Source organism: Strongylocentrotus purpuratus, unplaced genomic scaffold, assembly GCF_000002235.5.
Source record: "Strongylocentrotus purpuratus isolate Spur 01 unplaced genomic scaffold, Spur_5.0 spur5_scaffold_18, whole genome shotgun sequence".
NCBI lineage: Eukaryota > Metazoa > Echinodermata > Echinoidea > Camarodonta > Strongylocentrotidae > Strongylocentrotus > Strongylocentrotus purpuratus.
In genome coordinates this window covers 6,681,405-6,753,493 of record NW_022145603.1, presented here as the reverse complement: position 1 = coordinate 6,753,493, position 72,089 = coordinate 6,681,405, and the positions used below count along the sequence as shown (strand labels likewise).

Genomic DNA, 72,089 nt, shown 5'->3' with positions numbered 1-72,089 from the left:
AACAAAGAAATACAAATTAAAAACAGTTATTAATTGTAGAAAAATATATTTGAACAATTTTTTAATTTCTTAAGAGTGTTTATTAACATTTAGGAGCAGAAACTACACTTATCTTGATTTCGAGTAGACACATGATTGATAGGAGTGTATGGTCATTAAAAGAATAGCATTAATAATGTGATTCACATAATGATCTCTATTTATTAAGACATGTTTTATGGTAAGATAAGAGTAGCATATTTCATCTTTATCGTAAAGATTTAACTGTTCGACCGAAAGTGTCTTCAAAGTAAAACAACCCATAGGCTGATTTGTCATCCCGAAATGAAAGAATTTTGCAAATAGAGTGTGTTCGAACACAGATGGCTCTTACACCTGTATCCCCTGTAATTCTGGTTATGTATAAATTAATGATGGCACTGCTTGCAATGGTAAGGATGTGAAGTCAAATAAGATTTAGTAGTCTAACTCAGTAGTGTCAAATTTTACTTTTTAGTGGCATCTTTAACAGTCTTTTGATCCAGAATGCTCTGAATGATCTTAGTCCAAAAGTCAGTAGGAAATTTAAATCCACTTCTGTTAAAGTACACTCTGCCTTTAATGAAAACTATTAAATCAGGAATGGACATTTAACTTTCTAAATTAGCAATGGAGAGTAAAATGTAAAGACTAATCACTATTTTTGTTTACAAATTGGCAATTTCTTGTTGACTTTTCGTAGCATTCGTTCACGATTTCATTTGATATTCATTTTACTTTTTTACCTCTATAGATCTTGATCTAGTCTACATTCTAGAGTGCATGGAGAAAAAAATAATTGGTGTAAATTTAAGATGAAAAGCTGATTCAATTAGAACTTTAGAAAACTCTTGACTGCATGCTATGGGTGAAAACAAATGTTTACTTTTCTTAGATATTGACGAGTGCGTGGTGGATACAACGCTCTGTGCAAATGGAATGTGTTCGAACACACCTGGCTCTTACAGCTGTAGCCCGTGTGACTCTGGATATGAATTAAACGATGATAGCACTGCTTGCAATGGTAAGGATGTGAAGTCAATTTAGATCTGGTAGTCTACTCAAGGATGTGAAGTCAAATTAGGCCATAGGCCAACGAACAGTTAGCGCTCTGCGCCATTGTTTACATTGTCACTCTTTGCACGTGCGTGGCGCACTTCGTGGCGGGACGTAAAATAGATTTGAAGTTGCTAGGCACGCTGTGATGAGCTGACATCATCAAAGGAAAAAGTTTAAAACAAGTAAATGATTGCCTAAAAGTTTAGGCAAACGATGAATATGCATAAATAGAAGTTCTCCCAGGAACGTCCCAGGTCCAAGCAAGCATAAATTCATACAAATCCCTTCATACGTCTGACGTCCCGTTCATGTACGAAGGGAGAGATCACAACAGTAATTTAAGTACACAAATTATTATCCCATTCATTATCATTATCAGAAACCTCTGTTAAACGTTTGTTGAAGTTTTTCTGTACTATCTATTGGTGATTTTTGCTTTCTTGAAATACTGAATACTCGGGTTATTATTTTGGTTTATTGCTGTAATTTTGTTTTGATCAACTTAATTTTCCAATCAAAATAGGGTCACTCTTTGTTTACATACCGTATGTGCGCAATTGGGCGTCCTGTTGTGTATGTCATTGTGACGTGCGTGTTATTGTTGTTGTACTTGTATAGTGTAATGTGATTCATGAGTGGTCTTGACAGACAGGGATGCCCTCCTCCAAGTATGCAGACTTTGAGGAGCTAGGATTTCTCAGCAGCCTTTTTTATATTTTATTTCAGATCATTTGCAGTTGTGGGAGAAATTTAATTATGATTTTTCACATGATGACCCCCTCGTACATCTAAAGCAATTTTGTCTCCGCTGCTACTCAAGGCTCCTCAATGCCAATAAGCGCCCAATGTCTCACCCATTAGTGCCAAAAGATGACTCGGTGAGACATAAACGCACTGAGGAGTCTTGTACTACTTGCAAACTCAATTTTGCTTTGTCCAAGGGTGGCAGGCCCCCCTAAAAAAAAAAAGTGGAAGACCCCCAGTACCCACCCCATCTCACTCAATGACCTCTCATTTCTCAGCACTTTCTTCTAGTTACCCCGAGTATTCAATGTCTAAGTTCATGCCCACAGAAGAATTCATGTCGTGTAAACTATGTGGTAGTGTACTCGTAAACCCTTGTGTGAGTACTTGCGAACATGTTTTTTGTTTGAGTTGTGTACATGAGTTGTTTGTCAGTGCAAATCGTGGTAGTGTTCCATGTGTTATCTGTCGTACACCACTCCACTATACATCAGTCACTCTTGTGAAAAATTATCACCTCACCACATTACACTCAACCATCATCTCATGTACAATTTTTAATAAAAAACTCACATACAGTAACGCGACACAACACACTTGCATCCATGAAAAACATGATCACACCTACTCAAAACAAACGGATACAATCACAACAGAAGATCTCTCCTCAGCCCAAAAAGGAGGCCCTTGGAAAGAGCATCCTGAAGGAAAAACTTACTAAGTCAAAGGATGGCACGGTTTCATATCAGACCAAGGGCAAGGTAATCATTGAATAATATATTTTGAATTAATTTTATTTTAAATTATTATTTTTAATATATTTTATTCTAAATATATTGTATTATTCTATTTCATTATATAAATCATACATGCATTGACCTGAGATCATACTCTAAATATATCATAGGGTAAAATGTGTTGTACAATGAAATAAAAAAATTAAAACAAATTCTTCAATACATATACAAGTAGTATAAAGAGGAATTATTTTTAATATTTTATGATAATATTGTTTGGGAAATGTTATATGAAATATCAAAAATGTCAAACTATTAACAGTCTGTTGAAGATGAATTCAATCATAAAAGATCAAAGAATAAGTAAAATATGACTTGGATAAGAAATTAGGCATCTGATAATGTAGGAATACAAAGGTGAAAATGTTCTTTTCTTTTCCCCCAACATGAATGTTTCTATTAAATGGGAACATTTGGCAGGTATGTACCCGCAATTAAAAACAGGTCCAGGGTTGGCTTTGTAAACTTGCCCCCTCCCCCATCATCTGGAGCAGTAACTCATCTTCTTTTGATTCCGAGTAGACATGTGGATAATAGGAGTGCATTGTCATTTAAAAGCAGCATTGATATTGTGAAAAACGTCCATTTGATGATTTGTGATCTAGAAATGAAAATTTTGCTTCCCTTTCCCTTTATTTCTTGCAGGAGCACATGAAACTTCATTCAAAAAATACATTTAATGAAGAATATTTTTGCTATCTAAGGTGAAGATTTTGGAAAAAATACGAAAATCAAAAAAAATATTCAGTTACTTTTAATTATCTCATTTAACATATTGTAAGACTTTAGATATGTCTGTATCATGTGCATAGTTCATTATTATTTCGGGATATATTGTTGCTTGTTGTGCAAGTCAAACTAATTTACAAAAAAAAATTCGGCAGAGCCTGCGCGTCCTCCGTTAACGCTGTTTTTTTCGTCCTCGAGCAATTCTGGAATTTCTACTAGCCCAGGGCCACCTTCGTCTAGGGAGTCTGTCATTGTCTTACGTAACGGCAAGGACATACACTCAGTTGCGTGCGACCCTAGACTGACCCCGAGCGGAGGTCGGACTTTGCATAAACCCAGGGCCTCGCTCATCAAAAGAGTCTGCCCTCGTCTTTAAAGGCAAGGACAGACACTTAGGCCCGAATTCACAAAGGATGTTTGTCGACAAACCTTGGTTTTCGTGCGTCATATGACGCGTTTCGACAAGTTTTTACAAACCAGGTTTTTTTAAAACGCGTAAAAACGTAATGATGATGATGATGACATGATGTGGTAGTGAATGTGTACAAAAGGAAAAGGTTTTTTAGGGTTATGCCACTTAAATATTCAGCGATCTTGATAAAAATCAATACACAATCAAAAAAGGGGTAATTATGAAACAATTGTCACCATGTGTGCTGTGTGTATTGTGTGTGCGTGCATGTGTGTGTGTGCGTGTGCGCGTGTGTGACTGTCTTTGTTCAATGCAATGTACTAGGCACCGATGACATTTCTTGCACTGGTAAGAATGTATTATTATTATGCATGATCACTAAATCAAAAACACACCTTAAAATTAAAATCCATTTCTGTTCTTTGATTTAATGGACTTCTGAGGATTTAGATGAATTATATTTTCTTACCCGTAGACATCATACTTTGGAGTAACAATCTTAGTTGAGTTGGGTAAGTCTGTTCTAAAAGCTTCTGGCGGCTTGTGACTGTCTGTGCCCCAACACCTATCACCAAATGAAGTTTGGAGATTGGTTGCAAGGCCAAGATCTGCAATCTGTACGTGTCATCAGCAGAGAGAGAGAGAGAGAACACTTTCAGATTCATATCACACTATTCTAGATTGATGTGTCTCGAATAGTGAAGGTAATAATAATCTTGTTTGACAGGAAAGTTTATGAGATCTTTGTTCGATTTCATAAAGGAGAATTCTTTGGAATCTTAGATGCTTCCCCATCTTCCAATAATAAGTTCAGCTGCAAGCTCTATTATGATGTGTGATATTAAACTAGCCTATCTTTCAAATATAATAAAGCACTTTTCAATTCACAAATCAATATTTAAAAAAGAAGAAGATTAATTGAATATTCTTTTTTGTAGATTTAGTGACAAATCTACATGTAGGTACAAGGGCCAGGCAAGGACACCATCAAACATGTGAGGGTCCCTCAATTCCTCCTGGAAACCTTGTCAGTACAAGGTCATAATCAAGTGAAACGTTTGGATAATTCATTTCGTAGGGATCGTGTGAGCAATCTGTAACTGAATCACAGTCAATGAAGATAATTTAATTCGTGCAGCTAGACAAGATTCATTAATATTAGGCATGGAACTAAAGATATTATATCATGCTAATATATATATATATATATATATATATAGAATGCAGTCCATAACAGCCAAGAAATATTTTTTTAGTACCGTAATCCTCAAAAAGCAGTTTGTCAGATTTCTTCTATTTCAATCTTCTCTGATGGTGCTCCAAAGTTTTTCCTTCAGAATTGAAATAAATAGCAGGGCATTGTTTCATGAAACAGTCATAAGTACAAGTTAACCGACATCCCACTGAAATGTGTGTAAATTACAATACAAGTGTTAATGTGATATCTTAAGTACTTATGATGGTTTCATGAAACGCTGCATAGATGACAGGTGAAGAATGTTACCTTGACTTGAAGATCACCATCTACTAGAACGTTCTCCAGCTTGAGATCCCGGTGGATGATATTTTTTGAGTGGAGAAAATACATTCCAGACGACATTTCATAGACCATCCTGTTGGTCAGAGGCAAGAGGTCGGGGTGCTGTTGCCATTTAGTAGTGCGGAAGTCCCAAAGAGATCCATTCTCCATGTATTTCATGACGATACCAATAAGGCCACAGTTACATGCATCGTCTTCACACTCCACAAACCCTTTGATGGGGACAATGTGCTCACATATGAGGGAGTTCTCGTGCTTTCGAGCCTCCTTCTGGTACATCTCCACTTGACGTCTATATAGGGCAGTGAGAAAAACATTACTCAAAGAAGTTGACATCTTACCACGAGGCACGAACATTTTGTTGTCTTTCTTAGAACATCTAAATATGGTCATGAGCTTAAAAACTTCTTAGTCTCCTAGTGCAATCATATTTTGTGACTTAGGGAACAACTCTAAGCCAATTATGACATTTGTGTATGTTACAAGTTCCAATATTCATCTCTCACTCCAAATTGAAATTAACAAGAAGCATGCGATTATCATGATCCTGTCCCCATATTTGCAGTCAAAGCTCGTTGTACCCAGAGTCTGCTATGTTCAGAGATATGGCTATGAAACTCGAGTTATGAGGTCCCTTTGTTTTTAGGCAGAGGACTGTAAATTATTGTCGAGTTCAATACCTTAAGATATGCCTGATATATTTCCAGATAATATTTGTTATGACTACATCTCTGCTGGATGAAATGTGGTTCTTAAATTTAAAAAAGTCAATTATGAAACATGATTGGCTGAGAGATCTGAGTCTCATTGGAGAATGAATTAAAAATGGGCATGTCAGGGGCATAACCTAAAAAATAATAACATACCCTGGACATAGCTTTCATAATACAGATTAAGAGGTTTGTTAAGGGTATGTTAACTGTGGGACACATAGAAGTTAACATAGTTTTCAGAGTACTGCCCCAGATATTAATAATAATAATAATAGTGGCTACTTGTATAGCGCACAAGTCCAGCTTTCGGTGCTCATGGCGCTTAAAGTAACCAAAACCTTTATACTAAGTTACTTTTATTGTAAAGTTTAAGATATTTGAAAAATATCAGTGACAATTTTAACAAAATCGGGCAAGGAATAAGGAAGTAAGAGCTTTTTTAAATGACTAGTCAATAGAGGGCGGTATTCAATTTGATGACATCATCTGTGGACAACTCTCCATGCCTTTTGTACATCAAATTTCATGTTTTTCCTTCTTTCTTGTGATTGAGATAATGTACTCCCCCGAAAGCAAGATATAGAATGCAAAATGATATTCTACTTCACATGTTATGAAGTCGGATCAAGAACACAAATAAATACGAAGAAAACAAAAAAATGGTGAAATTTTATGTACAAAAGGCATGGAGAGTTGTTCACAGATGATGTCATCAAATTGAATACCGCCCTCTAGTGACTAGTCATTTCAAAAAGCTCTTACTTCCTTATTCTTTGCCCAATTTTGTTCAAATTTTCACTGATTTTATTCAAATCTTTTAAACTTTACAATAAAAGTAACTTATTATGAAGGTTATGGTTTCCTTTAAAGAAAAGTGCATGTAACAGATATAAGAAAGAAAAAACAATAAACCGAAAAACAAAATTCGAAATTCTCCTAGACATAGTAAATTAGAATATTGCAATAATTACAACGAAATAAACAAATAAGTTTTCAGTTGTAATTTGAATGTTTCTGTTGACGACTGTTTACTTTATCGCATAAAGAGCTTATTCCAGAGTTTTGGACCCATGGCTGAGAAAGCCCGTTCGCCCCAAGCATGTTTTATTCTGGGAGTATTAAAGATAAAGACGAGTTCTGGTAATGCGATTGCATCGTGAAAGAAAGGTGTGGAATGGATCAGAAACAGTTGATCATGTAGCATGTAAGTATTTGTGTGCACTGCAAGGTTCTGGAGTCATCAAAATCATAATAAATTTGGCCAAGTCTTGGTAAAGTAACAAACACTGTACACAGAAAGCTATATATGGGACAACACAAATAGTGTCGGGGCTAGTACTACCTTGATTTCCTTGTCTTTCTATGCTCATTACTCAGCCAGTACACATTTTCTTCCAAAATTGTTTGGCACATATCATTTATTTGTAATCGTGAACATTTAGTGGAAGTTTCGTTTGATTCTATGAGATTATTATTATTTATTTTTTTAAAACCAGAACTGGAGTTTATCTTTTAATAAGTAATAGCGTGTCTGATGAGGAGCGAAGACTTCGTTTTAAAAATAATCCTTTTGCCTACTGGCAACCAATGGAAAAAACGGAAAATTGGTGATATGGAATCAGATTTCTTAGTGAACGTTAATAGGCGGGCTGCAGAATTTTGAAGTCGTTGAAGTTTTGTGACATCTTTTTTTGAAGGTTTCAGAACAATGAATTTGAAAAAATCTAAACGAGAATAAATCAAAGCATGAATCAAGATCTCAGCCGCAGGTTTAGATAAACACTTTCTTATGAAACTTAGATTACGTTATTGTTGAACATGTGCTATATGACTAGGTAAGGACATTTCCTGATCAAATATTACACCCAAATTACGAGCTGTTTTTGATAGAAACAGTATATCTTTTCAAAATGAACGAATTTTTGTTCACTTTTCCTCAAAATTTCATCAAACTGATTCCTTGATTTTTCTTACACATCTCCACACACTACCACCCACATATCTGATTTATCGATCTCTGTTCTACACACGCTCTCCACTCTCCAGTCTCTTCATTCAATTAGGAATGGCGGTCACTCTAGAAAAATAATTGAAACAAAGGAAAACAAGATATGCAAATGTATTATACAATTTAATATGTACCACTGAATACAAATAAATACGACTGTGTACAAATCTATTACTATTACGAAGATAAATTCATCTTCATTTAACAGCTAAACGAAGATAAATTTATCCTCATTTAACAGCTAAACGAAGATAAATTTATCTTCATTTAACAGCTAAATGAAGATAAATTTATCTTCGTTTAGCTGTTAAATGAGGATAAATTTATCTTCATTTAGCTGTTAAATGAAGATAAATTTATCTTCGTTTAGCTGTTAAATGAAGATAAATTTATCTTCGTTTAGCCGTTAAATGAAGATAAATTTATCTTCATTTAGCCGTTAAATGAAGATACCGGAAAGCGAAAGCGACCACAGTGAACTCGTCTTCTTCTTCGTCGTCGTAGCCATCTCGACGAAGGCGAAACTAACTCTGGCAGGTTCCGAATTCAATGAAATCAAATTCAAAACGCATTATGAAAGCAAAACGTAACAGCTTATGGACAATTAACAACCGCGATTGTCGACGTCGTATCGAAGAGTGATCATGGCGCATGTATTACTTGTGTTGTTCTTGCCCAAACTTTGTTGTAGAGGCGGCTAGATCAAACAGAGCTTTGTTTGTACAAGCAATAGACGCTTGGCCGCTCGCGGCTATTGTCCTCTCTGTACTGGGTTTTGTTGTAGCTAGTCTGCAGACACATACCCTTGACAGCCATTATGAGTAAAAACAATGTCTAAATTTCAAACATGAAAGTACTTAGTTATGTCATGTAGCTGCTTCTGACACAGTGGAATACTGGAAAATAAACATAACACATCAAGCAGAATCTGATTCTCCTGATTATTTCATGTGGTTTTATTCAAGAGTAAAGTTGAGTCTGTGTTATACAGACTAGGTTTGAGTTGGTGAATAGATAGAACTGATAATCCCCGTGCAACCGGCTAACGATGGTCTGGGGAGAATATGTGTGTATCATCTATCTGGTGTATCTGTAAATGGAGGTAAATGGGTGTATCATAATCGTAAAATGCAAACCTTTTAACAATCTATCAGGGTGATTACTTAATTTGCAAAATTTCACCTTTCAGAAAGAAAACGTGCATTTTTTCTAAAAATAGAAGACAAGACACAGGATGGGGCTGCATTGGGCTAAATAGCTAGGCCTCTATAAAGTATAATGTTTAATAATATTAGGGAACCAGCTGTGTGCCCGGCCGCAAAATATATGAGCAATAATTATCTTTAAAAATGCAAATACATGTATTTCACTTTGACTATTAAGAGCATAAATCGGAGGGAAAGTTGAAAACAAACGATATTAATTGTATGTGCTTGAAAACTTGACTTTTCTAACTTTCGCTGAATATCCGTGTTTAAAATTTGTAAACTTTGCAGAGTTCAGAATGGGCCTTTGGACAGCATACGGTCTGGATATGTAATTCCTTTCTTGTTCAAAATCTTAATCGATGTTTTGTGGAGTTCATCGGCATGCGAAACTGTCTTTAGTTACAAACCCAAGCATGATATATGATCGATGGCCCATAGGAAGTGCAACTAAATCGTGCAGACAACCATGCCTATATTTAATAGAAAGTATAAACCAAATATGAGTACCCGCCCCCCCCCCTCCGGGTCCCCATCACGGAACCTCATGAGTAACATCTCTTAGGTCAATAGGCTGTATATAGTGGAGGTACTATGGGAATTGGAATAGCACCCGACGGGGGCTGATCAGATTTCCAAACAATAATAATTATGAATATGACGCCCTGAAATTTGAAAATTACGCAAATTTCAGGGATTCCCTTCAATTTGCGCGAGCGGCCGCTTCCGAAGAAGAAGTGACAATAACCATAAACAGTAATACTCCAGCGTCTATTTTAAAAAGTCTTTTTGAATCACTAATTCGCTCACGTTTAGAATATTGTTGTACAGCATGGGATCCCTATAGAAACACACACAAAGAGAGGATTGAACGTATTCAAAAACGTTACGTAAGGATGATGTGTAAGGATTGGTCTACGAGTTATAACGTGTTATTACAAAATGTCAACATGAATTTATTAGAAAATAGACGAAGTACCATAGACTTGTTTTTTTACTATAAGATTGTAAATAACTTGATTAATGTAGGAGAAGGAAATAGGTGCACACGAGCGAACAGAATAGGAAGAAATGATAATACTTTGAAGATGCACGTTCCATATGCCAGAACAGACTATTATATGAAATCCTTTTATCCCCAAACAATTAATGAATGGAATCAACTCCCACAAACAGTAGTAAACAGTCAATCGCTAAATACCTTTAAATCGGCTCTGGTAAAACATCTCAATCTAGATTTTTGAAATAGAAGTGTCTTGCAATTTCTAACTTATATTTCTGTTGTTGTATTTATATTGAACTATAACCTATGTCATGCTTCGATATTTTATGTATCAGTATTTACTGTGTAATTATGTATGCCATTTTACTGTTCATATCTGGGTTGCAAACCTGTATGGGTTTTTCTAAACCTTGTTTTGTAACCCAAGACATGTATATATTTTTATATTGTCTGAATAAAATAAAATCAAATCAAATCTATCAGGGTGTGTACAACCAGCTGACTCGACATAGTGGCGGATCCGGGGAAAACGTGTAAAAAAACGTAAATTTTACCTTTTTGGGAAATGGCCCCCCCCCTGGCTCTCAAAGGGAGGGGGCTGCACATTTTCGAGGCCCCGGCCCCCCAACAAAATGTGCTCACCCCCCCCCCCTCCCACCCCCCCAAAATGAGTGAGGGTGTTGTCCAAGGATTGGCTATATTATATATAGAGGACGAATATTCCGCTGGGCATTTTACTTGCAATCGCCCCCCTCTATCCAATACCGGCTCCCGAGCTTGGGATTTACAACACTTTCCGATTACCAGCAAAAACTTATTTAAAGAGTTCCTCGGATTTATTGCTCACCTTTATACATCATTGCATGCCCAAGAAGGAATTATCGGGCTGAGTTGTCCCTATAAGTCCGAGTTAGCCCGAATTATTATTTCCATTTACAGAGCCACCCCCCTTCCCTGCAGCCCCCGATTGTTATTATTATTATTATTATTGTTATTATTATCATAATCGATAGTAGAAGTCTAGTATCAGTAGTCCGAGGGGCGGCGCGGCGATCCGTGGGGGGGGGGGGCACGTTCCCCCTCGATTTTATTTTAGAGAGGGGGGGGGTCGTTCCCGCCGGAAATTTTGAAAAAGTGCACACAAGAAATGTATAGCAAATACTGACTAAAGACTGCATCACACTTTTAGGCTCTGGAGGGCCCAATAATGCAGCGTTTAGACTCAGTATTTGCTATATATTTCTTGCGTGCACTTTTTCAAAATTTCCGGCGGGAACGACCCCCCCCCCCTCTCTAAAAGAAAATCGAGGGGGAACGTTCCCCCCCCCCCCCCCCTCCACCCCGGAAAGCCGCCCCTTTGGAATACTACTACTATTAAAATACTACTACTAGACCCCTACTAATGATCATAATAATAAGGGGGAGGGGGCGCCCCCCCGGATCCGCCACTGTCGAGTTAGTGGATGTACACACCCTGATAGCTGGCCTACTGTTTATGATTATTGTCACTTCTGCTTCGGAAGCGGCCGCTTGCGCAAATTGAAGGGAATCCCTGGAATTTGCGTGATTTTCAAATTTCAGGGCGTCGTATTCATAATTATTATTGTTGGAAAATCTTTGATCAGCCCCCGTCGGGGGCTATTCCAATTCCCATAGTACCTCCACTTTTATATTCAGCCTACTGACCTAAGAGATGCTCATGAGGTTCCGTGATGGGGACCCGGAGGGGGGGGGGGCGGGTACTCATATTTGGTTTATACTTTCTATTAAATATAGGCATGGTTGTCTGAACGATTTAGTTGCACTTCCTATGGGCCATCGATCATATATCATGCTTGGGTTTGTAACTAAAGACACTTTCGCATGCCGATGAACTCCACAAAACATCGATTAAGATTTTGAACAAGAAAGGAATTACATATCCAGACCGTATGCTGTCCAAAGGCCCATTCTGAACTCTGCAAAGTTTACAAATTTTAAACACGGATATTCAGCGAAAGTTAGAAAAGTCAAGTTTTCAAGCACATACAATTAGTATCGTTTGTTTTCAACTTTCCCTCCGATTTATGCTCTTAATAGTCAAAGTGAAATACATGTATTTGCATTTTTAAAGATAATTATTGCTCATATATTTTGCGGCCGGGCACACAGCTGGTTCCCTGATATTATTAAACATTATACTTTATAGAGGCCTAGCTATTTAGCCCAATGCAGCCCCATCCTGTGTCTTAATCTTCTATTTTTAGAAAAAATGCACGTTTTCTTTCTGAAAGGTGAAATTTTGCAAATTAAGTAACCACCCTGATAGATTGTTAAAAGGTTTGCATTTTACGATTATGATACACCCATTTACCTCCATGTACAGATACACCAGATAGATGATACACACATATTCTCCCCAGACCATCGTTAGCCGGTTGCACGGGGATTATCAGTTCTATCTATTCACCAACTCAAACCTAGTCTGTATAACACAGACTCAACTTTACTCTTGAATAAAACCACATGCAATAATCAGGAGAATCAGATTCTGCTTGATGTGTTATGTTTATTTTCCAGTATTCCACTGTGTCAGAAGCAGCTACACGACATAACTCAGTACTTTCATGTTTGAAATTTAGACATTGTTTTTACTCATAATGGCTGTCAAGGGTATGTGTCTGCAGACTAGCTACAACAAAACCCAGTACAGAGAGGACAATAGCCGCGAGCGGCCAAGCGTCTATTGCTTGTACAAACAAAGCTCTGTTTGATCTAGCCGCCTCTACAACAAAGTTTGGGCAAGAACAACTCAAGTAATACATGCGCCATGATCACTCTTCGATACGACGTCGTCAATCGCGGTTGTTAATAGTCCATAAGCTGTTACGTTTTGCTTTCATAACGCGTTTTGAATTTGATTTCATTGAATTCAGAACCTGCCAGAGTTAGTTTCGCCTTCGTCGAGATGGCTACGACGACGAAGAAGAAGACGAGTTCACTGTGGTCGCTTTCGCTTTCCGGTATCTTCATTTAACGGCTAAATGAAGATAAATTTATCTTCATTTAACGGCTAAACGAAGATAAATTTATCTTCATTTAACAGCTAAACGAAGATAAATTTATCTTCGTTTAGCCGTTAAACGAAGATGAATTTATCTTCATTTAGCTGTTAAATGAAGATAAATTTATCTTCGTTTAGCTGTTAAATGAGGATAAATTTATCTTCGTTTAGCTGTTAAATGAAGATGAATTTATCTTCGTAATAGTAATAGATTTGTACACAGTCGTATTTATTTGTATTCAGTGGTACATATTAAATTGTATAATACATTTGCATATCTTGTTTTCCTTTGTTTCAATTATTTTTCTAGAGTGGCCGCCATTCCTAATTGAATGAAGAGACTGGAGAGAGGAGGGCGTGTGTAGAACAGAGATCGATAAATCAGATATGTGGGTGGTAGTGTGTGGAGATGTGTAAGAAAAATCAAGGAATCAGTTTGATGAAATTTTGAGAAAAAGTGAACAAAAATTCGTTCATTTTAAATAATTGTTGCCAATTAAAGACGAAAACTGATTCTTCTAGACGTTTAGACAAGTTTTGACTGATAATGGTAAACATATTGTTTACTTTACCTAGACGTGAACGAATGCGACGATTCATCGAACTGTGATCGAGTAAATGGAGGGTGTTTGAACACAGATGGCTCTTACAGCTGTACATGTAACTCTGGATATGAAGAAGACACGACCGATCCCAATGCTTGCAGTGGTAAGGATGTATTATCAATTTGGTGCCACCTTTTAGAGACATCTTTAAACTTCTTTTGATCCATGATGCTCTGACTTTAATACAAGTAGTGCATGATCACGAAATCAAGAACCGGTTTAAAATTAAAACCCATTCCTGTTACAGTACTTTACTGTAGCTGTTTCTTGAATGATAACGATTTAATCTTAAGTAGACATTTCACTTTTTAAATTAGCAATGGATGGTGACATTTTTTCGAATCAACTTTTCCGTGTAGAACTGACGAAATTTGTTGTTTATTGTTTGCTGCTTCCATTTACACACCATAATTACACATCCATTTTCGCTTTCAAACTCCTTGAGCGAGTGGAACTTTAAATAATTGTTGCCAATTAAAGAAGAAAACTGATTCTTCTAGACGTTTAGACAAGTTTTGACTGATAATGGTAAACATATTGTTTACTTTACCTAGACGTGAACGAATGCGACGATTCATCGAACTGTGATCGAGTAAATGGAGGGTGTTTGAACACAGATGGCTCTTACAGCTGTACATGTAACTCTGGATATGAAGAAGACACGACCGATCCCAATGCTTGCAGTGGTAAGGATGTATTATCAATTTGGTGCCACCTTTTAGAGACATCTTTAAACTTCTTTTGATCCATGATGCTCTGACTTTAATACAAGTAGTGCATGATCACGAAATCAAGAACCGGTTTAAAATTAAAACCCATTCCTGTTACAGTACTTTACTGTAGCTGTTTCTTGAATGATAACGATTTAATCTTAAGTAGACATTTCACTTTTTAAATTAGCAATGGATGGTGACATTTTTTCGAATCAACTTTTCCGTGTAGAACTGACGAAATTTGTTGTTTATTGTTTGCTGCTTCCATTTACACACCATAATTACACATCCGTTTTCGCTTTCAAACTCCTTGAGCGAGTGGAACTTTAAATAATTGTTGCCAATTAAAGAAGAAAACTGATTCTTCTAGACGTTTAGACAAGTTTTGACTGATAATGGTAAACATATTGTTTACTTTACCTAGACGTGAACGAATGCGACGATTCATCGAACTGTGATCGAGTAAATGGAGGATGTTTGAACACAGATGGCTCTTACAGCTGTACATGTAACTCTGGATATGAAGAAGACACGACCGATCCCAATGCTTGCAGTGGTAAGGATGTATTATCAATTTGGTGCCACCTTTTAGAGACATCCTTAAACTTCTTTTGATCCATGATGCTCTGACTTTAATACAAGTAGTGCATGATCACGAAATCAAGAACCGGTTTAAAATTAAAACCCATTCCTGTTACAGTACTTTACTGTAGCTGTTTCTTGAATGATAACGATTTAATCTTAAGTAGACATTTCACTTTTTAAATTAGCAATGGATGGTGACATTTTTTCGAATCAACTTTTCCGTGTAGAACTGACGAAATTTGTTGTTGATTTTTTGCTGCTTCCATGCATTTACACACCATAATTACACATCCATTTTCGTTTTCAAACTCCTTGAGCGAGTGGAACTTTAAATAATTGTTGCCAATTAAAGAAGAAAACTGATTCTTCTAGACGTTTAGACAAGTTTTGACTGATAATGGTAAACATATTGTTTACTTTACCTAGACGTGAACGAATGCGACGATTCATCGAACTGTGATCGAGTAAATGGAGGGTGTTTGAACACAGATGGCTCTTACAGCTGTACATGTAACTCTGGATATGAAGAAGACACGACCGATCCCAATGCTTGCAGTGGTAAGGATGTATTATCAATTTGGTGCCACCTTTTAGAGACATCTTTAAACTTCTTTTGATCCATGATGCTCTGACTTTAATACAAGTAGTGCATGATCACGAAATCAAGAACCGGTTTAAAATTAAAACCCATTCCTGTTACAGTACTTTACTGTAGCTGTTTCTTGAATGATAACGATTTAATCTTAAGTAGACATTTCACTTTTTAAATTAGCAATGGATGGTGACATTTTTTCGAATCAACTTTTCCGTGTAGAACTGACGAAATTTGTTGTTGATTGTTTGCTGCTTCCATTTACACACCATAATTACACATCCATTTTCGCTTTCAAACTCCTTGAGCGAGTGGAACTTTAAATAATTGTTGCCAATTAAAGAAGAAAACTGATTCTTCTAGACGTTTAGACAAGTTTTGACTGATAATGGTAAACATATTGTTTACTTTACCTAGACGTGAACGAATGCGACGATTCATCGAACTGTGATCGAGTAAATGGAGGGTGTTTGAACACAGATGGCTCTTACAGCTGTACATGTAACTCTGGATATGAAGAAGACACGACCGATCCCAATGCTTGCAGTGGTAAGGATGTATTATCAATTTGGTGCCACCTTTTAGAGACATCTTTAAACTTCTTTTGATCCATGATGCTCTGACTTTAATACAAGTAGTGCATGATCACGAAATCAAGAACCGGTTTAAAATTAAAACCCATTCCTGTTACAGTACTTTACTGTAGCTGTTTCTTGAATGATAACGATTTAATCTTAAGTAGACATTTCACTTTTTAAATTAGCAATGGATGGTGACATTTTTTCGAGTCAACTTTTCCGTGTAGAACTGACGAAATTTGTTGTTGATTGTTTGCTGCTTCCATTTACACACCATAATTACACATCCATTTTCGCTTTCAAACTCCTTGAGCGAGTGGAACTTTAAATAATTGTTGCCAATTAAAGAAGAAAACTGATTCTTCTAGACGTTTAGACAAGTTTTGACTGATAATGGTAAACATATTGTTTACTTTACCTAGACGTGAACGAATGCGACGATTCATCGAACTGTGATCGAGTAAATGGACGGTGTTTGAACACAGATGGCTCTTACAGCTGTACATGTAACTCTGGATATGAAGAAGACACGACCGATCCCAATGCTTGCAGTGGTAAGGATGTATTATCAATTTGGTGCCACCTTTTAGAGACATCTTTAAACTTCTTTTGATCCATGATGCTCTGACTTTAATACAAGTAGTGCATGATCACGAAATCAAGAACCGGTTTAAAATTAAAACCCATTCCTGTTACAGTACTTTACTGTAGCTGTTTCTTGAATGATAACGATTTAATCTTAAGTAGACATTTCACTTTTTAAATCAGCAATGGATGGTGACATTTTTTCGAATCAACTTTTCCGTGTAGAACTGACGAAATTTGTTGTTGATTGTTTGCTGCTTCCATTTACACACCATAATTACACATCCATTTTCGCTTTCAAACTCCTTGAGCGAGTGGAACTTTAAATAATTGTTGCCAATTAAAGAAGAAAACTGATTCTTCTAGACGTTTAGACAAGTTTTGACTGATAATGGTAAACATATTGTTTACTTTACCTAGACGTGAACGAATGCGACGATTCATCGAACTGTGATCGAGTAAATGGAGGGTGTTTGAACACAGATGGCTCTTACAGCTGTACATGTAACTCTGGATATGAAGAAGACACGACCGATCCCAATGCTTGCAGTGGTAAGGATGTATTATCAATTTGGTGCCACCTTTTAGAGACATCTTTAAACTTCTTTTGATCCATGATGCTCTGACTTTAATACAAGTAGTGCATGATCACGAAATCAAGAACCGGTTTAAAATTAAAACCCATTCCTGTTACAGTACTTTACTGTAGCTGTTTCTTGAATGATAACGATTTAATCTTAAGTAGACATTTCACTTTTTAAATTAGCAATTGATGGTGACATTTTTTCGAATCAACTTTTCCGTGTAGAACTGACGAAATTTGTTATTGATTGTTTGCTGCTTCCATTTACACACCATAATTACACATCCATTTTCGCTTTCAAACTCCTTGAGCGAGTGGAACTTTAAATAATTGTTGCCAATTAAAGAAGAAAACTGATTCTTCTAGACGTTTAGACAAGTTTTGACTGATAATGGTAAACATATTGTTTACTTTACCTAGACGTGAACGAATGCGACGATTCATCGAACTGTGATCGAGTAAATGGAGGGTGTTTGAACACAGATGGCTCTTACAGCTGTACATGTAACTCTGGATATGAAGAAGACACGACCGATCCCAATGCTTGCAGTGGTAAGGATGTATTATCAATTTGGTGCCACCTTTTGAAGACATCCTTAAACTTCTTTTGATCCATGATGCTCTGACTTTAATACAAGTAGTGCATGATCACGAAATCAAGAACCGGTTTAAAATTAAAACCCATTCCTGTTACAAGTTCAAGTTCAAGTTCAAGTTTATTCAAACCAATCAAACACAACATTTTACAATCAATTGACACAAAAGAAATAAAAAACATGATAGGTTTGGGACCCCGGAGAAGCAGAGCTTGTGATAAGGGGCCCCTTAAAAGGTACATAAACAAAAACAAAATAACAGTATTTAGAATAACCGATGACAAAAACATATTTACAATGATAACTAATGAGTAAATATGGGAACAGAAAAAAAGATAACACACATACACATACACACCCACGCACACACACACAGACACACCCACATACACACATACACACATGGCTTTCCAGGATTTACTTTAACATATTTTGTAATCTCTCAAAAAGATATTCTCGACATGTATGTTTAAACACAGGTAGTGTTGGACTGGATCTGATGTTTTGTGGCAACTTATTCCATTCTTTGATACAATTAATTACAAAAGAGTTCGAAGCAGTTTGTGTTCTCGCAAACGGCTGATGGAAAAGATTTCTCTGACGTGTGTTGTACGAATGGACAGTCGAATTAACAATAAACGCATCTTTTAAAAATGAATTATTTTGAGCAGATTGAGATTTGTACATGAATATCAAACAATTCATGGAGACTAATTCATCAAGAGGCAACATCTGAAGTTGCACAAATAAAGGATTACTTGGACTTCTGTAATTTGAATTTGTAATGAGCCTGATAGCTTTCTTCTGAAGGACTATTAACTTGTTTATATGGCTCCTATACGTATTTCCCCATGCAACATTACAATAAGTTAAGTGAGGCATAATGATAGCATTATAAAGAGTTACTAAAGTTTGCTCTGGTAAAAAAAAGCGTAACTTAAAAATCACACCAACACTCCTCGAGACCTTGGTACAAACATTGCTGAGGTGATCTTTCCAAGTTAAATGATCATCAACTGTAACTCCAAGAAACCTTACATTTTGACTCCGGTTGATCAGATGACCACCTATTGTCAGGGGGTCAATATTATCTGGGATTCTTTTGCCCCTTGATCTAAAAACAACATATTGAGTCTTACTAGCATTTAACAAAAGTTTGTTGCAACAAAACCACTTAAATATATTGTGAACTTCATTATTTGCAGACAAAATCAGATTATGCATGTCTTTGTGGTGAGAGAGCAAGCAAGTATCATCAGCAAAAAGTGAATAAGTAAACAACTGAGATGAGTTTATAATATCATTAATATAAATCAAGAACAATAAGGGGCCCAGGACTGAGCCTTGGGGTACGCCATATTTTACCTTCCTAGATTGTGATTTAACTCCATTAACCACTACATACTGTAATCGATTATGTAAGTAATTTTTAAACCATTTCAAAGCTATCCCACGAATGCCATAATGCTCAAGCTTGCTTAATAATATATCATGATCAATAGTGTCGAATGCTTTCGATAAATCCAAAAACACACCAAGACAAAACTTCCCAGCATCAATTGCATTTATAATAGTGTTTACCAAATTCAAGACACCCATACTTGTAGAGCAATTCTTTCGAAAGCCAAATTGTTGTGGGATCAGAATATCATGAAGTCGAAGGAAGTCATCCAACCTTTTATACACTATTTTCTCTAGAATTTTTGAAAATATGGGTAACAAAGCAATTGGTCTATAATTCTCAATGTTCTTACGATCATTCTTCTTGAATACAGGGATTACTTTAGCTATTTTCAATTTGTTTGTTTGTTTGTTTGTTACAGTACTTTACTGTAGCTGTTTCTTGAATGATAACGATTTAATCTTAAGTAGACATTTCACTTTTTAAATTAGCAATGGATGGTGACATTTTTTCGAATCAACTTTTCCGTGTAGAACTGACGAAATTTGTTGTTGATTGTTTGCTGCTTCCATTAACACACCATAATTACACATCCATTTTCGCTTTCAAACTCCTTGAGCGAGTGGAACTTTAAATAATTGTTGCCAATTAAAGAAGAAAACTGATTCTTCTAGACGTTTAGACAAGTTTTGACTGATAATGGTAAACATATTGTTTACTTTACCTAGACGTGAACGAATGCGACGATTCATCGAACTGTGATCAAGTAAATGGAGGGTGTTTGAACACAGATGGCTCTTACAGCTGTACATGTAACACTGGATATGAAGAAGACACGACCGATCCCAATGCTTGCAGTGGTAAGGATGTATTATCAATTTGGTGCCAACTTTTAGAGACATCTTAAAACTTCTTTTGATCCATGATGCTCTGACTTTAATACAAGTAGTGCATGATCACGAAATCAAGAACCGGTTTAAAATTAAAACCCATTCCTGTTACAGTACTTTACTGTAGCTGTTTCTTGAATGATAACGATTTAATCTTAAGTAGACATTTCACTTTTTAAATTAGCAATGGATGGTGACATTTTTTCGAATCAACTTTTCCGTGTAGAACTGATGAAATTTGTAGTTGATTGTTTGCTGCTTCCATTTACACACCATAATTACACATCCATTTTCGCTTTCAAACTCCTTGAGCGAGTGGAACTTTAAATAATTGTTGCCAATTAAAGAAGAAAACTGATTCTTCTAGACGTTTTGACAAGTTTTGACTGATAATGGTAAACATATTGTTTACTTTACCTAGACGTGAACGAATGCGACGATTCATCGAACTGTGATCGAGTAAATGGAGGGTGTTTGAACACAGATGGCTCTTACAGCTGTACATGTAACTCTGGATATGAAGAAGACACGACCGATCCCAATGCTTGCAGTGGTAAGGATGTATTATCAATTTGGTGCCACCTTTTAGAGACATCTTTAAACTTCTTTTGATCCATGATGCTCTGACTTTAATACAAGTAGTGCATGATCACGAAATCAAGAACCGGTTTAAAATTAAAACCCATTCCTGTTACAGTACTTTACTGTAGCTGTTTCTTGAATGATAACGATTTAATCTTAAGTAGACATTTCACTTTTTAAATTAGCAATGGATGGTAACATTTTTTCGAATCAACTTTTCCGTGTAGAACTGATGAAATTTGTTGTTGATTGTTTGCTGCTTCCATTTACACACCATAATTACACATCCATTTTCGCTTTCAAACTCCTTGAGCGAGTGGAACTTTAAATAATTGTTGCCAATTAAAGAAGAAAACTGATTCTTCTAGACGTTTAGACAGGTTTTGACTGATAATGGTAAACATATTGTTTACTTTACCTAGACGTGAACGAATGCGACGATTCATCGAACTGTGATCGAGTAAATGGAGGGTGTTTGAACACAGATGGCTCTTACAGCTGTACATGTAACTCTGGATATGAAGAAGACACGACCGATCCCAATGCTTGCAGTGGTAAGGATGTATTATCAATTTGGTGCCACCTTTTAGAGACATCCTTAAACTTCTTTTGATCCATGATGCTCTGACTTTAATACAAGTAGTGCATGATCACGAAATCAAGAACCAGTTAAAAATTAAAACCCATTCCTGTTACAGTACTTTACTGTAGCTGTTTCTTGAATGATAACGATTTAATCTTAAGTAGACATTTCACTTTTTAAATTAGCAATGGATGGTGACATTTTTTCGAATCAACTTTTCCGTGTAGAACTGATGAAATTTGTTGTTGATTGTTTGCTGCTTCCATTTACACACCATAATTACACATCCATTTTCGCTTTCAAACTCCTTGAGCGAGTGGAACTTTAAATAATTGTTGCCAATTAAAGAAGAAAACTGATTCTTCTAGACGTTTTGACAAGTTTTGACTGATAATGGTAAACATATTGTTTACTTTACCTAGACGTGAACGAATGCGACGATTCATCGAACTGTGATCGAGTAAATGGAGGGTGTTTGAACACAGATGGCTCTTACAGCTGTACATGTAACTCTGGATATGAAGAAGACACGACCGATCCCAATGCTTGCAGTGGTAAGGATGTATTATCAATTTGGTGCCACCTTTTAGAGACATCCTTAAACTTCTTTTGATCCATGATGCTCTGACTTTAATACAAGTAGTGATCACGAAATCAAGAACCGGTTAAAAATTAAAACCCATTCCTGTTACAGTACTTTACTGTAGCTGTTTCTTGAATGATAACGATTTAATCTTAAGTAGACATTTCACTTTTTAAATTAGCAATGGATGGTGACATTTTTTCGAATCAACTTTTCCGTGTAGAACTGATGAAATTTGTTGTTGATTGTTTGCTGCTTCCATTTACACACCATAATTACACATCCATTTTCGCTTTCAAACTCCTTGAGCGAGTGGAACTTTAAATAATTGTTGCCAATTAAAGAAGAAAACTGATTCTTCTAGACGTTTAGACAGGTTTTGACTGATAATGGTAAACATATTGTTTACTTTACCTAGACGTGAACGAATGCGACGATTCATCGAACTGTGATCGAGTAAATGGAGGGTGTTTGAACACAGATGGCTCTTACAGCTGTACATGTAACTCTGGATATGAAGAAGACACGACCGATCCCAATGCTTGCAGTGGTAAGGATGTATTATCAATTTGGTGCCACCTTTTAGAGACATCCTTAAACTTCTTTTGATCCATGATGCTCTGACTTTAATACAAGTAGTGCATGATCACGAAATCAAGAACCGGTTAAAAATTAAAACCCATTCCTGTTACAGTACTTTACTGTAGCTGTTTCTTGAATGATAACGATTTAATCTTAAGTAGACATTTCACTTTTTAAATCAGCAATGGATGGTGACATTTTTTCGAATCAACTTTTCCGTGTAGAACTGATGAAATTTGTTGTTGATTGTTTGCTGCTTCCATTTACACACCATAATTACACATCCATTTTCGCTTTCAAACTCCTTGAGCGAGTGGAACTTTAAATAATTGTTGCCAATTAAAGAAGAAAACTGATTCTTCTAGACGTTTAGACAAGTTTTGACTGATAATGGTAAACATATTGTTTACTTTACATAGACGTGAACGAATGCGACGATTCATCGAACTGTGATCGAGTAAATGGAGGGTGTTTGAACACAGATGGCTCTTACAGCTGTACATGTAACTCTGGATATGAAGAAGACACGACCGATCCCAATGCTTGCAGTGGTAAGGATGTATTATCAATTTGGTGCCACCTTTTAGAGACATCTTAAAACTTCTTTTGATCCATGATGCTCTGACTTTAATACAAGTAGTGCATGATCACGAAATCAAGAACCGGTTTAAAATTAAAACCCATTCCTGTTACAGTACTTTACTGTAGCTGTTTCTTGAATGATAACGATTTAATCTTAAGTAGACATTTCACTTTTTAAATTAGCAATGGATGGTAACATTTTTTCGAATCAACTTTTCCGTGTAGAACTGATGAAATTTGTTGTTGATTGTTTGCTGCTTCCATTTACACACCATAATTACACATCCATTTTCGCTTTCAAACTCCTTGAGCGAGTGGAACTTTAAATAATTGTTGCCAATTAAAGAAGAAAACTGATTCTTCTAGACGTTTAGACAGGTTTTGACTGATAATGGTAAACATATTGTTTACTTTACCTAGACGTGAACGAATGCGACGATTCATCGAACTGTGATCGAGTAAATGGAGGGTGTTTGAACACAGATGGCTCTTACAGCTGTACATGTAACTCTGGATATGAAGAAGACACGACCGATCCCAATGCTTGCAGTGGTAAGGATGTATTATCAATTTGGTGCCACCTTTTAGAGACATCCTTAAACTTCTTTTGATCCATGATGCTCTGACTTTAATACAAGTAGTGCATGATCACGAAATCAAGAACCGGTTAAAAATTAAAACCCATTCCTGTTACAGTACTTTACTGTAGCTGTTTCTTGAATGATAACGATTTAATCTTAAGTAGACATTTCACTTTTTAAATTAGCAATGGATGGTGACATTTTTTCGAATCAACTTTTCCGTGTAGAACTGATGAAATTTGTTGTTGATTGTTTGCTGCTTCCATTTACACACCATAATTACACATCCATTTTCGCTTTCAAACTCCTTGAGCGAGTGGAACTTTAAATAATTGTTGCCAATTAAAGAAGAAAACTGATTCTTCTAGACGTTTTGACAAGTTTTGACTGATAATGGTAAACATATTGTTTACTTTACCTAGACGTGAACGAATGCGACGATTCATCGAACTGTGATCAAGTAAATGGAGGGTGTTTGAACACAGATGGCTCTTACAGCTGTACATGTAACTCTGGATATGAAGAAGACACGACCGATCCCAATGCTTGCAGTGGTAAGGATGTATTATCAATTTGGTGCCACCTTTTAGAGACATCTTAAAACTTCTTTTGATCCATGATGCTCTGACTTTAATACAAGTAGTGCATGATCACGAAATCAAGAACCGGTTTAAAATTAAAACCCATTCCTGTTACAGTACTTTACTGTAGCTGTTTCTTGAATGATAACGATTTAATCTTAAGTAGACATTTCACTTTTTAAATTAGCAATGGATGGTGACATTTTTTCGAATCAACTTTTCCGTGTAGAACTGATGAAATGTGTTGTTGATTGTTTGCTGCTTCCATTTACACACCATAATTACACATCCATTTTCGCTTTCAAACTCCTTGAGCGAGTGGAACTTTAAATAATTGTTGCCAATTAAAGAAGAAAACTGATTCTTCTAGACGTTTTGACAAGTTTTGACTGATAATGGTAAACATATTGTTTACTTTACCTAGACGTGAACGAATGCGACGATTCATCGAACTGTGATCGAGTAAATGGAGGGTGTTTGAACACAGATGGCTCTTACAGCTGTACATGTAACTCTGGATATGAAGAAGACACGACCGATCCCAATGCTTGCAGTGGTAAGGATGTATTATCAATTTGGTGCCACCTTTTAGAAACATCTTTAAACTTCTTTTCATCCATGATGCTCTGACTTTAATACAAGTAGTGCATGATCACGAAATCAAGAACCGGTTTAAAATTAAAACCCATTCCTGTTACAGTACTTTACTGTAGCTGTTTCTTGAATGATAACGATTTAATCTTAAGTAGACATTTCACTTTTTAAATTAGCAATGGATGGTGACATTTTTTCGAATCAACTTTTCCGTGTAGAACTGATGAAATTTGTTGTTGATTGTTTGCTGCTTCCATTTACACACCATAATTACACATCCGTTTTTGCTTTCAAACTCCTTGAGCGAGTGGAACTTTAAATAATTGTTGCCAATTAAAGAAGAAAACTGATTCTTCTAGACGTTTAGACAAGTTTTGACTGATAATGGTAAACATATTGTTTACTTTACCTAGACGTGAACGAATGCGACGATTCATCGAACTGTGATCGAGTAAATGGAGGGTGTTTGAACACAGATGGCTCTTACAGCTGTACATGTAACTCTGGATATGAAGAAGACACGACCGATCCCAATGCTTGCAGTGGTAAGGATGTATTATCAATTTGGTGCCACCTTTTAGAGACATCTTAAAACTTCTTTTGATCCATGATGCTCTGACTTTAATACAAGTAGTGCATGATCACGAAATCAAGAACCGGTTTAAAATTAAAACCCATTCCTGTTACAGTACTTTACTGTAGCTGTTTCTTGAATGATAACGATTTAATCTTAAGTAGACATTTCACTTTTTAAATTAGCAATGGATGGTAACATTTTTTTCGAATCAACTTTTCCGTGTAGAACTGATGAAATTTGTTGTTGATTGTTTGCTGCTTCCATTTACACACCATAATTACACATCCATTTTCGCTTTCAAACTCCTTGAGCGAGTGGAACTTTAAATAATTGTTGCCAATTAAAGAAGAAAACTGATTCTTCTAGACGTTTAGACAGGTTTTGACTGATAATGGTAAACATATTGTTTACTTTACCTAGACGTGAACGAATGCGACGATTCATCGAACTGTGATCGAGTAAATGGAGGGTGTTTGAACACAGATGGCTCTTACAGCTGTACATGTAACTCTGGATATGAAGAAGACACGACCGATCCCAATGCTTGCAGTGGTAAGGATGTATTATCAATTTGGTGCCACCTTTTAGAGACATCCTTAAACTTCTTTTGATCCATGATGCTCTGACTTTAATACAAGTAGTGCATGATCACGAAATCAAGAACCGGTTAAAAATTAAAACCCATTCCTGTTACAGTAATTTACTGTAGCTGTTTCTTGAATGATAACGATTTAATCTTAAGTAGACATTTCACTTTTTAAATTAGCAATGGATGGTGACATTTTTTCGAATCAACTTTTCCGTGTAGAACTGATGAAATTTGTTGTTGATTGTTTGCTGCTTCCATTTACACACCATAATTACACATCCATTTTCGCTTTCAAACTCCTTGAGCGAGTGGAACTTTAAATAATTGTTGCCAATTAAAGAAGAAAACTGATTCTTCTAGACGTTTAGACAAGTTTTGACTGATAATGGTAAACATATTGTTTACTTTACCTAGACGTGAACGAATGCGACGATTCATCGAACTGTGATCAAGTAAATGGAGGGTGTTTGAACACAGATGGCTCTTACAGCTGTACATGTAACTCTGGATATGAAGAAGACACGACCGATCCCAATGCTTGCAGTGGTAAGGATGTATTATCAATTTGGTGCCACCTTTTAGAGACATCTTAAAACTTCTTTTGATCCATGATGCTCTGACTTTAATACAAGTAGTGCATGATCACGAAATCAAGAACCGGTTTAAAATTAAAACCCATTCCTGTTACAGTACTTTACTGTAGCTGTTTCTTGAATGATAACGATTTAATCTTAAGTAGACATTTCACTTTTTAAATTAGCAATGGATGGTGACATTTTTTCGAATCAACTTTTCCGTGTAGAACTGATGAAATGTGTTGTTGATTGTTTGCTGCTTCCATTTACACACCATAATTACACATCCATTTTCGCTTTCAAACTCCTTGAGCGAGTGGAACTTTAAATAATTGTTGCCAATTAAAGAAGAAAACTGATTCTTCTAGACGTTTTGACAAGTTTTGACTGATAATGGTAAACATATTGTTTACTTTACCTAGACGTGAACGAATGCGACGATTCATCGAACTGTGATCGAGTAAATGGAGGGTGTTTGAACACAGATGGCTCTTACAGCTGTACATGTAACTCTGGATATGAAGAAGACACGACCGATCCCAATGCTTGCAGTGGTAAGGATGTATTATCAATTTGGTGCCACCTTTTAGAAACATCTTTAAACTTCTTTTCATCCATGATGCTCTGACTTTAATACAAGTAGTGCATGATCACGAAATCAAGAACCGGTTTAAAATTAAAACCCATTCCTGTTACAGTACTTTACTGTAGCTGTTTCTTGAATGATAACGATTTAATCTTAAGTAGACATTTCACTTTTTAAATTAGCAATGGATGGTGACATTTTTTCGAATCAACTTTTCCGTGTAGAACTGAAGAAATTTGTTGTTGATTGTTTGCTGCTTCCATTTACACACCATAATTACACATCCGTTTTTGCTTTCAAACTCCTTGAGCGAGTGGAACTTTAAATAATTGTTGCCAATTAAAGAAGAAAACTGATTCTTCTAGACGTTTAGACAAGTTTTGACTGATAATGGTAAACATATTGTTTACTTTACCTAGACGTGAACGAATGCGACGATTCATCGAACTGTGATCGAGTAAATGGAGGGTGTTTGAACACAGATGGCTCTTACAGCTGTACATGTAACTCTGGATATGAAGAAGACACGACCGATCCCAATGCTTGCAGTGGTAAGGATGTATTATCAATTTGGTGCCACCTTTTAGAGACATCTTTAAACTTCTTTTGATCCATGATGCTCTGACTTTAATACAAGTAGTGCATGATCACGAAATCAAGAACCGGTTTAAAATTAAAACCCATTCCTGTTACAGTACTTTACTGTAGCTGTTTCTTGAATGATAACGATTTAATCTTAAGTAGACATTTCACTTTTTAAATTAGCAATGGATGGTGACATTTTTTCAAATCAACTTTTCCGTGTAGAACTGACGAAATTTGTTGTTGATTGTTTGCTGCTTCCATTTACACACCATAATTACACATCCATTTTCGCTTTCAAACTCCTTGAGCGAGTGGAACTTTAAATAATTGTTGCCAATTAAAGAAGAAAACTGATTCTTCTAGACGTTTAGACAAGTTTTGACTGATAATGGTAAACATATTGATTACTTTACCTAGACGTGAACGAATGCGACGATTCATCGAACTGTGATCGAGTAAATGGAGGGTGTTTGAACACAGATGGCTCTTACAGCTGTACATGTAACTCTGGATATGAAGAAGACACGACCGATCCCAATGCTTGCAGTGGTAAGGATGTATTATCAATTTGGTGCCACCTTTTAGAGACATCCTTAAACTTCTTTTGATCCATGATGCTCTGACTTTAATACAAGTAGTGCATGATCACGAAATCAAGAACCAGTTTAAAATTAAAACCCATTCCTGTTACAGTACTTTACTGTAGCTGTTTCTTGAATGATAACGATTTAATCTTAAGTAGACATTTCACTTTTTAAATTAGCAATGGATGGTGACATTTTTTCGAATCAACTTTTCCGTGTAGAACTGATGAAATTTGTTGTTGATTGTTTGCTGCTTCCATTTACACACCATAATTACACATCCATTTTCGCTTTCAAACTCCTTGAGCGAGTGGAACTTTAAATAATTGTTGCCAATTAAAGAAGAAAACTGATTCTTCTAGACGTTTAGACAAGTTTTGACTGATAATGGTAAACATATTGTTTACTTTACCTAGACGTGAACGAATGCGACGATTCATCGAACTGTGATCGAGTAAATGGAGGGTGTTTGAACACAGATGGCTCTTACAGCTGTACATGTAACTCTGGATATGAAGAAGACACGACCGATCCCAATGCTTGCAGTGGTAAGGATGTATTATCAATTTGGTGCCACCTTTTAGAGACATCTTTAAACTTCTTTTGATCCATGATGCTCTGACTTTAATACAAGTATTGCATGATCACGAAATCAAGAACCGGTTTAAAATTAAAACCCATTCCTGTTACAGTACTTTACTGTAGCTGTTTCTTGAATGATAACGATTTAATCTTAAGTAGACATTTCACTTTTTAAATTAGCAATGGATGGTGACATTTTTTCGAATCAACTTTTCCGTGTAGAACTGATGAAATTTGTTGTTGATTGTTTGCTGCTTCCATTTACACACCATAATTACACATCCATTTTCGCTTTCAAACTCCTTGAGCGAGTGGAACTTTAAATAATTGTTGCCAATTAAAGAAGAAAACTGATTCTTCTAGACGTTTAGACAAGTTTTGACTGATAATGGTAAACATATTGTTTACTTTACCTAGACGTGAACGAATGCGACGATTCATCGAACTGTGATCAAGTAAATGGAGGGTGTTTGAACACAGATGGCTCTTACAGCTGTACATGTAACTCTGGATATGAAGAAGACACGACCGATCCCAATGCTTGCAGTGGTAAGGATGTATTATCAATTTGGTGCCACCTTTTAGAGACATCTTAAAACTTCTTTTGATCCATGATGCTCTGACTTTAATACAAGTAGTGCATGATCACGAAATCAAGAACCGGTTTAAAATTAAAACCCATTCCTGTTACAGTACTTTACTGTAGCTGTTTCTTGAATGATAACGATTTAATCTTAAGTAGACATTTCACTTTTTAAATTAGCAATGGATGGTGACATTTTTTCGAATCAACTTTTCCGTGTAGAACTGATGAAATTTGTTGTTGATTGTTTGCTGCTTCCATTTACACACCATAATTACACATCCATTTTCGCTTTCAAACTCCTTGAGCGAGTGGAACTTTAAATAATTGTTGCCAATTAAAGAAGAAAACTGATTCTTCTAGACGTTTTGACAAGTTTTGACTGATAATGGTAAACATATTGTTTACTTTACCTAGACGTGAACGAATGCGACGATTCATCGAACTGTGATCGAGTAAATGGAGGGTGTTTGAACACAGATGGCTCTTACAGCTGTACATGTAACTCTGGATATGAAGAAGACACGACCGATCCCAATGCTTGCAGTGGTAAGGATGTATTATCAATTTGGTGCCACCTTTTAGAGACATCTTTAAACTTCTTTTCATCCATGATGCTCTGACTTTAATACAAGTAGTGCATGATCACGAAATCAAGAACCGGTTTAAAATTAAAACCCATTCCTGTTACAGTACTTTACTGTAGCTGTTTCTTGAATGATAACGATTTAATCTTAAGTAGACATTTCACTTTTTAAATTAGCAATGGATGGTGACATTTTTTCGAATCAACTTTTCCGTGTAGAACTGACGAAATTTGTTGTTGATTGTTTGCTGCTTCCATTTACACACCATAATTACACATCCATTTTCGCTTTCAAACTCCTTGAGCGAGTGGAACTTTAAATAATTGTTGCCAATTAAAGAAGAAAACTGATTCTTCTAGACGTTTTGACAAGTTTTGACTGATAATGGTAAACATATTGTTTACTTTACCTAGACGTGAACGAATGCGACGATTCATCGAACTGTGATCGAGTAAATGGAGGGTGTTTGAACACAGATGGCTCTTACAGCTGTACATGTAACTCTGGATATGAAGAAGACACGACCGATCCCAATGCTTGCAGTGGTAAGGATGTATTATCAATTTGGTGCCACCTTTTAGAGACATCTTTAAACTTCTTTTGATCCATGATGCTCTGACTTTAATACAAGTATTGCATGATCACGAAATCAAGAACCGGTTTAAAATTAAAACCCATTCCTGTTACAGTACTTTACTGTAGCTGTTTCTTGAATGATAACGATTTAATCTTAAGTAGACATTTCACTTTTTAAATTAGCAATGGATGGTGACATTTTTTCGAATCAACTTTTCCGTGTAGAACTGATGAAATTTGTTGTTGATTGTTTGCTGCTTCCATTTACACACCATAATTACACATCCATTTTCGCTTTCAAACTCCTTGAGCGAGTGGAACTTTAAATAATTGTTGCCAATTAAAGAAGACAACTGATTCTTCTAGACGTTTAGACAAGTTTTGACTGATAATGGTAAACATATTGTTTACTTTACCTAGACGTGAACGAATGCGACGATTCATCGAACTGTGATCAAGTAAATGGAGGGTGTTTGAACACAGATGGCTCTTACAGCTGTACATGTAACTCTGGATATGAAGAAGACACGACCGATCCCAATGCTTGCAGTGGTAAGGATGTATTATCAATTTGGTGCCACCTTTTAGAGACATCTTAAAACTTCTTTTGATCCATGATGCTCTGACTTTAATACAAGTAGTGCATGATCACGAAATCAAGAACCGGTTTAAAATTAAAACCCATTCCTGTTACAGTACTTTACTGTAGCTGTTTCTTGAATGATAACGATTTAATCTTAAGTAGACATTTCACTTTTTAAATTAGCAATGGATGGTGACATTTTTTCGAATCAACTTTTCCGTGTAGAACTGACGAAATTTGTTGTTGATTGTTTGCTGCTTCCATTTACACACCATAATTACACATCCATTTTCGCTTTCAAACTCCTTGAGCGAGTGGAACTTTAAATAATTGTTGCCAATTAAAGAAGAAAACTGATTCTTCTAGACGTTTTGACAAGTTTTGACTGATAATGGTAAACATATTGTTTACTTTACCTAGACGTGAACGAATGCGACGATTCATCGAACTGTGATCGAGTAAATGGAGGGTGTTTGAACACAGATGGCTCTTACAGCTGTACATGTAACTCTGGATATGAAGAAGACACGACCGATCCCAATGCTTGCAGTGGTAAGGATGTATTATCAATTTGGTGCCACCTTTTAGAGACATCTTTAAACTTCTTTTCATCCATGATGCTCTGACTTTAATACAAGTAGTGCATGATCACGAAATCAAGAACCGGTTTAAAATTAAAACCCATTCCTGTTACAGTACTTTACTGTAGCTGTTTCTTGAATGATAACGATTTAATCTTAAGTAGACATTTCACTTTTTAAATTAGCAATGGATGGTGACATTTTTTCGAATCAACTTTTCCGTGTAGAACTGACGAAATTTGTTGTTGATTGTTTGCTGCTTCCATTTACACACCATAATTACACATCCATTTTCGCTTTCAAACTCCTTGAGCGAGTGGAACTTTAAATAATTGTTGCCAATTAAAGAAGAAAACTGATTCTTCTAGACGTTTAGACAAGTTTTGACTGATAATGGTAAACATATTGTTTACTTTACCTAGACGTGAACGAATGCGACGATTCATCGAACTGTGATCGAGTAAATGGAGGGTGTTTGAACACAGATGGCTCTTACAGCTGTACATGTAACTCTGGATATGAAGAAGACACGACCGATCCCAATGCTTGCAGTGGTAAGGATGTATTATCAATTTGGTGCCACCTTTTAGAGACATCTTTAAACTTCTTTTGATCCATGATGATCTGACTTTAATACAAGTAGTGCATGATCACGAAATCAAGAACCGGTTTAAAATTAAAACCCATTCCTGTTACAGTACTTTACTGTAGCTGTTTCTTGAATGATAACGATTTAATCTGAAGTAGACATTTCACTTTTTAAATTAGCAATGGATGGTGACATTTTTTCGAATCAACTTTTCCGTGTAGAACTGACGAAATTTGTTGTTGATTGTTTGCTGCTTCCATTTACACACCATAATTACACATCCATTTTCGCTTTCAAACTCCTTGAGCGAGTGGAACTTTAAATAATTGTTGCCTATTAAAGAAGAAAACTGATTCTTCTAGACGTTTAGACAAGTTTTGACTGATAATGGTAAACATATTGTTTACTTTACCTAGACGTGAACGAATGCGACGATTCATCGAACTGTGATCGAGTAAATGGAGGGTGTTTGAACACAGATGGCTCTTACAGCTGTACATGTAACTCTGGATATGAAGAAGACACGACCGATCCCAATGCTTGCAGTGGTAAGGATGTATTATCAATTTGGTGCCACCTTTTAGAGACATCTTTAAACTTCTTTTGATCCATGATGCTCTGACTTTAATACAAGTAGTGCATGATCACGAAATCAAGAACCGGTTTAAAATTAAAACCCATTCCTGTTACTGTACTTTACTGTAGCTGTTTCTTGAATGATAACGATTTAATCTTAAGTAGACATTTCACTTTTTAAATTAGCAATGGATGGTGACATTTTTTCGAATCAACTTTTCCGTGTAGAACTGATGAAATTTGTTGTTGATTGTTTGCTGCTTCCATTTACACACCATAATTACACATCCATTTTCGCTTTCAAACTCCTTGAGCGAGTGGAACTTTAAATAATTGTTGCCAATTAAAGAAGAAAACTGATTCTTCTAGACGTTTAGACAAGTTTTGACTGATAATGGTAAACATATTGTTTACTTTACCTAGACGTGAACGAATGCGACGATTCATCGAACTGTGATCAAGTAAATGGAGGGTGTTTGAACACAGATGGCTCTTACAGCTGTACATGTAACTCTGGATATGAAGAAGACACGACCGATCCCAATGCTTGCAGTGGTAAGGATGTATTATCAATTTGGTGCCACCTTTTAGAGACATCTTTAAACTTCTTTTGATCCATGATGCTCTGACTTTAATACAAGTAGTGCGTGATCACGAAATCAAGAACTGGTTTAAAATTAAAATCCATTTCTGTTACAGTACATCACAATGCTTCATTAATGATAACGATTTCATCTGAAAGAAACAGTTAACTTTTTAAATTAGCATTGGATGGTGACATTTTTTCGAATCAATTTTTCCGTGTTGAAATTATTAAATTTGTTGTTGATTGTTTGCTATTTTCATTTACACACCATAATTACACATCCATTTTCGCTTTCAAACTCCTTGAGCGAGTGGAACTTTAAATAATTGTTGCCAATTCAAGAAGAAAACTGATTCTTCTAGACGTTTAGAAAAAAATTGACTGATAATGGTAAACATATTGTTTACTTTACCTAGATGTGGACGAATGCGTCGATCCATTGATCTGTGATGACGTAAATGGAGGGTGTACGAACATAGGCGGCTCCTACACCTGTACATGTACCACTGGATATTTACTAGACGCGAGCGATGGCCGTACTTGCAATGGTAAGGATGTATTATCAATTTGATGCCACCTTTTAGAGACATCTTTAAACTTCTTTTGATCCATGATGCTCTGACTCTAATACAAGTAGTGCGTGATCACGAAATCAAGAACTGGTTTAAAATTAAAATCCATTTCTGTTACAGTACATCACACTGCTTCATTAATGATAACGATTTCATCTTAAAGAAACATTTAACTTTTTAAATTAGCATTGGATGGTGACATTTTTTCGAATCAATTTTTCCGTGTAGAAATTATTAAATTTGTTGTTGATTGTTTGCTATTTTCATTTACACACCATAATTACACATCCATTTTCGCTTTCAAACCCCTTGAGCGAGTGGAACTTTAAATTATTGTTGCCAATTCAAGAAGAAAACTGATTTTTCTAGACGTTTAGAAAAAAATTGACTGATAATGGTAAACATATTGTTTACTTTACCTAGATGTGGACGAATGCGTCGATCCATTGATCTGTGATGATGTAAATGGAGGGTGTACGAACATAGGCGGCTCTTACACCTGTACATGTACCACTGGATATTTACTAGACGCGAGCGATGGCCGTACTTGCAATGGTAAGGATGTATTATCAATTTGGTGCCACCTTTTAGAGACATCTTTAAACTTATTTTGATCCATGATGCTCTGACTTTAATACAAGTTGTGCATAATCACGAAATCAAGAACACACCTAAATTAAAATCCATTTCTGTTACAGTACATTACACTGATTCATTAATGATAACGATTTAATCTTAAATAGACATTTAACTTTTTAAATTAGCAATGGATGGTGACATTTTTTCGAATCAATTTTTCCGTGTAGAAATTATTAAATTTGTTGTTGATTGCTTGCTGTTTTCATTTACACACCATAATTACACATCCATTTACGCTTTCAAACTCCTTGACCGAGTGGAACTTTAAATAATTGTTTTTAATTAAAGAAGAAAACTGATTCTTCTAGACGTTTAGAAAAGTTTTGACTGATAATGGTAAACAAATCGTTTACTTTACCTAGATGTGGACGAATGCGCCGATTCATCGACCTGTGATGCCGTCAATGGAATGTGTACGAACTCAGTCGGCTCTTACGCCTGTTCATGTAACTCTGGATTTTTACTAGACGCCGATGGCAGTTCGTGCAATGGTAAGGATGTATTATCAATTTTGTTTCACCTTTTAGAGACATCTTTAAACTTCTTTTGATCCATGATGCTCTGACTTTAATACAAGTAGTGCATGATCACGAAATCAAAAACACACCTTCAAATTAAAATCAATTTCTTTTACCATACATTACACTGTTTCATTAATGATAACGATTTAATCTTAAATAGACATTTAACTTTTTAAATTAGCAATGGATGGTGACATTTTTTCGAATCAATTCGTCCGTGTAGAAGTTATTAAATTTGTTGTTGATTGTATGTTGTTTTCATTTACACACCATAATTACACATCCATTTTCGCTTTCAAACTCCTTGAGCGAGTGGAACTTTTAATAATCGTTGCCAATTAAAGAAGAAAACTGATTCTTCTAGACTTTTGGAAAAGTTTTGACTGATAATGGTAAACAAATTGTTTACTTTACCTAGATGTGGACGAATGCGCCGATTCATCGACCTGTGATGCCGTCAATGAGATGTGTACGAACTCAGTCGGCTCTTACGCCTGTTCATGTAATTCTGGATTTGAACTAGACGCCGATGGCAGTTCTTGCTATGGTAAGGATGTATTATCAATTTGGTGCCACCTTTTAGAGACATCTTTTAACTTCTTTTGATCCATGATGCTCTGACTTTAATAAAAGTAGTGCATGATCACAAAATCAAAAACACACCTTAAAAATATAATCCATTTCTGTTACAGTACATTACACTGTTTCATTAATGATAACGATTTAATCTTAAATAGCCATTTAAATGTTTAAATTAGCAATGGATGGTGACATTTTTTCGAATCAATTTTTCCGTGTAGAAGTTATTAAATTTGTTGTTGATTGTTCGTTTGTTTTCATTTACACACCATAATTACACGTTCATTTTCGCTTTCAAACTCCTTGAGCGAGTGGAACTTTGAATAATTGTTGCCAATTAAAGAAGAAAACTGATTCTTCTAGACTTTTAGAAATTTTTGACTGATAATGGTAAACAAATCGTTTACTTTACCTAGATGTGGACGAATGCGCCGATTCATCGACCTGTGATGCCGTAAATGGAATGTGTACGAACTCAGTCGGCTCTTACCTCTGTTCATGTAACTTTGGATTTGTACTAGACGCCGATGGCAGTTCTTGCAATGGTAAGGATGTATTATTAATTTGGTGCCACCTTTTAAAGACATCTTTAAACTTCCTTTGATCCATGATGCTCTGACTTTAATACAAGTAGTGCATAATCACGAAATCAAAAACACACCTTAAAATTAAAATCCATTTCTGTTACAGTACATTACACTGTTTCATTAATGATAACGATTAAATCTTAAATAGTCATTTAACTTTCTAAATTAGCAATGGATGGTGACATTTTTTCGAATCAATTTTTCCGTGTAGAAATTATTAAATTTGTTGGTGATTGTTTGCTGTTTTCATTTACACACCATAATTACACATCCATTTACGCTTTCAAACTCCTTGACCGAGTGGAACTTTAAATAATTGTTGCCAATTATAGAAGAAAACTGATTCTTCTAGACGTTTAGAAAAGTTTTGACTGATAATGGTAAACAAATTGTTTACCTTACCTAGATGTGGACGAATGCGCCGATTCATCGACCTGTGATGCCGTCAATGGAATGTGTACGAACTCAGTCGGCTCTTACGCCTGTTCATGTAACTCTGGATTTGTACTAGACGCCGATGGCCGTTCGTGCAATGGTAAGGTTGTATTATCAATTTTGTGTCACCTTTTAGAGACATCTTTAAACTTCTTTTGATCCATGATGCTCTGACTTTAATACCAGTAGTGCATGATCACAAAATCAAAAACACACCTTAAAATTAAAATCCATTTCTGTTAAAGTCTATTACACTGTTCCATTGATAATAACGATTTAGTCATGAATAGAAATTTAACCTTTTAAATTAGCAATGGATGGTGACATTTCCAATTAATTTGTTCGTGTACAATTTTTTTAATTTCTTGTTGATTGTTTGTAGTTTGCATTTAATAACCGTCAGTGCACATCCGTTTTCGCTTTCATACTCCTTGAGCGTTTTAAACTACAAATAATTGATGGCAATTCAAGAGGAAAGCTGATTTATCTAGACTTTTAGAAAATTTGTTACTGCTAATGGTAAGTAAATGTTTTACTTTACCTAGATGTGGACGAATGCGCCGATTCATCGAACTGTGATGCCGTAAATGGAATGTGTACGAACTCAGTCGGCTCTTACGTCTGTTCATGTAATTCTGGATATGTACTAGACGTCGATGGCAGTTCTTGCAATGGTAAGGATGTATTATCAATTTGGTACCACCTTTTAGAGACATCTTTAAACTTTTTTTGATCCATGATGCTCTTAATCTTAAATAGACATTTAACTTTTATAAACAAAATAGCAATGAATGTTGACATTTCCAATAAACTTTTGTGTGTACAATTTTTTTAATTTCTTGTTGATTGTTTCTAGTTTTCATTTACAAAAATCAAAAAGAAATATTCAGTTACTTTTTCTCACTTAATATATTTACTAATGGATTTCATGTAAGAATTAACAAATTCATTAACTGTCATTATTTTGCATGTAGAATATCAGTTCTGACATCATTTTCCTGTCATTCGCCAAATAAAGAAAAATATGTCAAAAAGGAAATTATTTTCTCATGACTTTTATCACACTTATTGTCTTTAAAACTCAATTTGCACAGATATTGACGAATGTGCGAGCGCTCCTTGTTTGCAAGGAGGACGTTGCGCTGATGAAGTAAACTCATATACTTGTACTTGTGCTGATGGCTATACTGGGACTAGGTGTGAAACAGGTAAGCCATTAGGTCGAATCAAATTACATGCCTAAATACTTAAATACATCGTTAGAGTAATGCAATACCTCCTTGCTTATTTCAAAATTATAGATAAAGGGTAACAAAAGAAGAAACAAATAAACATCACGTAATTGCGGTGAAAAATCTTTGAAAATGTTCTTTAATAATCTAGAGTAAACAGAAGTGAGAGTACAGGCAAAAGACGCTAGGGTGTTTTGTATATTTTGGAGCAGTAATGAGAGTAACTACTCTTCTTGTGCTTTCGAGTAGACATATCGATAATAGGAGTGCAAGGTCATTTAAAAACAGCATTGATATTGTGTTTCCCACAGGGATCTCAATAAATATGAGAAAAATAAGGGTGCAATAAGAGCAGCATTTTCCATCCATATCATACAGATTCAACTGTTGGACCTAAGGTGTCTTCAAACTAAGACCGTCCATTGGATGATTTGTAATCTCGAAATGGAAGATTTTTGCTTTCCCATATGGAAACGTTTGCTTTGATTTGTATCATAAAAGAAGTTGACCATAAACTGACTCCCACACGGTGTTGAGTGCTCAGGGGTCACGGGCCACTGGCTTCACCGGGCAGGTAGTTCCATTATGTGAATGGGTATATTAACTATTACAAAATGAGGGGACACATTACATTGTACAATAGGGACACACATTGTTTTTTATTGTGCAGAACAAACTGTTTTATTGACTTACTTATTGAATGAAACTATAAAAACAAAATGCATTTTGTATTCTAACAATAAATTATTGGAGTACAAAGAATAATAACAGGTGAATGAAATGCATAAACACCCACCCCTGAGAAGGAAGCATTCATAAATTTGAATACATATAGTTGATAAACGACTCCGCATGAAAACTATAAAACCAAAATGTAATTTGCGTTCTGGCAATTGGAGTACAAAGAATGATAGCACGTGAATGCAATGCTTCAACAACACAAACACCTGTGAAGGAAGCATCCATAAATTTGAATAATTTAGTTGATAAACGATTCCGCATGTGGACGTTTGGTGGAGCAGAAAGCAGTGGATTCTTTACAGCACGAACCCATTTAACAGAATGTCGGAACGTAAATTAAATTTGGCGTGGTTGGAAAATGCATCTTTCTACCCTGCGACTTTAATGGTACGATCCAGTAAATTAAACATTAAAATGGCTCTTATTTTAAAATTACTCATTAAATAAAACTCAAAACTTCAGTGATATCAGACAAAATATGTAACATCTTACTAATAATTAAAACAGATGTATAAACATTGTGAAAGTGTAGCATTTTACGATAAAAGATACCGATTGAGCGAAGATGACGTCATTATAACCTGTTTATGTGCGCTTGCAACGGGGGAATTCAAGGTCAAACGGTCAATTCAGACGCTGATAAGTTATTGGTCAAGCCTTTTTGTTTCCCTTATTCCGACAACATTATACAATCAATCAAAACAAGTTAAATACCAGAAGAAAGCTAACGATTAGTATTTTCATTAACCGCTTGCCCAAACGTGGCTTGACCACAGTGAAACGAGTGAGAGCTTGCGAGAGCGGCCAAAGTATGATTGAAACACGCTTTTTGCTCTTCTCCAACGCAAAAAGAGACGACATTGCGCTGGATAAATCTATTTTTTCCGACAAAAGTACAGAAAATTTGCAGATGGTCTTTTTAAATTATACTTTATGAAATGTTACCCGAGTGACTCCCGGGCGCCCCAATGCTGGAAATAAACGCACATTTTAGAAAACTTCACTTTTCCATGGAAAAATGCTAATTTGTTCAATGCACGCAAGTCAGATTGAGCGGATGATACAACGTTTCCATATGTTCCCTTTTTTCTTGCAGGAGCACATGAAACTTCATCAAAAATACATTTTATCAAGAATATATTTGCTATCTAAGGCTAAAAATTTTGAAAAAATACGAAATTCAAAACAAATATTCAGTTACTCTATCTCATTAAACATATTTATTAATGGGTTCTATGTATGAATTAACAAATTCCTCAACTGTCATTATTTTGCATGTAGAATATCAGTTTTGACTTCATGTTTCTGTCAACCGCCAAATAAAGAAAAATATGTCAAAAAAGGAAAACATTTTCTTATCCCTTTTTATCCCATTCATTGTCTTTGGAACTTAATTTGCACTGATATCGACGAATGTGATAGAGATCCTTGTATGAATGAAGGAAGTTGCGCTGATTTATTTAACTCCTTTACTTGTATCTGTGTTAATTGCTATACTCGGATTATGTGTGAAACAGGTAAGCTATAAGGTCGAATCAAATTACATGCCTAAATACATACATACACTGTTCGAGATTTGCAATACATCCTTGCTTATTAAAAAATTATAGATAAAGGGTAACAAAAGAAGAAAAAAAATACAGAGAGGGGTATACTAAAAAGCAAATCTTGTACAAGTATGAACACCTGAAATGATACTCAGGAATAATGAGTAATTAAATTAACAAGTCCGAAACTACGAAAGGAACTATAAACTAGGGGGAATGGGGGATGCCAACAGAGACGAGAAAGGGACAAGACAATGCTTGACATGAAAAATATAGAAGAACACGGTCATAACACAAAGAGTAGACAATGACAACAAGAAGTGAGAGATCGGGGGTACAGCAAATAATACAAAATGATGAGCTGAATGTGGGTTGAGAAGAAGATGAGGACAGAGAAATGTGCATTAGAAAGGAGATAAGCATGAGAAGGCACAATATAATATATCAAATTACATTTTGAGTCAGCGAGTGGAGAATGATCTTGTATTTAAAAAAAAAAAAAAAAACGACATATAATTCAATGAGGTTTATATTATTTTAATAAAAACAACTTCAATTTTTGTCTTAAAAGTATTAATCGATGGAGCATTTCTTTATTTCATTACATAAAGAATTCCAAAACTTTTGATCTTCATATACAAATGTTTTTTGAGCTATTAAAGAGGGTCTGCAAGAAAAGTAAATGAAAATCGTCCAAATGTCTTGTTGGGTAATTATGAACTGAACTATTAAAAAAAAACATTTCTTGAAAAACAGATGGCAACATAACATTTTTATAATTATACATAAATTGACATAGTTGGAAAAAAATATATAAGTCTTTTACATTTAGTATCTTATTTTCAAAAGATAAAGAGTCTGTATTGGAGTGAAAGGGGGAATTGCAAATAATACGAATGATCTTCTTTTGTAATAACAACACTTTATCTAGTGGCGTTTGATGTGTGTTACCCCAAACTAAGAGACCGTAGTTCAAGTATGGAAGAATCAAAGAACTATAAAGCATAATTAAGGAATTAAGATGAAAATAATACCAATATTTCGGGATTTTTTTTTACAAAATATTGTCAGCGTGATTTTTCCAAGCTTTTTGTCAACCTTAACACCAAAAAAAAATATTAATAGATACACACTCCAATAGGGTATTTAAACAAAAACTATGTTTGCTAGAAATTAATTTATAGATTCACTAAATATAAAAAATATACTTCGTTTTCTGAAGATTCAAAGATAATTGTTCGCTCTTATCCACAATAAAATATTACACATTTCAATATTAATTATTTAAACTAATCTATGAGAGTCTTTGTGAGAAAAAAATTAATTTGCATTTTAAAAAGTACCAAGGACAAAATGTCAGACGATCGACAAAAGTCATTAATATATACAATAAATAAGAGTGGGCCTAATATGGTACCTTGTGGAAAACCACAATTTATATTACGAAGATCTGAGGAGTTGTCATTTAAAAGAACGTACTGCTTTCTATCCGAAAGATAGCTCCTGAACCACTCCAAGGCCATCCCACGTACACCATAACGTGAAAGTTTATAAAATATAATATCGTGGTTAATCGTGTCGAAGGCCTTGGAGAAGTCCAGGAAAATACCAAACATATGAGAAGATTTGTCAATGGAATGAGCTACTTTCTCAATAAAAGACCATAATGAGTATACAGTATTATGTTTTTCCCCAAAACCAAATTGGAGATTACCAACAAAATTATGATTAAAAAAAAAACATGCTGTCGGAATATAAATTATCTTTTCAAAAATGTTCGAAAAAGAGGACAATAAAGAAATGGAACGACAATTCCTAACATCAAATTTATCACTCTTTTTAACAAAGGAATTACCTAAGCAACTTTTAAAGAAGTGGGTACCTGACCATTTAATAAAGACAAATTAATAATATGAACGAGAGGATCCACAACGGAAGATAAAATGCCCTTTAAAATGAAATTATTTATTTCATCATGGCCCGAACTTTTCTTAGTCTTTCGTTTCGAAACAATATCTAACATAAACCGTCCAGGCGCCATTTTGTTCGTTTCTGGTCCGTTTTAAGGCCTTTCTTTCTTCCTTCCTATCTCCACTATCCTAGATATTTCAGAGTTCTAACAAATTCATCTAAATAGTCCAAGATATGTTCTTTCATCTGCGACACATAACCTGACCTTTAAAATGCCATCTTCGCACTGGAAATTCAAAACCGACTCCGTGCAAAATCTCTTTTAAAAAGAATATTGACCCCTACAAATCTAAAAATTGCCACAACTTTCTCATACCATTTCCCTTTCGTCTCAATTTCTTCCAGTATCTTTATCTCATAATTGCACAAAGCCATATGATGCTGAATTTCACGCTCTAATAAATCTTCAGAAAATAAATGGCGCCCTCTAAAATTCTTGGAATTGGCTTTCTCTCTGTGGCAATATCTCCATCGCTTCTGGGCAAACCCGTACCTTTTTTTTTGGATTTAGATACTTGAAGATATGCCCTTTCCAGCCAAATGCAAAATTATATACCCTAACACTGACCAAATTTGAGAAAATTGCCCTCCAAATTCGCGATTTTCAAGAAAATGGCGAAATACCTTCAACTTGCTCTTAAATGACGACCCTTATACCTACGTCAACAGAACTTAGCATAAATATGTATCTAACCACGTGACAACTTCCTGCCAATTGTTGTAATATTAAATGACGTCAGCGCAAAATTATTGCCCAAAATGATGAATTTACTATGCAATACGTAACAGCCCGTTAAATGCTTACAATACATTGCACGCAAATGTGAATGGTGTCACACTGACCGCAATGAAATGTTCTTTCGAATGATACCAAATACGTTATATGTTTTTACATAGATATTTGAGTAAATTGGGTTTGAACAAGGGTCACTATACAAATTCTGATGAGTTTCCGCCAAATTATATCACGTATCGGCTATGACATTATTTTTCAGACTGCTTTTCGCCCTTCCCGTCCCTTTTTGTCCTTGAAATATTGCAGTACTATTCCGAGTTGTAATATGCAGTGCACCTCGAAACCGGATTTTTGAAAATCGTCAAGGGGGTCAATTAAGACGCCATTTCATACTCTGCATGATTGCGTTAGATTGGGCGGTTGTTTGTGCCACATCACGCGTCTTTGGCGGGCGGAACATGCCATATTGAAGACAACTATACAACCATACATCCATTCGATGGATGTAAGGATTTTACCAATCAGAACGCAGGAAACTGTACGACTATACAACCATACAACTATACAATTATGCAACCTTCGAACGCATGTATAGTTTACAGCGTGCGGCCCGAAGTGCCATAACCAACAACTATACAACTATACGACTATAAGTCTATAAAGCCAGGGGTTTTAAATACTGCTCGTGCAGTGGTTTCTCCCCGCCCCCCCCCCTACTCAGTGTTATTTAGGGTACGCATATGCGTGTTCCCTCCTTTTGAAAACACCCCCTAAGTCCGGTGTGTAAAGTCAATACGGGCCGGGTAAGAGCTAGCCTTTAAACAAGGCCACTTGTCTGATAGACGCCGAGCGACTAAAACGAGACTAATCGCGAAAACCCAAGTGAACGAGAGAGCGAGTAGCCCTTCCAAGTAGCCTTTATCAATCTGATTTGGATTTCTTATGTTAACCCTTGTTTCCGACTGGAATTCGCTCCAGAAAATGGAGCCTCCAATCAGCGAACGAATCCTCGCACGACGTCAGCATATAGTATCCATCACACACACACACACAGTAAACTCTACGTAGTGCGAACATGGACCTACATGCTATGAACTATTACGTACGTGCTAAGACCACTGACCTCTTCATGGAACGAATCACGAACAAAGCCAACTGGGAGATCGCCGTTCTGATTGGTCAATAAATCCAAAGTAGGCGTATTAGCATGCTAATATGTATCCATGAATAATTCATGCAGAGCAGTGAAACCTACTTTCCAAAAGGCCTCGTGACATTCGTCACTCGGTCGCACGTTCACTCCCGGTATCTAGACTCATCTCAGCCGCTTAGCCAGAGTCACGAGGCCTTGTCAAAAGGCTAGGTAAGAGCCGGACTTTGGTGCGTGAAAAGTACCCCTTTACCGGACATTTTGGTAACACGCATAAGGTCATTCGGGGGGGGGGGGGGGTTCTCTCTCCTTACAAAACAACTACTGCTCGTGCAGCAAATTTTTTTGTGAGCAGAGAGAAACCACTGCACGTGCAGGAGTTGTTTTTGTGTGCAGAGAGAAACCACTGCACGAGTAGTAGTTAAAACCCCTGGCTTTATAGACGTATAGTCGTAAGGTTGAATGGTTGTATAGTTGTTCGTTATGGCACTTCGGGCCGCACGCTGTAAACTATACATGCGTTCGATGGATGCATAGTCGTATAGTTGTAAAGTTGTACAGTTTCCTGCGTTCTGATTGGTCAAAACCTTACATTCATCGAATGGATGTATAGTCGTATAGTTGTCATGAATATGGCATGTTCCGCCCGCCATACGCATCACCACATGTTCATCATGCACCCAATCCCATGGTTGTGCACGCAGTGCTTGCGAGCCCTTTCTAGGTCCCTCACTCTGTTCTAATTCCCTTCAAACTTCGTAGGCATAGTTTCTAGCATCCCTTTAAAGGTATCACACTAAGAAAACCCACTACAACTGATATTTAGAACAAATTACATATGGATGGAAAGATTTTCTCTTGAAAAGCACGAATAATTTGCTGAGAAATCATATAGATATCATGGAAAGGCGTAAAATGCAATTTTCCAAGACCCTTTTCAGACCCCTGAACCCCCTGAACGTAAGCCAAACACACGAGCTAGCGAGTTCTGAATAGTGACTTCACATACTGGGCAAACACAGCCAGCTAGATAGACTTGCACTCGTTCACCTATACAGAGTGAGTCAGAAAAAATGTCCCACTTTTTAAAAGTTGTATTGTTTGAAGTATGAATATTTAATCATGGGTTTCATGATATGTCTTGATAGAGTTGTCCTCCCAGTATATGTAGGTACCATTTTCATTCATGCACGACTGAACATAAGACAATCTTTACAAGACCGTGACTGCCAGATCTCACTTGCGCCAAGTTACGGGGTGAGTAATAAAACAGTGCATTGAACAAAGACAGTCAGACAGACAGACACACAGACATAGACACACACACATACACACGCACACACACAACACACACGGTAATAATTGTTTCATAATTTCCCCTTTTCTGTTTGCATTGAATTTTATCAAGATCGCCGAATGTTTAAAGTGGCATTTCCCTGACAATCTGTTTCCTTTAGTACACATTCACTACCACCATCATACCATCGTAATCATCATTGTCATCATCTTAATCTTCATCATCATCATCATCATCATCATGAATTGCACATAAATCAAATGTGCTATCTCAATATGTAGGTACATTAACAATCGTTGGCTATGTCTTTTGTTGGTTAACAATGACAATTTACAATTGATTTCTGTACTTTTGTTGCACTTGCCTACAAAAGGGTTTGCCTGATTTGGAAGCAGTCACTTGAGCCTCTTTTTAGTAGCAAAAATACACAAATTATGGTTCTTTGTTCAACACACTATTTTATTCCTCACCCAGTAAGTTGGCGTATGTGAGATCTGGCAGTCGTGTAAAGATTGTCTGATGTTCAGTCATGCATGCATTCAAACAATATAACTTTTAAAAAGTGGGACACTTTTTCTGACTCACTCTGTACAGTCAGACCGTAAGCAAAAACATGGCACAGTTCTCGTTCTTCCTATCTGTTCAGGATTAAGTTCATGACAATGAATTTGTCGTGAATATTGAGCCAGAATATTCAACATAGTGTACTATTCAATAAGTAGTGAGTGATGTTTTAAAATGTGAAAAACACGATCACCATAGACATCATGATCGCCTTCACAACTGACATCATCACCATTGCCACCATGACATCACCATAACCACCGTCATCATTATCATCATCCCCGTAGCCATCATGATCGCCATCACCACTGACATCATCTCCACTGACATCATCACCATTGCCATCATCTCCACCGTCGACATCACCACCATCATGCTCACCACAATCACAATCATCATCATAATCAACCTATCACAATATGTCATTGCTTGACTATTTATCTTACGTTCACCTTGTGTAGGTACTATTTTTGGATGAAATATAAATCTGAAAACATATCTTTTAGTAAGATTGTTTTTCTTTTTGGGGGAGTATTATTTAACAGGTCTGTGTAATTTACATTTCTTAATCAACATTCATGCTAACTTACTCAGAAGAAACCAGCTCTGGTTTCTTCTGAATAGCCTAGTAAACAGACAACGGTTAACCAAAAAAAATATTATTAACCCTACTACTAATAATAAATGAAATAGGACTAGGAATAAAATGTATATATTTTTAATATTAATATTTTATTTTTAAACTGACTTTGACATTCATGTTGAGACCATCAGACGCATCAAATGTGTCGCTGAGAATAAAAGTATCATGAGAGTAAAAAATTGTTAAATTGTATCAAGGTTCAGTCAGTTTTCTATTAGAGATAAAGACCAGTTATGGTCATGCGATTGCATTGTGAAAGAAACGTTGTGGAATCGATCAGAAAAGGTTGATCATCTAACATAAGTATTGGTGTGTACTGCAAGGTTCTGGAATCATCAAAATTGTTAAGAAATGTGGCCTAGTCTTGCACTGTACACAGAAAGATGGATTGGACTACGTGAAACGTGCGCGACACGTGCGCCTATATCTATCATGTCCAAATAGATTTAATAATTTACCAAAAAATATCAATTAGTAGGCGGTTTCTCGGCAAAATTTGTATCATCAAAACACATTCTTTGACATGATTGATAAAAAGAGCTTCCATTCCATTTTTTGAGAGGGGGGCGTTTCCAAAACTGGTCGTTACCTTTAATGAAATAAATGTTTTTTTCGTGTGAAGCTCCGGAATGCCACCTTGTAAGTATCAGAGATACAAAAATGTAATCACTTGAAATGGGTTTTTTTTTTGCTGAAAGAATAAGCTGAACAAAATCCTTCTCTTCCTTCTCCCAAACTCCCCGTTCAAGATTGTTTGTTCCTATGTGAAGCAGAACTGCTGTCAAGTCTTCAAATAATTGACAGTTAAAATGAACAAAGGCATGGAGTCCAGCAATTGTTGATCATGTCGGACATGGTGGCTCAGTGGTTAGAGCGCCCGCCTTGTGAACGGGAGGTCGTGGGTTCGAACCCCGGCCGAGTCATACCAAAGACTTATAACAATGGGACCTTCTGCATTCTAGCTAGGCGCTCAGCATATTAGATTGGAGAAGGGTAGTAGTAACATATTATGCTATGCAGGGCCCGCTGGAAGAGAAGTTTTATAACTGAAGTGGCTACCCTGGGTAAATAAAACGTTATTATTATATATTATATTATATATAATATATATTATATATTATATTATGATCCAGGAATGTAATGGAGACTGATGTGTGATGTCTGTGTCTTTCGAGAAAAAAAATTGTCAATGTTTCGCAAGTTTCGATGGTGCGTCAGTGCGTCTGTCAAAAAGAAAAACAAACAAATGACAAGAAGAAGGAATATAAAAGGGCTTAGTTGAAGGTACGGGGATATGAAAAGATCTGATCAAAGTAGCTAGCCATTTATGGTACACAAAACTGGCTTGCATTCAAAATTATTTTTAAAATGAAAGCAAATTACAGGTGTCAGATTTATAAAGTTTATCCTTCATGTTTCCACATGTGCACAAGTTGTAAAATGTAAGTGTTTCACTATGACTTTTAATGTTAATGCTGCTTTGTTCATGATCATAATACAACTCGCACAAGGAAAATGCTGCTTATTTCTATGACTGGTTGTTAAGTTTCAGTGACCAGAAGGCAGAACCAAAGTTTGAGAATCCCTAAATTAATATAATTAATTATCATGTAATTTGTAATTCTAATAATAATATCCAGATCAGCAGCCAGCCTCAGCTCAGCCCAGCTCAGCTCATTTTTTCCAGTTCTTTACAATTCCATCACACCCCTTGATACTTATCTAAACATGCTTAAACCCTTGGAAATATACTTATACAAGATAAAAAACATATCATTTGATCTAGATTTATAGTGAATAGCAATGACTAATTAGCAGTCGATTTATTTATATTGCTGTCGATTCGCGACAACAAAAACAAACAAACAAACAAGCAAACAAATATACCAGCTTCAAGAGAGAGATGAACATTTAAATATGTAGGTATGTCAATATATTTCTTTGAAACTCACCAAGTATCCGTATTTCTTTGGTCGAGACGAGTAACATCTCTGTTTACCCAAAAGCCAACACCGTCACCTGGAGCAGGTATCGCTAGCCCTTGCTCTCTCAGGCCCACCGGCTGCAGCGGCTCTGGCTCGTGCTGGTAGGATCGCGGCATTTGATCTATACCATCATCGCCTAGTTCTTCCTCTTCTCCTTCTTCTCCTTCAAGCTCTCCTACCTCCCCATCATCATCATCATCACTGTCAACGGAATCACTTTCCTCACTAATTTCAATGTCCATACGAAATAGTTCAATTTCCTCGTCTACACTCTACAGCCGACATTTTGATCTCAAGAGTATGCTTCGAATTTTACAAAAATTCGAGTCGCGTGTATTTACAATGTATTATCATATGCGCGCGAGTCTAGCAGTCTGCAGCTAGATGCTTTGTGACTAGCCGTGGACCGTATGTGACGTCACAATAGTGACGCTCTACGAAGGACCGCTGAAGACATGAAATCTGGATCTCAAAACTAACATTTTTGAGAGTTGATTACTGCGGGCCCCAAAAATAGAGGGAAGTTGTTGTATTGATCAGTAAGGCTTGTCCTTCACAATGACATGAATTTTGCATCAAATCAAAGCACTTTTGATTCTTGGGGTGACTCATTTAAGGTCACTGTATTCTTCGTTCTCTGGAATCTGCAATGCGTGACCGTCCAGGTTCCATTTTGTCCTTTTCGGGCCGTTTTGGTGGCCTTTCTTTCGCCCTATACCTATCTCCACTATCACAGAAGCTACATACTTCTTACAAAGAAGCTCGTGCATCATCGCACGCACATCGTTGTGACACGATTGCATGTCTAGTTTTTTTGTTTTTTTTCCCTCTATTTAGGCACTTTTTTTTGTATTACCTTCTAAAACAACAATATTTTACTGCTTTACACTGTATTACTGTTTTGGTGGCAGCACCAATAAAGCATTTGGCTTTCCTAGCTGTCTCCATATTCATATACATTTTTGTTGTACCCTATTGTAAATGTTTCTCTTTAAGTTGTACGCTATGTTTTGTATTTTATACGCTCGTTATGATGTTTTTATGATGAATGAAATAAAGATCAATTCAATACAATTCAAGTGAGAATTGCCTATATTTGCATGTAAAATGCCAGTTTTGTGTCTTAATTTTCTTGTTATCCGCCCCAAAAAAGGTCAAATATGAAATGTTATTCTCGTCACTTTTGTTCCATTTATTATCTCTGGAACTCAAATTTGCACAGATATCGACGAGTGTGCTCTTGAGCCTTGTATGCATGGAGGAACTTGTACTGACGGAGTAAACAGCTATACTTGTGCCTGCGTACTGGGCTATACTGGAAGTAGTTGCGAAACAGGTGAGACATACAGTCAAAGCAAATGACATACTTTCATACATACACTTTTTATGTAAAGTAATTGCATCTAGCTCATCAAGACATTGTAGATAAAATCGAACAAGGAAATAAAAAGTAAGAAAGCTTTAGGCATTGGTGAGGAAATTATTGGAGGTTTTTCTTAATTCAGAGTCTTCTAGAGTGAAAGAAGAAACAAAAGATATTAGGGTGTCCCACCTGCTGGTGCAGTAATAAGAGAAACTACACTCTTAATCATCTCAAGTAGACACATGGAAAAAGGGAGTGCATGATACTTTCAAGAACAGATTTGAAATTGTAATTTAGCTACTCTCTTTTTTCGAGTAGACATATGGATGGTAGGAGTGCATGATCATTAAAAAAAAAAACATTTTTATTGTGATTCCCACAAGGATCTCTATTAATAAGACAACATTCAGCGTACAATAAGAGTAGCATATTTCATCCTTATCATACAGATTCAACTGTTGGACCCTCGGTGTCTTCAAACTAAGACCATCCATAGGACGATTTTTCATCTCGAAATGAAGGATTTTTTTTTATCTCTTTTCCCCTTTTTTTTGTTCGGGGGCACATGGAGCTTCATTTAAAAATATTGTATCAGAAATATGTTTGCTATTTAAGGCTAGAATATTGGAAAGAATTCGAAAATCAAAAAAAATAATATTTAGTTAATTCATTTCATTTAATATATCTATTAATGGGTTTTTATGTATAAAATAACAAATTCCTCAACTGTCATTAATTTGAATTTCGAATATCAGTTTTGACATCATGTTTCTGTCATCCGCCAAATAAAGAAAAATATGTCAAAAAGGAAATTATTTTTCTTACCCCTTTTTATCCCATTCATTGTCTGTTAAACTTAATTTGCCCTGATATCGACGAATGTGATAGAGATCCTTGTATGAATGAAGGAAGTTGCGCTGATTTATTTAACTCCTTTACTTTCTCCTTTCTGTTATCCGCACCAAAATATTGTCTAAATGAACATTGTTTTTTCGTAACTTGTATACATGTCTTTGTCTTTGGATCTCATTTTACACAGATATTGATGAATGTGCTAGCAATCCATGTATGAATGGAGGAAGTTGCGCTGATGAAGTCAACTACTTCACTTGTGCTTGTGTTAATGGCTCTATTGGGACTTTGTGTGGAACAAGTAAGTTTTAAAATCGAATCAGATTAAATCCCGATCTAAATACACTTTTTTTTAGTAATGCTTTACCTCCTTGCTCATCTAAAAGTTATAGATAAAGGTTAAAGAAAGACAAAAAAACATCAAGTAATTGCAGAGAATTTTTTTTGAAAATGTTCTTGATTCAAAATCAACAGAACTGAACTGAATTGTTGTTATATATTTTTGAGCAGTAATGAGAGAAACTACTCTTCTTTTGATTATATTGAAGAAAAAAAACCTGATTATCATGATGTTTTTTAATATGCAGATACCGTTACGTTATTCAGTTGTCGATGTGTATGCATATGCCAGTTAATGTAAAAACCAGCAGAGCACTATGGGTCTTTAAAAGACGACATCTTGTGATTGTCGCCTGTTCTTTCTGTGCGCCAGAATGCCTCTTTTGGTGGGAAGTTCATTATCATTTCGACAGTATATACTGCCAAGAAATCAATATGATTAGACTACGGTCTCTTATACGATCCCAAGCTGGATATGCTTGCCGCATTTTGTATTATTTTCTCAGCTTTCCATTAATTCAATTTCTCACTGCTAACCTTGGATGCGATAGTTTAAGGTGAGCGATGAAAGTAAACTTGAGTTTCAGCGTAGGGGTGCCAAGTCCAGACTCAAGAGAGTATGCAATGTGGCAGAGCTATTGTTTTCTGAGGTAGGGCGGAGGCACAGAATTTATTCGAGAGGTATCAGCAGGCATACCAAGAAGTGCAATATGATCATGACAAGTTTACCAGGACCATCCAAAACGAGGCAGAGTATGATAGAGAAGACGTCTGGATGGAAGGTGTTCATAATGATTTACTGAAGTTACAGTTCATGGTCATTGACTGTGTCAAGCTTGTCAGGTCCTACATGAGAATTTTTATTTATATTTATTTTTATTGAAATATATACCATCTGATGGATGTGATGGTTATTTTACTGACTGCTAAGAAAGCATTAATGCTTGTAAGAAAGCAACCAGACGGCCGACGGCTTAAGGTCTTCTCCGAGCGACCTGGTAGTGAAGATTAATGCCTTACCAAAGGGCAATAGCGCATCGCCTTGGTTTCAAACCCGGGTCACCGGATTACGCGACCACTGCTCTACCGATTGAGCTATCGCGCCTCCTCAGACCACAGGGGATTTTCGAGGTCGGATAATCTGATTATGATGTTCTCCCATCGATTCTTTTTTACCGTCCTATTCTAAAGCTTAGGGCAAGTGGCAGAAAGAGCGGTTAATGTATAGCCTTTATCAAAAGTCTGGTTCCTTTATTTCTGAACCCAGCTAAGCTCGGGTAGGTGAAATTCGGTATGGCCGTCATCTTGATTAGAAGTTATTGTATTTTTAAAAAACAGATACGAATACCATGATGCTATCATGGTATACGAATACTATGATGCGCAAAAAAAATATATTTTTAGCTGCATACAACTCACTTTCATCATCCACTGCACATAATGAATAAGCACACATCTTTCAAGTCAAGTTTCGAAAAGATGTCCTCTCTTTCGTCAATGTGGTAAAACAGCTAGGCAATCTTTTCCTTTCAAGAGGTCTGCATAGTACTTAGCGCACATGATGTAATGGAAGAGGAGGTTGCTGCCTCTCTGTCCCAAATCCATGACATTGACACATCTCACCCAACTGCACACGTCAATAAACGGTTATTAAGGGCATCGATCTCAATTTAGCTATGGTCATAACCAAAAAAAGGAGCCTGGTCGGCGGCCGGGTAGCGAGTTTTTAGCCAATTTCGCCCGGGTACCGAGCGGCGGCCGTCCGGGCACCGCTTGTTTTGGCGCGGAGTTAAAATCCGGCGGCCCCTGCTCACTTTTCAATCGCCACCCAAAATACGCTCGGTGCCCGGGCTTTCGCCGCCCGGGCACCGTTCTGAATCGAAGCCGCTATGTCAAAGGCTGCCGAGTGGTCACCGCCCGGTCGCCGCTGTGAGATCAGTCGGTCACTGGAGTTAAACATCGGTCGGCAGCCTTTGACCTAGGGGCTTGGATTTTTGACCTAAATCGCTCGAAAGCGATCTCTTGTTTAGGTCGATGCCGGGCACATTTCTTTAAAATCAGCCGGTGGCCGGTGGGAGACCGCTAGGGAATCGGTGAGTCATCAGTCGGTCAATCCTGGACGCCGCCCGGAGAAGCTCCCAAATTTCGCCCAGTTTTGACCTAAAATCGACCGGAGACCGACGGGAAATTGACAGGGCACAACCACCCAGGCATCGCCATGGATCTACAGCCTGCTCGACTTCTCCAAAAATCGTTTGACGATGCCTTTATAGCTATAGTCACAAACCCCAAAAGTAGCCTGCTCGGCGGTCGGGCGGCTAGTTTTTAGCCAATTTCGCTCGGGCACCGAGGGGCGGTCGCTCGGGCACCGCTAGTTTTTAGGGTATCGCTCGGTCGCCGCTGAACTTTTAGCGCGGAGTTAACATTTGGCGGCGCCTGCTCTCTTTTCACTGGCCGCCAGAAATACGCTCGGTGCCTGGGTGGTGGCCGCCCAGGCATCGACTTAGTCGAGTGTTCGCCGTCAAGCGATTTAGATAAAATATCGACGCCGCTTGCTCAAAAGGAGGCTGCCGAGCGGTCGCCACCCAATTGCGGCCCAGTCGTCGCTGGGAGATCATTAAGTCACTGGGCGGCGAGTTCAAAATCGATAAGCAGCTTTTGATCTCGCAACGAACGGCCAGGCATCGAGCGTATGTTTATGCCCCGCCGCGCACCAACCGGCCGCCGAGCATTTTTATTTTTAATCAGCCAGTGGCCGGTGGGAGGCCGCTAGGGAATCGGTGGGTCCCCGATTTCGCTCAGTTTTTGCCTAAATTAGACGGGAAATCAAAAGGGCACAGCCCAGGCATACCTGGGGCTCTACTTCTCTAAAAATCGTTGGGCGATGCCTAAATTCCAGCAGCGAATGAGCAGGCTACCAATCGGTCGGTCGCCGCTCTGAGTTGTGATTATAGCTTTTTTTTTTTTTTTTTTTTTTTTTTACTAATACCAATGGCGGATCCAGGGGGCGTGGACCAAGGCGCCCCCCCCCCCTGGGAAGAAAAAGGTGTAAAAACACGTTAATTTTACCATTTTTTTATCCCCCCCCCCCCCCCCCCCCCTCTGGCGCTCAACTTTCGGGAGCAAAAAGAAAAGTGCCCACTACCCCCATCCCCCCTCCCCCCAACCCCACAGAGCGAAATATTGGCCGGCACGATTTTCAAAATTTCAAATCGATTTTAAATGTAGCCCCCCCCCCCCTAAGAAATCCTGAATCCCCGTCTGACTAATACTGTCCCACGGAAGAACGTTTGCTAACCGGTCTGACAAGAAAAAGGGCGGAAAAGAAATTGGCACACATATGCAAAACATTGTGACACAACTGCTCCTGTCACTACATTGACCCTATTGAAGATGACGTTCTACCCACTTCTATCCTAGGCATAGCAATTAGCTGTGCAAATGTCGAACCATCGGACTTTTGGCCTACCACGTTTTCATTGACCCTCAACATGACCTTGGGTAATAACCTTCTCTCCTAGAAATGTGTCCAAAATGCTGCAGCTTGTTCTTTTGTATTTTCTGGCAGCGGATGAATTTCGCTCCAAATTGGTTCTTGACAAAATCATTTGATTTATGAGCTTTCGCTATATAATATCCTCAATATCCTCCCCGTACACCAAATTTCGAAAGCGAGGATTATCTTTCCATCTGCTGCTCCAAGAACCCAGGTCTCTGACCCATACGATAGGGACTTTTAGATTTGCACGTCGACAGCTTTGACTGCAACGTGTGACGTCATTTTCCTAAATCTAGTACATACATACATATTGGTAGTCATGTAGCGCCTTTACATGCTCAAGGTACTCAGTTAGAGAAGATGTCCATCACTTCAATTACTCTTGCTGGACATGAAATTACCCTATCTAATATATGTCGCAACCCTGGTGTGTTTCTCGACTCAAACATGACAATGTATACACAAATTCAATATGTCTCAAAATCAGTACGTTATCAGTTACGCAATTTGGGTTTTATTCGTAAATATCTTAACCGTAGTGCCACTGAGAAAATTACTCATGCTTTAATTCCTTCTCGCTTGGATTTTGGTAATGGCCTTTTGTTTAGTTCGCCTCACAACCTACTTGCAAAATTACAAATATTACAGAATGCTGCTGCTCGTGTCGTGACCCTGTCCAACAAGTACAGTCACATCACACCAGTCCTCAAATCACTCCATTGGTTGCCCGTAGACAAACGTGTTATTTTCAAGATTATTTTGCTATTATTTCACTGTATACATGGCTCTGCTCCGCAGTATAACATCGGCTTGATTAGGCATTACTTTCCTTAAAGACAGCTACGTTCTCAAAACTCTGGCTTACTTGTTACTCCTAGGGTGAAAACAAAGTGGGGAGCGAACCTTCGCTCATGCTGGGCCTTCATTATGGAATACTCTCCCTCAATGGATTAAGAATAGCAGTTCTGCTGAAGTGTTAAAAAACAATCTTAAGAAATATCTGTTTAATTTAGCTTATAATTGATTACCGTAACCTTTCATGTCTGTACCTTTCCTATCGCACTTTGTAAAATGTATCATGTATGTATTTCATCTCTTGCACAAGCTGCGCGCTTTGAGCATTTGACTGTCAAGTGGATTTGGCGCCTTATAAATCATATGTATTATAATTATTATTATGCCGCGTGCGCATAAAATATACAGTTCCTCAGTTAGACAAAGGAACATCCCTTCCCTGCTGTTATGTAAAAATGTGTAGAACAGGTGTCACATGCATATTCACCTGTTCTACACATTTTTACATAATATCAGTGAAGGGATGTTCTTTTGTTGAGGGTAGAATGAGGAACTGTATATTGTGTCCTCTTTCTTTATCCGTGATGTTCATAGTGTTACTTCCTGCATGCATTTATATCGTCGTGTGCAATCTAAAAAAATTCTAATTGTAGTCAACATGGGCAGTTAAGTACGTTGACACGCATGATCAGTCGGCGTTCGTCGTGTTCTCGTCCACTCAATCTAAAAGTCCCTAATGTAACGATTGGAAAGACCAAAGCATTAATCAGACAATGTATATTTATATATATATATATATACGAAGAGATTAATTCAAAAAAGAGCTAAATTCACTTTTGATGAAAATTGAGTTATTAATATCAGAACATTGTTTACTTCAGAGCCCGTCTTTCAAAAAAAGTGTATACCTAAATTTTGCGAACAATAATGACAAAATGCACCTTCTAATATCACTTTTCCATAGATGCCTGTACTAAATATGGTAAACAAATTCCACAAATTTCTCTGAAGTTACAACAGTGGATTTAGCTCCTTTTGGAAATAAAAAGTAACGTAAACCGCCGCAAAGAAAGGCGGCTAAATTTATTGTTTAGTGTAAAGGAATGGCAACTGCGGGCAACGCAATGTGATGCGTATTACACTTTACATCATCATGTAAATACAAATGATACAGTTTTGCCGCGTCGTATCTGAACCTTTTGATTAAGGGGGCTATTTTAGACATTACCAATAGTCTTGCAATTAATTTCTTAAAGGCCCGGTCACACATAGGGGACGCACGGCCAGCGCATTGGAAATTTGCAATTTTGGCAGTGCGTTGTCGTTTGCTAGGTGTGCGTCATCATTCGTTATTAGTTCGTCGAGCGCGCTGGACCAACGCTATGCATTCGTCGGCATTCGCTGTGTGCGTCAGAATTGTTTAAGCATGCTCAAAAGTGTGGGCGGAGCTCGACGCATGAATGAAGACGCCAAAAGCACGCCAAACATGCGCGGAGCGTGCTAGACCAACGCCAGACATATGTGGAGCACACGTCCTGTATACGCGCAGCGCGCTAGCAACACGCTATGCATTCGGTGTCAACTGGCTACCTTCTCCCAAATCCTGACAAAAGTCTGGCGTCTATGTGTGACCGGGCCATTAAACAAAGGCAGCGAAATTGTCATTTGTTTTGTTTACATAGTGTTCATTATACTCCATTAACGACTTTCCTTCAACGTTTAATTTGAGGCACTAAAATATAAAGCTTACTCTTTCTTTAACTTTTGGGCACCAACCCCCAGTCAATAAATGTATCAGAGTATTCTTGTTACGTGACATGAATATGACTTCTAAATCACCCATGTACATGACCAGATATTCTCCACATTTATTTTCTGTTTAGCTGAGTGTGGCGATGGAACTGTTTGTCATAATGGCGGATCATGCACAAACCCCGGACCGTGTGATTGTGTAACCGGTTTTAACGGTACTATGTGCGAGACTGGTAAGTACCCCCCCCCCCCCCCCCCCCCCCCAAGAAAGAAGGAAGTAAAAAATATATAACATTAGTGAGTGTGGCGATGGAACTGTTTGTCATAAGGGCGGATCATGCACAAACCCCGGACCGTGTGATTGTGTTTCCGGTTTTAAAGGTACTATGTGCGAGACTGGTAAGTACCCCCCCCCCCCCCGAAAGAAGGAAGTAAAAATATATAACATTAGTGAACAAATGTTGATTTCTCGTAAGTTAAGGAGTTTACAGTAAATATATATATATATATATATATATATATATATATATTTATATATATTGTTGTGTTATTGTTAATTACTGAATTAGAGATGTAGGTATTAACATTGCTTCAATCATTTGAATTTAAATCTTTAAAGAATAGATTATAATGATAAACCAGTTAAGTAGGCTATTAGTTGAGTTCTGATTGGGTTTCATTTCTTAAAGAGTAATATGGTTTTCACTTTCTGGTTGATTGAAAACAAATAGTGATTTGCATAACTTGGAAAATCATGGAACTTTTGTTTTGGGGGGAGTAACATTTTGGCGTTTGCATTGTTAATGTATGTCTTCATTTTATCTTTCTGCTACACAAATTTGTTGTATCAATTACTTTGTGTATGGGCTTAGATCATATTTTTGTTTAATTGGCCATTAAGCTAGAAATTTTAATTGATAAATGATTACTATTTTTAAACCGATACAGATATTGATTACTGTTCTACTACTCCCTGTATGAATGGTGGAATTTGTATTGATGAAGTGAACAACTTTACTTGTAACTGTGCTGCTGGATATAAAGGAGATACATGTCAAACAGGTTTGTCACCAAGTTGAATTTGTCTTCAGTATTTTTATTCCAGAACATTATTTTGGATGAAGATTGTGGACCTTTTTCATGATACATACTACATTTTCAAGTTGGTGTTTTAAACCAATATATATACAGTGCGTTCCAGAAAAAAACGAAACCGAAACCGATGTTTTATCATAACTTAGTCACATTTATAATTACTAAATGACACATATTTGGAAAGCTTATATCATCCTCTTTCATTTGATGCAACTCATATGATGCATATTTCAAGGAGAAACACACTACGATTTTTGAGACAATGCTCCTTGCTCATCAAGAAATTATAGATAAAGAGCTAACTAGGAAATCAAAGGTGCTAAACATGTAGTCATTGGAAGGGAAGATCTTTGAAGTTGTTTTCCTAATTCAGAGTCAACAGAAATGAAAGAACAAACAAACGGTTCAAGGGTGCTCCAGGCTTTAGTTCAGTATTGATAAAAACTACACACCTTTTGATTTCGAGTAGACCCTTGCAACATGGCAGTACATATTAAAGTAGATATGGAGCTGTTTTCCTTCTACTGTCTATACCCTTTCAATAAAATAACGATGAAATAATTTGATAAGTTATCAGAACTAATGTGAACTATTGATATATATCTTTGAAATGAACAGTTCTGTGCGATCTATCGAATTGCCAAAATGGTGGGACATGTACCCCTTTTGGACAGCCTTGTAATTGCCCACCTGGTTTTACGGGAGACCTTTGCGAGAATGGTAAGTTGTGTCATGTGTTTATCAATGGTTAATCCTCAAAGAATGTTGGTTCAGACAAAAGTTCGATGATTATAATGATAATAACAAACTTTTAATCCAATATATTTTGTCATGTTTTTTTTTTTTTTTTTTTTGGGGGGGGGGGGGGGTATGCTCCCTTTTACTACTTCTCCCTGGACATATGCAATTATGACAAAACAAGACCAGAAAAATATACATGTACGCGAAATCATTTATGACTGTGCAAAGAAAAGAGAGTTACCTTACATCTTTCTCTTGTTTAACTGTAATTGTAATCATATATATATTTTTTTTCTTCAGCTCCTCAAGGATTGTCAAATGGAGCCATCATTGTTCTTGCTTTGGGAATATTCGGTTTTGTTCTCGTCTTTTTAAGCTTGGTTTGCTTCGTTTTCGTTCAAGGTTTTAGACGAAATCAAGCAATGAAACCAATGCTCGCGTGAGTATTACGATAAACTTACAATTGAGCAAGTCCAACCTATTATTTCCCATAATGTACTGACCACATCTATGATTGCACTCCTTAATAAGGACAATCACTCCCCGCAAATTAACCCCAAGGAAAGCCACCCGCGAGGACAATTACCAACGGAAAATTACCCCCCCCCCCCCTCCACCCCCGCGGACAATAACTCTCAAAGGACAAATATTTCCCCACTCCTGAAACTTACCCTCTCGGACAAGTACACCTCCCCCTGTTCATTAAAGGAAAAGTTCACCCTGAAGATAAGTTGGTTATATAACGATAATCAGCCGGGGGGTACTGCCCAGGGGAATATTTTCCAAGAATCAATTTCAGTATATACGACAACTGTACCAAGATGATAGCTCTACTAGTAGGTATAGCACACCAAAAATAAGTACAACAAACACATGTTATTTGATGATTGCAAATGATCAAGCTTCCTGAAAGCTTAAAAAAACAAAAAACAGAATTGAAATCGGTCAATGCGTTGTGATTTTATACCATTTTTTTGATATCGCATAATTACCGAAAAACCTGCCAGAAATGGTCAAATGGGCAAAAATGGCAAAATTCGACAAAGTTGACACCTTAATTCATCACCTTCCTGGACACAAATAATAAATTAAATTATCAGACACTAAAATATCATCTTTGTGGTAAAAAATACAAAAAAGAAAATTCATATATCTATTACCGTTTTAAAAACAGAAGCAAACAAAATAAGTCATTTTGCCATTTTTGCGAATCTGCAGATATGAAAAAGTTGTGAAAATAACTAAGTCCGTCTAATTAATATGCGCATATGAAATCAAATCAAAACCGAACATGATACATCAATGAAACCTATGTATATCAGACAGGTATGGAAATATATTTTTTTTGAAGAAAACAAAATTATGAATATTCATCAAATATGCAAATTAGGTCATTTCAGCTAATTGTATAATAGGAAATTCAAACTATTCATTTTGTTGGCATTTTTTAAAATCATATATTTATAGATCATACTTACACCAAATATTAACATTAAATTCCAAATATTTTTGCAATGCCAATAAAATATGGTGATGGAAATTACTTGGATCACCGTTACAGCTATTTCCTCATATATTTCACAAATTATTCAAAAAAACCGAACAAATGACGGATAAGAATTTGCAGACTTTCAGCTACATCACAGTATAGTTTTTTTTTTTAAATGTCAGATTTGAGGATTTATGACGATTTTCCGAGAAACTATTTAATTCAACAGGCCATAACATTCTACAGAGACTGAATTTCAGGGAAAAGGAAAATTTGGTGACCCCAGTACAGTTGTGGCTACCTTGAGTGTAAATAACAAATTGATTCAATGAGTGAAACATATGAGGATATTGCATTTTTGTAGAGAAGTTTTGTACATTGAGGTGCATTTTCACCACGCAGAATAACAGTCAATGGGCGATCAGCGGGTCATGTCACACATGGCTGAAAAGACAATATTCTGATTAATAATTTAACATATTTCCCACATGCCTTTAACAATGAAACTACACAGAATTGTAATTAAAGGTATGATTGAAAGATATGTGAAATAAAATATTGTTCAGTTTTGTTTTAAATAAATCTACGAAAATTGCTATTTCTACCAACTGACTGCTGTTGTGTGTGTGTGTGTGTGTGTGTGTGTATGTGCATGGGGCAGACTGTGTGCACAGGCAGTATGATCACCCTACTACTAGACCTTGGATCAGACTAAACATAACATTAAATGGTACTTTTATGTTGACAATTCCATGGTGACAATGCCATAATACAATTCAGTAATACTTGGTAAATGGTGGGGCATACATGTATTTTGGACCTGCCTAACGAGTGCCAAGAGGTATCTTGCCGAGTGGTATTTTATCACGGTGTATGCATGATTGTTAGACATTCTGCATAGAATTCGAGGACGTTCCCAGATAAGTCATTGTTCGTTTACATCCCCAGAATAATATTCGAGGAAAAAAAAGCTGTCTTTATGAAAGAACAAGAACATTGCAAGAAAAAGGTTCATATTTTCATGATGTTTGCAAACATGATAATGTTTAAGTGTATGTTCATGTGTTAACAAAAAAGTGGAATTGTTTGTATAAAGTGGACTCGATAATAAAAATGAAAGGATGGCACCTTCATTTAGGCAAAAACGATCAACTTCAAGTACATTTTGTTTTACTCCACTAAGAATCATGCATTGCACCTTGGAATACGAAAAGACACAACTTTCTTACCCTCTATCTCTTTATTTATCTATTTATCTAGTATCTACCTACTTATATTTTTCTCTCCATATCTACCTACCTACATGCTATCTATCATTCTATTTATATACCTATACTGATAATAATGATATTGTTTATCCTGGGAAGCTGTTCTTCCTGAGGGCCTGCAATTATTATAAACCCGTCTTTATAGCTCCATATCTACCAATCTATATATCTATCTTCCAATCTGTGCAAACCGATTTTTTTCTTCTATCCCTCTCTCTCTCTACCTCTACATAATTATCTGTGTACCTATATAGCTACTTACCTTTGTATCTACATAAATATATACATCGTATCAGGGCAATTACCCCTTGGAAAACCCCCCTCCCCGGAAAACTTACCCCAGTGACAATAGTCCCCCGGAATATTACCACCGAGGACAACCCCCCCTCCCCCCCCCCCCCTCGGAATACCGTCTTGTTCATTAAAGGGGAAATCCACCCTTATAATAAGTTCTTAATGCAAGGACATTTTTTTGATCGGGGGTAAATTGTCCTCGGGGGAGGGGGTGATTGTCTAAAGAGGGTTATTTTCGAGGGGGTAATTGTCCTCAGGTGGTAATTGTCCACGGGGGTTCCTAGGGGGTAATTTTGCAGGGCTGGTTGTCCTCGGGGCGATTGTCCTGGGGGGTGTAATTGACCGGGGGTGATTGACCAGGAGGTAATTGTCCTAGAACCAAATGCATCCTTATACATATGTCTATCTACGTATCTATCAATCCAGCTGCCTATCTATCTATCAAACTGTCTACCTCTATATATGTAACTATAGATCTGTGTCTCTTTCTCTTTGCCTTTATCTACCTACTCATATGTATATTCATATATATCTAACAATCCATATACCTATCTATCAAACTGTTTACCTGTATTTAACTACAGATCTCTGTCCCTCTCTCTCTCTCTATCTATAAACATATACTGTATATATTTATATATCTACCTTCTAAAACTTTATAAGCATGAATCTGTCTCTATGTATTTATCTACATATATTTCTTTATACATATATATATATATATATAATTATATGTAATGTATGTATATATATATATATATAGAGAGAGAGAGATAGACATAGATAGAGAGAGGGAGAGAGAGAAAGAGCTTTTAATTGTTGTATACATGGATACCTCTTTCATGTGAACTAGTTTTGGTTTTGGTTTTTATTTCGACTTGATATTTCGGTGATATGATATCCTTTGTATCGGCTGATTTGTAATCATTAGGTTTAGTCTGGGATGAAGTGGCCTTCATTGACCCATCACAGTTCGTACTCATGGTCGCCTAGTTGTTTCAGCATTTTTTGTACATTTTGTGAAGATATTATTCATAGTTCTCAAATGTAACACAATATATAAAAAAATTATTTTTTCTTCTTCAGTGAGGCGCAGTATGACTATTCAATTTGCCGAAACAGAGGTGTCTACGTAAACGAATCTTTGAAGGGTTCTAGGGACTACGAGTCCATTCAAGAACGCCGGTATGCTGTTGGCCAAGCATTGGATCGACTGAGAGAAACTAATGCTCTGGTATAAACAGTTTCCTTTTCGATGAGTCTAACTTGTTATATACCACATAAATAATCTCCCTGTTTGATATGTCATTTATCATGTAATAGATAAACCAAAGGCTTTCAATAATATACCCAAATATGAACAATATGCAGGATTCAAACACCAGCACTTCGCTATCTTTCTCTTATAGTACAAAGTGTTGTGTACACAAGTTTTTGTAAATTCATTAACATTTTTAACGTCACCATCTTCTTTATATTCAATAATTCTGTTATTCATAAACCCATATAATGCCATAGAATGCCCTTTTCGGTTTTTCAAGGTTGTTTTTATACGTTCTAGCAGTACATAATGTTTTCGTTAAGTTGATTGGTTCACGTTAATATAATGTTATATGTATTTTCTTTCAAACTTTGATTTTTCTTTTCATCAATTTCTTTTCATTACAGAACAACAGTGTGGATCAATTTCTAGTCCATTATTGATCACCAAGAAATAACCTACGGATTAAGAAGGAATATGACAACGGAATTCGGATGAAAAGAATATAGTGAATTAGTTGAATACTTATAATAGAACGATTGGTTCTCTGTTAAATAGGCTAACGGTTGACTGATTGAATTGATGTAATCATGCTAAAACTCACATCAGCTAGTCTCTGTTAGAAACATATAACTAATGAAATAAAAATCAATTTAAATATAAATACATAAAAAAAAATTAATATAATTTACTGTATCTGTGAGTGTATAATGGCTGCAATATTAATCTAAAAAGCGTTCTATATCATCATTCATATATTATTCATCAAGTAACTGATATTCATTTTCTCCAAATATATGGAAACACATGATCCATAAACTATAATCTAAAGATCTGATTTCTACATCATGCTTTTAGTGTAGCCAAATTTCAAGTGTTTGGAATAGTACAAATCTATTTTTATATAGTTAAAGTTCAAATGCTTATGTTAATGGGAAGTATAACACCCCTTTCTTTCTCTCTTTCTTTCTCTTTCTCTTTCTCTATCTTTATGTATATATATATATATATATATATATATATATATATACATATATATTAGATGAGTACATTTTTTAATGGATCTTTTTTTTGTGGAATATATGAGCACTGCATATAAAAAAAAGTTATCAAATACACAACATGATGTGGTCATATGGGGTAAATCCACCGCGCTAAAACAATACAACCAGTATCTTTGAATCTTGCATTTATGAAAATAAAAATAAGAATGTTTACCTTTGGCACTTTTACCTCAAACATTTTTGCCAGGCACCAAAATAACCCACTTCCCCCACCCTTCCCTCTCCCTTTCCTCCACCACCATCACCACCACCACCAGGAAAAAAGCAATTAAAGGATTTTATAACAAGGATTTTTTTCTTCTGCTTATCAATAAACGGATATGATTAGTATATGAGAATTAAAGGAAGTGTAAACACCACTTGTTTTGTAACATTCCGCTAAAATAGTGACGCCAAAATGACTTGGGTTGGGAACAAACGAAAAAAGTGTACGTCTGATGTATTAAAACAAAGCAGGCATCACATTTGTGTCATTGCCATTTGAAAATATGAACAAAACTATTTTCCTGTAATTTTATATGTAATATATATTTTGTATATATATAGTTTATTCTATATATCTTCATTTTCCTCCAAAGCAATTAATTATACAGTACTAGTGTTATACCTCATAAGTCTTTCATCATTTTAACAAGGCTTCATGTTTTTATATATAATCTTGTTGATATGATATATTTTTTTACATAGGATCACGAAACACTGAAATAAATATTCCAATAGGGAAGACCACTGCATACTTTATTGAGTCAATGTGTAATTCATGAAGTATATTTCATTATCATCAACATCATCATCATCGTCATCATTTGTTATTGTTTATCGTTTACTTAGTATCATTAGTATCACATTATTGTTATCAAAATTATTCTTATTTTTTGGTTCAAGATCATTGTTAAAGGTACTATGTCTCATTTGCAGGCCCGAAAAAATGAAAAAGTTACTTTCCAACTACATTTGGAGAAAAAAAACTTCGAAAAGATTTCGAACTTCCCTCAAAACGACAGGGCTTGAAAATGGCTGTTAGTGGGAAAATAACGACCATTAGTTGTCGAATCAACTTAAGTGATTGCAGTCACCTAAGTAATAGTCTGATTTTAAGACCCTTTTACCGAATGGTCGTACGTTTTGTACTGCACACAGATTCAATCAGTTTAATTTTGGCCATTACAAGAAGTGGGTTATTGATGTAGACAAATGATCATGTACCTGTTACAGCTCATGTTGTGTATGTTATTAACAAAGAAAAAAAGATGTCAGTCAGTCATTCAATAGTGACTGATGGCGAAGTCTAGACGGTAAACGGGTTTCTTGCATAATTTGAATACCAGGAAACTGCTGATGCTTAAATTTCACAGATAGGACATGGCATATTCAAAATTCCTGCAAAGTTCTACAGAATTCGATGTTGGCTGCAAAAGGAAATGTATCTTTAAGAGAGTAATCGTTGTGTATGTGTGTGTGTATGTATGATTCGTGCGTGCGTGGGTGGATAGGTGGGTGGCGAGGACAATCTTAGAACTGTACCTTCACTTTGATAACCACGCGCGAAACGAGGATGTCATCGATTCCAGAACCAGACAATTGTTTTAAAATCGGAGTCCCTTTTATAGGGGTTTATTTAGGTTCTCTATTTGCATGGAAAAGGTCGATCCTCGGTTATGCAGTACATTTACAGAACTTTCTAGGGATGTTATATTCTTAGGAACAAGTGATTTTCGAACATATAGGCCCGAATTCACAAAGGAAGTTTGTCGACAAACCTTGGTTTTGTGTGTGTCATGACGCGTTTCGACGCGTTTTTACAAACCAGGTTTGTAAAAAAATGCGTAAAAACGTGTCATATGACAAACCTCCTTTGTGAGTTCAGGCCATAGTGTAATGGGATACCGACGTGTACCATCGAGTCATCGATTTACACCAGAAACGCGCATGAGCGTAAACATGCGAAGACATGGGCGCTCTAGCCATTATCAACTTAACACCGAGCGACCCCGCCTTTGGGCTTTCGTCTTACCGTTTGCACATCATCGAATTGTTGTTTATCTATGCTGCACATTTATATGGCAACGATGCTGACTAGTCTTGACGAAATGCACCGTATATTTGTATGAGGTCGAGGAAAATGAACATGGGCACATGCACAGGTATATGAAAAAAGGCCCCGGGCCCCGGGTTTATAGGGTTAAATTTGGGTTCTAATGCAGAGGGCGCTACACAAAATAATTTGTTGTGAGATAATGCAAAACTCAGTGTCAAATTTGAAAGAGCATACAATTTAAATGACAAAGTCATCTTTGGATGATCAAAATCGGTTTAGAGACGTCTGAAATATCCATAAAAATAACGATTTCTAATACTTGTGTACCACCAAAAATATTAGATCATTTGAAAAAGCCGTTGAAAAAACGAAGTAGCGCCTTTCCAGTTTCAGTTTTATTTTTCATTTCCAATAGATCAGTAATTATGACAAGAAATCAGATATACAATTTGCCATTCAATAATATAATACATTTTACATGGTTTAAAGTTGTGAAATAGAAATTATACATAATTATCCAGTATAATAGTTTTTAATTTATTTTTTAAAGATAAACCTGTGGAAATGGAGGAATTCACTGAAAACAGGGGAGTGTTTCCCTAACACTAACAATAACCTCCATGACAGAATAATAGCGTTTTATTTCTTCTCTTTTCTTCTGCAAGATTCTAAAATTCTGTTTAAAATAGAAAATCTTGGAAGTATCATTAAAACGTTTACTTCCTTTAAAATATTTTATGTTAACATTTTATCAAACCCAAAACCTCAAACTCGATGGCAAAATGTTAGTACCTTGACTAGAGCATTTTTAATAGCTTATAGGAATTAATTTGTAAATCTTATTTTACAAGTAGTGTTGGTTGTAAAAAGTGACCAGTCCATGATACCAAGATCTGTATCTCATTGTGGTTCCTCTTGCTTAAAGCTGCAAAAGGGAGCTTCTATCTGTAGGCTGGCTGATGTTTCATAAGAAGCATAACGTTGCAGGTAATTCAGGCTCTGCAGTCTAGAATAGGAATTGAAAGTTATGAAATAAATGAATCAATTACTACATACTAGTACAATTTTTCAATCTATCTTCAATATTTGTATTTATGATTATTTCAAATACTTTAATTGCTAAATAAAAAAAAGTAGGAGAATAAAAAATAGTTACAGGAGATAAATGATTAATTGTTTGCTTTGGATTTAAAAAAAAAAATCCTTTCATTACCATTTGTATATTTTTTATTTAACAGAATGGGTAAGATGGGTATTAGACTTCTTACAAGGATTATGAAAAATTATAGATCAATTTTGGTAATTGATACTGCTTACCTTTTCAATTTGAAGAGATGGACAATAAATGTTCATTTGTCATGAACTAGCAGTACATGCAGATGCCATAGCTCTTTATTTTGCAACCTAGGATTTAAAACAGAGATACATATATTTGTTATGAAGAGAGCACATCTATTTTTCAGAAAAGTAATTCTCACTGTTGTATCAAATGTGTTCAAAAGAACATATTAAGTACATTTTTATCAGTAATTACAACAGTAATTTACATGTATTCGGTCCAAGACATTGTTACCAACCAAATTGTAAGGTTTTTAGACATTTGGAAGATTGACTATGGAGTCTAATCTTGATCTCGGATACCCTGCTCTTAAACCAAACACTGTTGTACACAAATTCAATGAACATTCCCCTGTCGTGAGCAGAAGGCAAAGAGGTACAAAACAAACAGAGCAGCTTTCATCATACATATATTCTCATTACAGTTTGTTCAATCACCTCTTTATACATTAATTGCTGCCCTATTATTTGTACAATATTAATCAGGCTGGCTGATGAAGTAATTTATCTATGATTTAGATATGTCATAGTTGACTTTCCCCTCACATGGATTTATCATGTTTTCGATTGTACGTAGAAATTTTAATGAAAATCAAGATTTACACACTCAACAACAAATAAGTAATCTATTTATACATAGGTCTAGAAGAACCACACACACACAAAAAAATTAATTCTAGTATAGTCTAGAGCTTGGAGTTGGACTGTGTTAGGGACCCTAATACCAGGGACGGATCAAGGGGGCACAGGGGGCACGTGCCCCCCCCCCCCCCCCGCCTGCCCCCCCCCCAAAAAAAAAGTTAAAATCAGCAAAATTTGCCAAAAATGTACTGACCAACAGGAACGTGCCCGCCGGCCAAATACAAAAAAAATAGTGTTACCTCCTAGACCTAGACTAGTCTCTATATCAACAAAAACAAGACAATGCTAAAATAAATAAGGGATAGGGCCTAGATCTAGGCCTAGATCTTGATTCTAAGCCCAAATCTACAACTAGTAGCATAACTAGTAAAACCACAATACTACTGCGATAATAAACTAGACTAATAGGTTTATACCTGTCTGTCCTAACCGAATAATAAACGTTGTTAGGAAATTACTATTGAACCTGCATGAATGGACGGAAATGGTTGAACGGGTGCAATTCGTCTACTTGGAGAGTGATATAAATTGATTTTATTTATGATTTCGTTCAGTTACACAAAAATGAAATTGCATAATAATGAGAGGAACACTTTTCTTCTTCCAAAATAACAGATTTGTTAACAACAGAATTGATATTTTCAAAGAAAAACAGATTCTACTTACTTTTCAATGACTCTCACTGTAGTCAAGCAAGGCCATTTTGTGATCGATTTACCCCAAATTGACTAGCCTTGATTGCAGACACCTAAAAATCTATTTTAGCTTAAAATCGATTTGATGAAACAGCTCACAAGTATTGGTTTTAAGCTAAAACTGATTCGGCCTTAAAATTGATTTTAAAAATCGAAATCGATTTTAGTTGATGAAACACCACCCAGAGCTTGTAAAATGTATGTCCCTCAAAATAATGACAAACATAATTTGTGTAACGTGTAAATATATCGACTTTTTTGTCGTATTTCAGCCAATACCGATGCTGGCATTTTTGCTGGCATTTTCGTGTTGGTTATATAACGCACAACCAACCGGCTCATGTAATGTTATTTTAAATTAATTAATTAATTAACGGTCACCGTATTTTGTTTAAAGTTGAGCTGAATTGGTATGATTGTTTGGGCTAAATTTCACACATGTTGAGGTCTAAATTTACCTTTATAGCAATTTTAGGTCCTAACAGGGCACTACAAATGTCATAGATAAGAATAAGAGCAATAAACATGCACTTTGAAGGCATTTGTGGTCTGAAAACAGAACTTAACTATCCCTGTAATATATTTGTCGGTAATTGGTGGCTAGTTTTGTCGGTAAACGGTGGCATCTACACCACCCGCCCCAACTGAAAAAGGTCTAGTGACGCCCCTGGATAGCAGACCGATTGGACGAGAGCTCTTAGGTCCGTATGCAGGCTTCTTAGGCTTCAGAATGGCAATGTCTTCCATTTCGATGGAATAGTGGATGTTGTGCAGATTGAGAGAAAGGCTTGTAGCCAGGAAGTAGATTTGTGACTCAGGTTCTTGAGGAACTCTGTGTGAATGTTATCATTGCCTGGTGTTTTGGCAAACTTTGTAGATTCCAACCTCATCCAATATGAAGGCTTCAGACACGGAGGTTGACTCTGGCGTGGACTTGAGGAGTTCCTTTATCTCCGAATTCACTGAGCAAGAATGTGTTTCGTCCTTGGCGGTTTTATCTTGCCACTTCGATTGTTAACTAGGACTGAAGCAATGGAGTTTGCAGTAACAGGGCACTGTTTTGAAGCACTGCATCGAACAGTGAGCTTGTTGATGGTACTCCAGGCCTTGCGACTAGAGTGGGTAAAATTAATCTCAGAGACTTCTTCTTCCCATCTAATCTTCCACTTTTCTCCTAGTGATATCAGCAGGTCATTCCCTACAGCTTCTCTTTCTTCAATGGTCTTGGATTTAGTGTAGGATTCATACAGGCGGTCGCATTCTTCGTCCCAGCATGGAATATACGGGTGTCTTCTGCCCCTGAGGGATGGAGAGGTTTGTCGCCTGAGGTAACTAACACGGAGCAGAAAGCATAGTAGGAGTCATTCACTTTGCTGGTAGAGGGGTCTGGCAGTCGAGCTGTTAGCTTGCTTGTGAGTTCCTTTCCCTTGGGACATTCAGATTTTCTGAGAGTTGAAGTTTGATATTGTTTGACATGATGATCGGACAGTGGTTAGATCTTGGCAACTTTGGAATACAAGACCATAGTTCTTGAGCAGGAGTGTCTGATCTTAGTTGAAACCAGTGACAGGTCGGGCAAGTCCATAATGTGTGGCTCCCTGAGTAGAATAAGGGGGTTGTCTTTGCTGTAATACAGTAACACTAGTTCCTTGGATCCCCCCCCCCGCTTATTCAGCGGCTGGCTGAGTCGTTGCGATTTGGGGGGGGGGGGGATTTAAAAAAAAATCCTCTTATCCCCCCCTCCCCCCCCCCCCCCCCCATGCTTATTCAGCGGCTGGCTGGGTCATCTTGTAGAAGACAATATATATATATATATACATATGTTTAATGATTACCAAATTTAGATGATCCCGACAGCTCGGCCCTATTCCTATTCCAAACTCGTGGGAGACAGTGAGCATGGGAATAAATAATGCCTTTTACAATACTTAATTACATCGAGATAAATAATAATGGTAAAAAACAATCAATGATCTACTAATTTCGTATATGGTCGTATTTATACATGTACATGTATAAAGATAAACAGCAATGTGAATGATAAGTACAAGAAGAGCGCATCGTTCGAATGGATACAAATTGGATTTGTTAATTCTATTTAAAAAAATGCATATTTAAATATTACATTCAATTCAATCCAATTCAATTTTATTTTATTTCGTCGAATAATGACATGGACATTCATCATGGGATTTTACATATTGCGTTTGAAATCAAAATCATGTATAAAGGGCATCAAAAGCATGAAATTGAAATAAGAAATAATTACATTTAAAACAGATGAAAAATTTGGAAAAATCTAACATGACATCGACACAATGCTCAAATATCCATAGTAAAAAGGCTTCATTATTGTCAACATAACGTTCGTACACAGACCCCCGATCCCCCCACCCCCCCCCCCATAAATTCATCCCAGAGAGAAAGAGAGGAAGAGATAAAGAAAGATAAATACAGAGAGAGAGAGAGAAGGAAAACGAGAGAAAAGAAAGAGAGGGAGAGAGAGAGAGGTGGAAGGGAAGGAGACAGTAGCAGAGAAGAAGTTTGTAATGATTAAT

At 36.4% G+C, this 72,089-nt stretch overlaps 2 protein-coding genes, 1 long non-coding RNA gene and 1 other non-coding gene across 4 annotated transcripts; 2 read left to right on the top strand and 2 right to left on the bottom strand.

The window, feature by feature from the left end:
- Positions 1 to 4,224: 4,224 nt before the first annotated feature.
- On the bottom strand, positions 4,225 to 5,578 carry LOC115925489 (interleukin-1 receptor-associated kinase 4-like). Its single transcript, XM_030989448.1, has 2 exons — positions 5,264 to 5,578; positions 4,225 to 4,374 (listed from the first exon to the last, which is right to left on the bottom strand). Exons 1-2 carry the CDS (start codon positions 5,576 to 5,578, stop codon positions 4,225 to 4,227), a joined length of 465 nt encoding a protein of 154 aa, XP_030845308.1.
- Positions 5,579 to 13,054: 7,476 nt separating this feature from the next.
- Positions 13,055 to 64,678, top strand: LOC578366 (fibrillin-1). The gene is made up of 49 exons (XM_030989111.1): positions 13,055 to 13,230; positions 13,848 to 13,979; positions 14,431 to 14,562; positions 15,014 to 15,145; positions 15,601 to 15,732; positions 16,184 to 16,315; positions 16,767 to 16,898; positions 17,350 to 17,481; positions 17,933 to 18,064; positions 20,239 to 20,370; positions 20,822 to 20,953; positions 21,405 to 21,536; positions 21,988 to 22,119; positions 22,567 to 22,698; positions 23,150 to 23,281; positions 23,733 to 23,864; positions 24,316 to 24,447; positions 24,899 to 25,030; positions 25,482 to 25,613; positions 26,066 to 26,197; positions 26,649 to 26,780; positions 27,232 to 27,363; positions 27,815 to 27,946; positions 28,398 to 28,529; positions 28,981 to 29,112; positions 29,564 to 29,695; positions 30,147 to 30,278; positions 30,730 to 30,861; positions 31,313 to 31,444; positions 31,896 to 32,027; positions 32,479 to 32,610; positions 33,062 to 33,193; positions 33,645 to 33,776; positions 34,224 to 34,355; positions 34,803 to 34,934; positions 35,381 to 35,509; positions 35,958 to 36,086; positions 36,535 to 36,663; positions 37,112 to 37,240; positions 37,686 to 37,814; positions 38,235 to 38,348; positions 50,229 to 50,342; positions 51,409 to 51,522; positions 57,738 to 57,839; positions 58,555 to 58,668; positions 59,320 to 59,421; positions 59,743 to 59,881; positions 63,580 to 63,727; positions 64,162 to 64,678. The coding sequence occupies exons 1-49, from the start codon at positions 13,176 to 13,178 to the stop codon at positions 64,195 to 64,197; spliced, it is 6,171 nt and encodes a 2,056-aa protein (XP_030844971.1). The 5' UTR covers positions 13,055 to 13,175; the 3' UTR covers positions 64,198 to 64,678.
- On the top strand, positions 47,872 to 47,944 carry TRNAT-UGU. The gene has a single exon. It is a non-coding gene; the product is annotated as a tRNA-Thr (tRNA).
- Positions 64,679 to 67,667: 2,989 nt separating the features above from the next.
- LOC115925309 lies at positions 67,668 to 68,323 on the bottom strand. Its single transcript, XR_004064614.1, has 2 exons — positions 68,174 to 68,323; positions 67,668 to 67,862 (listed from the first exon to the last, which is right to left on the bottom strand). It is a non-coding gene; the product is annotated as an uncharacterized LOC115925309 (long non-coding RNA).
- Positions 68,324 to 72,089: the final 3,766 nt, after the last annotated feature.

Excerpts from the sequence above, each read along its gene's own strand:
- LOC115925489 (XM_030989448.1), bottom strand. The coding sequence starts at position 5,578 with ATGTACCAGAAGGAGGCTCGAAAGCACGAGAACTCCCTCATATGTGAG. Across the intron at positions 4,375-5,263 it reads ATGGTGATCTTCAAGTCAAG|ATTGCAGATCTTGGCCTTGC; the intron begins GTAACATTCTTC and ends TGACACGTACAG.
- LOC578366 (XM_030989111.1), top strand. The coding sequence starts at position 13,176 with ATGGCTACGACGACGAAGAAGAAGACGAGTTCACTGTGGTCGCTTTCG. Across the intron at positions 26,198-26,648 it reads CGATCCCAATGCTTGCAGTG|ACGTGAACGAATGCGACGAT; the intron begins GTAAGGATGTAT and ends TACTTTACCTAG. Across the intron at positions 26,781-27,231 it reads CGATCCCAATGCTTGCAGTG|ACGTGAACGAATGCGACGAT; the intron begins GTAAGGATGTAT and ends TACTTTACCTAG.